We start from the raw sequence: 72,089 nt of genomic DNA, 5'->3' as shown, positions 1-72,089 counted from the left end.
TTTCTGGACTGACAAATGGTATCTAAGCCAGAATTTCATGGCTTCTTTTTTGAGAACTATTCCAAGAGGGGAAATACATAAATCGTGAAAGGGTGGGGAGACAAAGGGACCTGTCATGACCTTGAGCCATAAGGCAATATCCCCAGTAAATCCATAGATATGGACATACACTGGCAAAATTGCTCTTTGTATCTGAGCCTAGCTTGACTACCATTAATCCTATAAGCCTCAACGATGCTATCTACACCCACTGGACACTTTATTAGGTACACCTGTTCAATTGCTTGTTAACACAAATAGCTAATCAGCCAATCACATGGCAGAAACTCGATGCATTTTGGTATGTAGACGTGGTCAAGGCAACTTGCTGAAGTTCAAACTGAGCATCAGAGTGGGAAAGAAAGGGGATTTAAGTGATTTTGAATGTGGCATAGTTGTTGGTGCCAGTGTTACACTATGAGATGTTGCAGGTTTACTTTATTTTATGCAAACCTGTGATGTTCAGATGGCAGGGTCAGACGTTGGCATAAAGCATGGATCCATTCTGCCTTGTATCAAAGGTTCAGGCTGGTGGTGTAATAATGTGGGGGACATTTTCTTGGCACACTTTGGGCCCCTTTGCACCAATTGAGCATTGTTTGAATGCGACCTACCTGAGTATTGTTGCTGACCATGTCCATCCCTTTTTGACCACAGCGTACCCATCTTCTGATAGCTACTTCCAGCAGGCTAATGCACCATGTCACAAAGCTCACATCATCTCATACTGGTTTCTTGAAATTAGTTCACTGTACTCCGATGGCCTCTACAGTCATGAGATCTCAATCCAATAGAGCACCCCTGGGATATGTTAGAAGAGGAGATTTGCATCATGAATGTGCAGCCGACAAATCTGAAACAACTGCGTGATGCCATCATTTCCATATGGACCAAAACCTCTGAGGAATGTTTCTAGCACCTTGTAGAAAGTATGCCACGAAGAATGAAGGCAGTTCTGAAGGCAAAAGGGGGTCCAACCTGGTACTAACGAGGTGTACCTAATAAAGTGGCCAGTGAGTGTATATACCTAAATAGCCCCAAACAATGATCAGACTTCTCCTGATCAACTACACTAGCAAGGATAGCAACACATCGTAACAGTTTTGTGAAGGTACAACATCTTCTGCTTTTCCTCTTTCTTCTTCTCCTCTGATTTTCAAACCCTATCTAATTTAAGCTTCTCCAGAGAAAGGAGGGGAAAAGATATACTACCCCATTCACAATCTTCTATCGAACCTGTGTGGGGACTCAAAACAAAGATACACTTTCCCTATTACAGAATCCAACAGCCATCCTGTCTCTGTCTTGGTCGATATCTGAATCCCTGAGGCAACGGCCACATTGGCTGGCTGCACACTGCTGCCTTCTTCGCCCCGTCACCTGCGGCAGAGAGGGATTAGGCTCCCTAGGAACCCTTGACCCACTCCTCCAATAGCTTTAGGTAGACAAGGCCGTCCCACATGCACTTGATTCCAGGCTGCTGATCCCCCTCACAGGGAAATAGGAGCCCCCTCAGAGGAGAAATCTGGGCACACGCTCCGCGAACCATGTAAACATTTTGGAGGGTCAGGACTCAATCTCATCAGTGGGTTGTATGCCCACACCCGTAGCAACCTGTGCCATCCTGCAGTGACACACCAGGGAGAAACCTCTACCAGTGCATTAACCAACTCCTGGATCGGCTCTCTCAGCCAGACATCACCCAGAGTCCCTGCCCGGGCCTTCAGCTCCTCCATGAAGCTCTCCATAATATGAGTACTTGCTGCTACAATCTCTGTTAAACCAATTTTTTCGGAAAGAAAGGTCGCCAAATCCGGGCCACTAAATAGCCCTCATTTGCTTTACAGGGACCCACCCAAAGTTAACCCTTTACCACTCCAAATTGTTTGGGCCTCGTCATGCTGTCCCTCCTGGTATTTGACCCCTTCCGGGGATCATCTAAAATAATGGGCAAACTATTTGGGCCAAATGGTTCTTGCCTGCCATCAAGTTCTATCTTTATATGCTTTGCACAAAAATTAGGATCCTAGATATTTTACACAAAATAGATGATTGCATATAGCAGAGATTCTTTGCTGTCTATAGACATTTCTTTTCATATGATTTTTGAACAGCAAAGTCTAAAAATCACTAGGCAACTAATGCTAAATGTGACCATATTTACTGACACCATTTCATATTGTTTGTTGATATAAATGCAATTTACATCATGGTCATTCAGCACAAATGATAACCAACAGTAATTACAGTTTTATTAGTATTTCTACAGATTTTCATGTCTGTATTTCATCAAAGTATTTTCATCCTCATTTTCACAGCCAGTATATACTTACAATGAAATATTTGCAAGACAAAACCTGTTATAAAGGCAATGCTCAAAGACAATGCAAGTTATTCACACTTAAAGACGCCAGTAATAGACTGAGGATTAAAACATTTTTATAGCTTTGGGTTACACGAGGCAATAAGGCAATGGTAAAAAAACAACTGATGGCTAATTATTTACATTTCAGAAACTTACTGTAGTGGGTATCCTTTTCCTAATGTTGCTGTCATTTGGCACTGCAACATTTTTCACCAACCTTCTGTGGAATCTCCCATTTGGATTTGGGAGGATTAAGCCAATACTCTGTGCAGATGTCCCTGTACACAATGCCAGCTACTTGGTTGTGCCGTTCAGGGTATCCTGTTCCTGCAAGCATCTTACTTCCCGCCACTATGTGTTGGACTGTCTCAGAACCTGCCCTTGGGTTCTGTCTGGTGTGGTAGATTTCTGCCTCTATGGATCCGGTGCCTAGTGCCTGCTCTTGTGCTGCTATTTTCAGTGTCTCAGTGTTGTCTTTGAGTCCAGCCTTGTCAATCCATTGGTAAGATTTTCCAGTGTCAACCACCTCTGCTATTTGTCCATGGTACATCCCATGCAGGGTCTTGGTTTGCCATAGTACTTCCTCTATCTTCCTTGCATGTCTGTTGCTGGTTCAGACATTCTCTCAGGAGCTTGTCTTTGGGTGCCATCTTACTGATATACTCCCAGAGGCTCTTGGTTTTATCTAGGACAATGGTTTTGACACTTACCAGACCACGTCTACCTTCTTTCCGGCGTGTGTAGAGTCTGTAGGTGTTGGACTTTGGGTGAAAACCACCGTACATTGTAAGTAGTTTCTGGGTCTTCACGTCGGCAGCCTCAGTGTCCTCCATTGACCAGATCACTGTGCCAGCAGGGTATTTGATGACTAGCACGGCGTATGTGTGCTCTTCACGATCTGCCATATCATTTGGATGTTGCTGCCTTTCTTTTCTCCGCATCATGGTTCCCATGTGACTGTTGGATACCAAAGTACTTGTAGCTGGTCTATATGTCTGCTATATTTTCACCTTGTCAGTCTTAAGTACCTTCCCTCTCTTTACTACAATCCGGCCACACTTTTCCAGTCCAAATGACATCCCAATGTCTTCACTGTAAATCTGTGTCAGGTAGATCAGCGAGTCAATACCTCTTTCACTCTTGGCAGACAGCTTGATGCCATCCATGTAGAGGAGGTGACTGATAGTAGTTCCACTCTTGAACTTGGCTGACTGAGGGGTTCAAGCCTATGCAGAACAGCAGCAGAGACAGTGTATCACCTTGGTATATGCTGCACTTGATGGTAGCTGTCTTGAGTTGGCTTCAATGTTGCCTTCCAGACTCCCATCGAGTTTTTCAGGAAATTCCTTAGTGTCCATGTAATACTTGTTAGCCAAGGTGGGAGCCTGTTGCTAGCAAGTGGTTCATTTGTATGGACCATGTCTGGGCCAGGTGCTATCCAACTCTTCATGTTATGTCACTGTTGGATGTCAGTGCTGTGATGGTGACTATTTTTTTATTCCATCAATGTAATAAAGCTTAACGTTAGTCTTATCAGACTGTTTGGAAATACTTGGCTTCCACCTAAAATATTTACACTTTACAGTGTATTGTTTTCCTTAAGAAATCCTTGAAAGGAACAGAAGTAGATAACGGTGATTTTGCTGTAACCATGGCTGTTTTTCCTTTGCTAGTTAATTAAAAAATAATAAATACATTTAGAACAAATGCGGAAATACTAATTCATTGAATTGTTATATAAACTGTTGATGTCTGGCATTGTGTCTAAATTAGGGCGGCCTACAGGTTCCTTGACCAAGAATCTTATTGTAAATGTGCACCAAATGTGACATAACATTAAACTGATTTTCTTTTGCATTAATACAATGAACAAACCAGTACTTTATCAGGAAGTTAATGAGTTTATTATCAGGACACATATTTGTTGGAAATGTGTGTATTTGGGGACGTCAACATTTTTTACAAACTGTTTTGGAATTTCAACTTCTTCTCACAGGCCATAAAATGCAGTGGAGTTTACAAAGCAGTTCTAGCATAACGCATATCTTTTTTAATTCCCTTATGTTGATTTTAAAGTGTGTGAAGAAATGTGTCCTATCATTAACACAGTAACAGGGATATTTGACATTTAGGAAAAGGGATAGATGAAGTGTCCCTACAAGGACATCAGTGTCTCTTGCAAAGATTTTTGAAGGTCCATTTAAATGTGTGTACAGTGTTAAGTAGAAGGTTAAAGCAACAATAATGCTTTTTCTAGGTGTCAGTGTAGCAGAGTTTGCATTAATGACACTTTTGTCTGTGTAAACAAGCAATATTTCACTTAGAAAAGCTGCTTACTGACTTTGCATAGGGCTTCTAGTAGGCAGTACCATTAGATCTACTGCATTTACTCGCTCAACATTGTGTGGACATGCACAGGCACCAGAGGAATCTATTAGCATGCTCCAAATGCATTATCCTCTACAGGGCAGGGCTCAGGAACGAAGGAATTACATTGGCACAGTCCCCAACAATGGCACACTATATATATTTATACACACACAGATATACTGTGTATATATATGTGTGTGTTTGTGTGAGCATGTATGTAAATGCTGTATGTGTGCACACATGTCTAGCTTTCTTGGAGGGTCTTAATCTGGCATTGTTACTCACCACGGGGACTTCACTATAAATGAATAATGAGGGTTTGGCTCAAGTAACATCATATGGGTATACAATTAGAAATTCCATTATGTATTCTTTTAATTAGTATAATTGAAATTGTTAGAAAGATAATATTTTTTCCATTTTGTAAAAATTTTTATATTACGGAATTAGACAATTGTTTTTGTTAATTAGTTTCCGTAGAAACCTTTTATGGGATTCATATTTTCAATTGTTTTTTAAAGAGTCTCACATTAGTGTTTGCTTCTTTTTCCAGAAGGGTGTACATTAATTCACGGAAAGTAGCAGCGTATACAATATTGCATATTTTTAATTTATTTTACAGGGATGATAATGCCATAGACAAGACACATCTTGTTCCTGTAGACATAAAGAATTCTGATTAATCTCTTAACATCCCATTAATTATGGTGCTATCCTGTTATTTGGAATCCTGAAAAATAAACGAAAAGTAAAAACAAAATACTTTATAGGGATAACTAATGCTACTAATGTTACCAATGTTATTATATCACAATCATATAATGGAATAAAGCTTAAAATACTTAAATAAAAACTAATTGTCATTTTGACTTCACCTTAACCCCATAAAAGTAAAACCGTTTTTGAAGAAGTCCTATAGATTTTTTAAATGTTTTTTATGGAAGAAAAAAAGTATTGAATTTGCAAATCAACTGCTTATTAAATATAAGCATAAAAAAGGTCCAGGATGTACAAATTATTGGAGTCTACCTTTTTTGCTTATTGCTGCACTGTTTAGGTTATAATCTTCATTCAATTTATTCCTCATAGATTTTGTGCACTTGATTTCTGATGTAGTCGATTTACAATTTTGATTATCATTAGTTTACATTTGATGAGCAATTGGTATGCAGATCCAGTTTTTATTTCTGTGTATATGTTTGTCTTTGAGAAAAGGCAGTTTTAATGCAAATACTGCACCTATGCATTACACTTTGTGTGTATCTATAGCAAGAAAGTAACCACGTAAAAATTACAAACAGGCACAGACTGGCCATCTGGCACAATGGGAAAATGTGGGCCATTGTTTTTAGTGCCACATATTTAATGATACATGCTCTCCAGTGGCAGATTGGGTCCTGCAGTGTGCAGTTGCATGCTACATGAGTATAAAAATAAAACATGTTGCCACACCTATCTATCCAGTGATAGTACGTTCCTCATTTGGTAAGTGCTGGCCTTAAAGTGCCAGAAACCCCTAGTCATCACCAGTACAGCCCTGGTTATCGATGCAAGTTAACAAAAAATAAACCAGGACATTTATTGAGATTTTTCCAAATTACATATCCAACTCCAGTCTCAAAAAGCCCTAATCTATCAAACATCTTCCCCATCTCTCTACTTCCTCTCACCTCCGAGCTTCCACTGATTCCACTGAGGCCACCCTCACTGCTAAATTCAATGGCCACTGCTCTCTGTATATCCTTCTGGACCTTTCTGACACTATGAACCACTTTTGTCTTCAAATCCTTCATAGTCTTGGCCTCCATGACACTACTCTTTTATGGTTCACATCCCACCTTTCTGATTGCATCGTGCGCCTCTCCCTTTCCAGTAACTCTTCCTCTCCTCTTCCCCTCTCAGTTTACAATGTCTCTCTTGGCAAGTTAGTTTCATCTTTTGGCTTTCACATCTGGAAGTTGACATAAAATACTTTATGAAAGCTCAACCCCAGTGAGCTTATTCTTCAGGAAGAGCTTGGTTGGCTTATTACAATGCATAGATAATTCAGTGAGACTCCACTGATTTTATCATATATTAGACTTGTGCATTCAAATTCATACAAATTGCAAATTTACTTAAATTTGGCAAATTCAATGATTCGTACAAAGCCACCAAAACAAATCCACAAAGCCCACAAAGTGGATCAAAACAAAGCAAAAAGCTCAACATTTGTGGGCCCTTTCACTCACATGTTCTCACATTGTCATTGTTGTTCACTCTCTCTCTCACATTCTCTAAATCTTTAACTACCTTCTTTGCCAACCACTTCTTCTTATTCTCTCTTCTACCTTTTCTCTCTTTCATCTTTTCTGCTTTATCTTTTATTTCCCCTCTTCTATCTTCATCCACACCTCTACGGATATAATCTGGCCCAAACCTCTGCCAAAAGAGCAGCACTTCCAGTGACTTCTTCCCAATCCTCCAATGGGGTAAGAGAATGTCACCAAAAGCAGCACAATTTTTGGTGGATTTTCACCTTAGGGCAAAATGGCAGCACTTCCGTTGATGTCCTCTCACCCAATCCTCCATTGAGAGGACATCAAAACAAGTGTTTTGACTATTATAAAATGATTGATGTGAAATTAATTTAACCAGGCTTAACATAACCTACTAATTTAATATAGTTATATAATTTATGTGTTGAATTAATTAGGATTAATTATGTTATTTATTGAATTGGAATAAATGCCATTATGGATGTGTATAGCTGCTATCCTTTTATACTATGTGTTATTCACTGTTGAATGTTCAGGTAACTAAGGGTTAATCATTCATTCATTAGTATGTCGATAGCACACATGAGAACGAGGTGAATGTTTGCTTACTTCTCAGATGATCTGGCCATTATAAATTAAGGTGTTCTTCTTATTTCGTTTGTCTATGATTAAGCCTTCTAAGGTGAAACGGATGAGATTGAATCCCTCATGCCTTGTTGCTGCACCTAGTAGACATACGCTGTTCCGATAATGGACACTTTGTATCCAGAGATGCTGTGATTCTGCCTGCATATTGTCTCTTCAGAATGGTAAATATATTCAGCCTAAAAACGCACTGTATTGATGAAAATATTTAAAGATAGTAAAAACAACACAGCATGAAACAATGTTTTTCTTCTACAGGTTAAACTGTCAAATTGTCACTTTTCTTAAATATTACCTTTTACATTTGGTACTTCATTACCCTAAATAAGCATATGCAATGACATTTCGCAGATCAATACATACACTTTCTATGCATAACAATCTTAACTGTTTTTTACAGGGTTTTGGTTATCAACCCCATCTCCACATTCCACCTTACTTTCGTTCTGTGGTAGAAACCAATTTCTTCAGAAAACATTTGTAAGGGTTCGGGGAGAAGAGGGTGAGATAACAGGGTGGAGAGTGACTTCTGATACCCAAAGGATGCATAGTATGGACAATGTATAACAGCAGGGTAATTTAGAAGTAGGAGGCAGGTAGTGATATTACCAACATACTTATGGGCAGAACAATGTCCCCATAGGGCTAGTTAGACCAAATCCCACCATAGGGATTGTATTGGGTGCAGATGCTTTTTCTGCCATCTATTTTTACCCAACATCCCTCAGCTCTTCCTCGCCGTCCACACATGCTGCCATTTGGGTCCAATGAACTCATCCGGACCAATGGAAGGGCCGGCCCTACTTCTCATACTGTTCTTTTGTTTTCTCTTTTTACTATTGGACTGCAGTGGTCAGTGTGCAGTGGTTTATTTATGGTAGTCTTTATGGCATTCTGTATGAGTGAAAGGTCTCTTGTCCCAGGTCTGAAACTGCAATTTCAGACATACTGTCATCATTTAAGAAGGACTTCACAAACATTACAATGCAGCAGAAATTATGATGATTAAACAAAATGCTACTGTATGACTAACATAACAGTGCCTAACACCATTAAACAGCTTTTAGATTTATAATTATAATGTTATTAATACCGCATCAATGTATTTCTCAGAATGACAAACATGTTTGCACAGATATTTTGTGTTGTTTTTGGTTTCCTGAACTCAAAAATTATAAAACTGTTGAGACTAGACTTTCCAGTAAAAGTCTCATGAAAGATGGCACATCAAAGCTTTGTATTTTTGGGGGGTTTTCTGTCTGTTTTACTGTATAGCATATTAAAAGCTTTAATTTGAGAGTTTTATATCCTTAGGCATTAATAAATGCCTGCCGAGGAATTCCTTAACAATTAAGAACAATTATTAAGAATGCGCACACAACAGAGTTGAAATAAAAGAAAATATATAGCCACAGAACATACCTTCAATAATATTAGAAAGCTCAGCTGTGCCACGAAGTAAAAAAAAAAAAAAAAAAAATGTTTTGAAGCATTTCAGAAATACAGGAGGAGGTATACTATTTGTTGCAATGGAAATGTATGAGCTAAAATATGTAATGCTTAGTGTTATCGTACAGACCATTAATTGGCTGGTACCCTTAATTGGTTGCAGCCAGGACTGGTCTTAGTGCCATACGAGACAGTTACCTGGGGTACCTGCTGTGCCACTCTCAAAATGCCTGCGTGTAGAAGTTGATCTAAATGTATAAAACATGTGTGAACTTGTGTTGGGCAAGAAAGAGGCTTCTTGCATGGGTTGCTGTTTATAAAAGGACTGGCCTTGGTCTAGATAAGAGATAAAGCAATTATTCTATTTTCTGCCTAAGCCATCCCATACCTTTTACCTGCATGGAATAAATGATATTGGTTTCCTCTCTTGATTTTGGACTACATTTTATTGGTTATATGTATTGGTTAGATAATGCTTTAAATTCTCATATCCCAGCATAAGGCAATTTGTATATGTTTATGTAAGATCTAACATATTGGTGTCTCCCCAGCATGCAATTAACCCTCATTATCAGGTCTGGAGTGGCCATCTGGCACACAACAGAAATGCACAGTGGGCCTCTGCTAACTAGTGCCCAATACTAAACTGCAGCAGCACTCAGCTAGATATGTCCAGCTGCACACTCTATGTGTATAAAAGCTCAATTTAACTCTAGAAAGGCTAAACTCTATAGACTTGTGCATTCTGATTCATACAAGTTTGTTTTTTTAACAAAAAATGTCTGTTTTGTACAAATCTCCAATGGTGCAAAAGTGCCAACATTTTGTCAGAATTCGCCCATTCGTTGCTATGTGTAGCCGCCATTACAAGCTATTTTGGCACAATTATAACAGAAAAAGACTAAAACATCAGGTTTACAGATCTCCAGATGCTTATTGGGATGGGGACTTTAATTACTCACAAATTACCCAATCCCATTTCTAAATATAATCTTACATTTAAAAATCTAATCATACAAAGGCAAGGTACACAAAACAATGTTTTTATCCATATTTTTTTTACTTCAAATGTTTACATAGATTGTTTTCCTGTCACTTAATATTGGATTTAAATGATTATCTATATTGTAATAAAAAAATAAGTACAGGATCCAAATTATTGTCTTTTTCTTACATAAGTAATACAAATAAATTTCAAATCACTGTTTAATAAATGCTATTGTGCTAACTGTTCCAAACATGTTAAAGAGACCCTCTAACCATTATACACACTTTAATACATATCAAAACCCTTTAAATTTTCAAATTTCTCAATATGCATTTGCCTCCTTGCCCACCTCCGTGTTATATTTCTATGCAGCAGATGTGTTCAGCTGACCACATGTACTTGCACATGATATACACCAGATGACCCTATGTGCATGTGTCTAAAGCACTTGCTTTGTTTTAATGACAGTTCTTTCCAGCCAAACACCAAACCACAAATCTGGGCTGTCACAATTTGATCTATTCACTAAAACGTTGAGTAAGTTAGTCATGTAAAGAGTCACTACACTTTTATTACAATTTATTATTTACTGATCATTACAAAGGTAGTTGATAGACATGGTATTTGTTCTTTATTGTTTCAACATTTTTACTGTTTTTCAGGTTTATATGTTGTATAAAGGAGATTGTTGTACAAAGATCAGTGGCATAACTATAGGGGTTGCAGTGGTCACAGCTGTGATGGGACCCATCTCTATACTGTGCACGGACCCCCTTGCAACCACTTGTTCCTGTTTCTCTGCGTACTGCTTCAGAATTGTTCAGAAAGGGCCCTTCCGACCTGTAGTACCATTTTGCGTGACCCCATGGGGAAACTGATGCTGCTCAGACCAAAATCTGCTAGAGAGGTAAGAGGTGTGGGTGGGTGGGATTGGTAAGGGGTATGTATGATTGTATGCATGTGAGCATGCATGTCTTTGTTTAAGTACATATCAACATGCATGTTTATGCATATGTGTATATAACCATAAATGTGTATGTATAAGTTTATGTGAGCATGGATGTCTATGTATAAGTGTATGTGATCATGCATGTCTATGTGTAAGTGTATGTGAGCATGGATGTGTATGTATAAGTGCATGCAATCATTCATAGTATAGTATAGTATAGTAGGTTGAAAAAAGACTTCAGTCCATCAAGTTCAACCTTTCACACATACCTATTTCTAAAGTTGATCCAAAAGAAGGCAAAAAACCCTCCTTGGGACAGTTGTAGCCCTTTATGTTATGCATTCAGACCTTTCATTAAAATATCCACAGAGTTAGATACAACATCCTTAGGCAGAGAGTTCTATATTCTTATTGTTCTTACGGTGAAGAACTCTTTCCTATGCTGATGCTGAAATCTCCTTTCCTCAAGTCTCAACTGATGACCCCATGTCTTTTATAGAGACCTCTTGGTGAATAGATCACTAGACAGCTGTTTATACTGACCTTGTATGTATTTGTGATCAGATCCCCTCTTAGAAAGTTTTTTCTAGTCTTTCTTCATAACTAAAATTCTCCATTCCTCTATTTAACTTTGTAGCCCACATCTGCACTTTCTCCAGCTCTATAGCATCCTTCTTTAAAACCGGTGCCCAAAATTACACTGCATATTCAAGGTGAGGCCTCACCATTGTTTTATAAAGAGGTAAAATTATATTTTCATCTCGTGATTTAATACTCCTCTTTATGCATGCCAATACCTTACTGGCGTTTGCAACCGCTGATTGGCACTGCACTAAGTCTGTGGTCTACAATTATACCTAAGTCCTTCTCATTTTCTGCTTTTCCCAATGCAATGCCCTTAAGAGTGTAAGTTGCATACTTTTCTTGGTGCCATAGTGCATTACCTTACACTTATTTATATTGAATCTCATCTGCCACTTATTTGACCAGTCCTCTAGTTTATCCAAATCATTCTGAAGAGACGTTACATCCTGGTCAGACTTTATAACCTTACCTAATTTTGTGTCATCAGCAAACACAGACAAGTGACTTCCAATATCTATTTCAAGATCATTAATAAATAGGTTAAAGAGAACTGGACCCAAGACAGAACCCTGAGGCACCCCACTTACCACAGTTGTCCAGCTTGCAAATTTAACATTAACAACAACTCTTTGCACCCTGTCACTAAGACAATTTCTAATGCAAACACAGGCATTTTCTCCAAGACCTATTTGTCATAGCTTATACAATAACCGGAACAGTGTCAAATGCTTTTGCAAGATCTACAGCAACAACCATGCTGACTCCTACTGATGATATCATTGTTCACAATATATTCCTGTATGCCTTCTCTTAATAAACTCTCAATTTCCCCGCCACAGATGTTATGCTTACAGGTCTGTAGTTCCCAGGCTCAGATTTGGATTCTTTTTTAAAAATGGGAACCGCATCAGCTTTCCGCCAATCCTTTGGTACCATTCCCGACTGGAAAGAATCTTTGAAAATCAAAAACAGTGGTCTGGCTATTTCTTGACTAACTTCCCGTAGTATCCTCAGGTGTATCGGATCTGGCCCTGGAGCTTTGTCTACTTTAAGTTTACTTAAATGTTTAAAAACGTTATCTTGAGAAAGCCATTCCCACAATTGATTTAAGGTTTCTGTAGTGCTGAAATGTCTATGTCATGTCTATGTATAAGTTTAGGTGACCATGGATTTGGATGTATAAGTGTGTTAGCATGGATGTAGATGTATAAGTGTGTGTGAGCATGGATGCGTATGTGTAATTGTATGTAAGCATGTATGTGTAAGTGGTGTGAGATGGAGTGTGTTTTAGCATGAGAAGTGTAGGAGGAAGGGGTGTGTGTGTTAGAATGAGTGTGTACATGTGTGTTAGTGAGGATGAGTAAGTGTGTGTGTTAGCATGTGACAAGCTGGAGCAAAGATGGCACAGACAGGCTGTTTGGGGGCAAAGGTGGCACTGTGAGACATGCTGTTTGGTAAAGTTATAAAATATGTTATTGCGGAACTCGAAATAGCCACAGCCACAATGGATAACCACATGATATAATTTTTGTAACATATCTCACCAAGCTCCAGCTCAGACAAAAGGAAGGAAGAATAGGCACAAAACCACTCCATGCGGATTTGATTGTACAGATATGAAAGTGAGTGGGGTAAATATTGTCTTTTTAATCATCAGCTCATTACTGATAATGTCATATATAGCAAGAAAATTTAATCTGGCTAAAACCCACATCAGTATATAAATGTATAAGTCTACAATTCCCTTCCTAAAGACAGAGGTATATTGCAGGTAAATGATGCTATGTTTTCAGAGAGTTGCTGTGTGGGTATTACAACTTGCTCTGCCCTGAAACTTTGAACTGTTAAATCTCCTCTGAATGCATTTTCCCAACAGCTCCACCTACACTGTTCAGAATTTCCTAACCCTATGCTCTAATTTTTTAATGTATTGTTATCAATGCTTATATGAGTGCTATAAGCATTATAGCCTTTCTATAGGTTGTCTACAGATCACCTAGCCATGCCTCCCTTGCACTTCAGCTTCAGGGCTTTCTTTCTATACAGCACCTAGGCAAAGTAAGGGAAAAATGCTCACAATTGACTTGAATGAGTAAGCAATATAAAATACACAATCTTTACACTCTACCCCTTCATCTCCCCTACCTCTACATTTCAGTCTCAAACTGGGACACCATTTTTGGGGGCATGGTTGGAAACAGGTGGGGGCTTACGTAAGCATTGTAAGGATACAATGATTAAAGTTGGAAGCATAGAGCTGTCCAAAATGTCTTGGTATGTCTCCTTCAGCATACCAAGACATTTTGGACAATGCTATGCTTCCAACTTTGACAGCCCTTTTCTATTCCAGCATGACTGTGCCCCTGTGCACAAAGAAAGGTCCATAAAGACATGGTTGGATGTGTTTGGTGTGGAAGAACTTGACTGGCCTGCACCTCCACCAGTTCAAACACGATTGGGATGAATTGGAATGGAGATTGTGAGCCAGGCCTTCTCGTCCAATATCAGTGCCTGACTTCACAAATGCTCTACTGGATGAATGGGCAAAAATCCCCACAGAAAGACTTCAACATCTTGTGGAAAGCTTTCCCATAAGAGTGGAGGCTGTTATAGCTACAAAGGGGAACCAACTATCTATTAATGTCAGTTCTGTCTACTTTTTGAGTCAGGGCCCTCAGCTTGTAGGGTCCCAGGGGCACCTTCTACTCATAAATTCTTTCTACCCATGTCAGCTCTGAAGACTCTAAAAACCTTGGAATCCATCCAACTTAGTTTTTGCCTTCATTGTTACACTAAGTGGTAGGTGTTTGTTTATCACATATAACTTCTTTCATTTCATCTTTTGTTTGACCACTTTTGCAACAAAAATAATGTTCTTTATACTGTACATATTTTGGAGCTAAAACTCATACTAATGCTCCATTGACTCAAGGGAAGATATGCTAACTATAAAATATATAACATACAAAAAGACAAATGTAATGCAAGTAAAAGGGATTATTAATAGAAAACACATTTATTTTTTATTCTACTTTATACCTTACTATATCACCAATTAATACAGAAAACCCCTATTCATGTGTTTTCCTCCTTAACTTTTTATCTTTAGTTAGCACATGCAAATGTATTCAGTCACAGAATAGCATGTGCCTCCTAACATCTCCTTATGAGTCAGCAAAATGTGTTGTCTGTTGTCCCCGTTTTTATATACTCTGAATACTGTACTGTTTTTTAAGATTTGTTTATTTGAAATATTGAATACATGGGATTTTTTGTGATTTTTTTTTTTTTTTGAAAGATGCACTCAAAATAAAATGTGCACGGATAGACAAAGATTTTGCAAAGAAAACTAAGTGCCCTCAAAGCAATAAAAAATATACCCTACCCTTGACAAAGGCAGTTTGCTAAAACATTGGGTAAGCTTATCCTGTAATTGTGCAAATCGTTTTTGCTTTGTTTACTTTGGTATATACTTTTTGCATTTTGTTAAACATGTATTTTGATACTTGTTATATATAGAGTACATATAATAGCATTTTCATTTTTTGACTTCCTTTTTTGGTGTGCAACTTTTGACTAAAATACGTACATAGTGTGGATATGCATGGTGACCCAAACACAGAATTATGATGGTTTTTTTTTACCAAGTAAAAGGCAATAGAGGTAATAGAGGCAAGCATAGGTGTTAGGCTCAAGCTCTGTTAAAGCCAATACAGGTTATGCTGTACCACCGCCTATGTTGGCTCACTATCTAATTATAGGAGTCAAGCTGTACCAACATCTGTTTCTTTTTCACTATATAATGATGGAGGTTATGCTGCAACACCATCAGTGTCTTGCTCACTATATAATGACGTTGTGCTGTACATTTTCTCACATACACATACATTTATGATGAAGTGGCCCACTGCAAAAAGCACCCCTGCAAAAGGAGAACAGTGAAAAATAGCAATGACATTAAAATTGAAATTATACTGTCAATAATATTATTATTATAATATGCTTAAACTATGTTATAACACTTACTTAACATGGTACACAAGAAAAATTAAAAGCATTCCCTTTGAAAGGCACATGTTTTACTTACATTACATTGGAACACTAACAGGTTTACACATGAATTAATCAAATAAGCTGAGAATGTATGTTTTTATGTTACATTAAGTGCATTAGCATGTTTCTGAGTTATAGAACAATAGATAACCTAGAGACGCCAAAGATTTACACATTACAAACTTCATTGCTGAAGGGTTTAAAAAACTGCGTCACAAAACTCTGATGTGGATTATGGGCACCCCATTAGCAAAAATTGAATGAAATTAACATATTATAGTACATAAAAGCACGCAAGAAGTTAATTTTACATATTTTCACTGCCAAAACACACTTAAGTGATTTGTTGAAACAAAATCCACATCTTTCAATCAGGTCTCTGCATGTATCTTTTTATGTTTCAGAGGAACTGACATCACTCTTTAATAATTAATGTAGGAAAAAGAACATTACAAAGTGTGGTATGAAGTGGATTTTGATGTTTGTTTTGTGTTTTTTTAATTTTCTTTGAATGAGTATCCTGTAGTCTATAGTTTGGAAGGTAAAACAGCATTTCTATATTTACAGTAGATGAATAGTTTTCTTACAAGTGCGTAACAGATTATATTATTTGTTTAAAGCAGCTGTAATTTTGAAAATAAATTGACCAAAGACTAATACATTGAAAATAAATAAATGGAAATATTTTTTAAAAAAACAAGAATCTTTGTATTATCCAAACCCTTCCTAACTGGGTTAGTGTGAGTGTCAGTTGTGTGTCTGGCTGCATGTTAGTGTCTGGGTGTGTAAGTATCAGTATCTGGATGTGTGTTTGTGTGAGCGGGTGTGTATTAGTATGAATGTCTGTGTGTTAGAGTATGTTTGGGAGTAAGTGTGTGTCTAACTCATCTCTCCTCTTAATTTTATCTATTCTCTCTTTTTTTTCTTATCTTCCCTTCTTTCTTCTTTTTGTCATGGTTGAAGTGTTGGACCAGAGGATGATATCTCTTGCACCACTACTAGGTGGTATGCAGTAGTAGGTAAGCAGGAGCCCCTAGAAGGAGGCGGAATCACGAGGGTACATAGAAGAATGGTTGAGCAAAAGTTGTGGTCAGGAACAGTCCGAATGGTCAAGGCAGGCGGCAAACAATCAAAGGTCTGAAGGGAAGAGAATAACTGTTAGGATCCGGGCAAGCAGGTCGGGTAGGAGCCCAGTTGCAGGGGATACAAGGGGCTCTGTCTGTACCCCTTGATGCATGATGACTGGTAGGTAGGTATACACAGGAACACAACAGACAGAAAAGCAGGACTGGAATCAAACAATAAAGGGGAACTGTAGCGAGGATAGGGGAACTGTAGCGAGGATAGGGGAACTGTAGCGAGGACAGGGGAACTGTAGCGAGGACAGAGGAAATCAGAGTGGCAGGGCACATGGCTGGAAGCCCTCAGGCAGGGCACATGGCTTGGAAGCCCTCAGGCAGGGCCGGACTTGCGTGGGTGGCCCGACAGACCAACACTCAAAACAGCCGCTAAGCGGCTGCGAGCGCTATTGAAAGCGACAGCCGGGCCGCGTTCTTCGGCAGCCGGGGTGCCTAATGAAGTTAGAGGGACTGGCGTGCACGTGCCGCCCAATGGCCGTGTCTCAGCACTTCGTCCCACGTCTTAAAGGGGGAGGGATGAAGAGCTGAGGCACGGCCATTGGGCGGCACCATGCGTGCACGCCAGCCCTTTTCATTTCATGAATGCCAGCAGAGTGCCCCATGGCTTTTAACCCCCTTTGTGCCACTCTGCCTCTAAAAATGCCTTTTAAGCCCCTATATGCCACTCTGCTTCCAGAATGCCTTATGCCCCCCTATATGCCACTCTGTCCCATGATATGCCTTTTAACCCCCTATACGCCAGAGTGGCATATAGGGATATAAGGCATTTCTGGAGGCAGAGTGGCATATAGGGGGTTAAAAGGCATATCATGGGGCAGAGTGGCATATAGGAGGCTATAAGGCATAAGGCTTTTCTGGAGGCATAACTGGGGGGCAGGTTGGGAAATAAAAGGAAATAAAAACAAAAAATTCTCAATCATAGCTTTTATTAAATATGAAAAAAATTGTTTACATGACTTAATAAAGAAATAAAAGTTTCTTACAAAAATATTGTGAAGAATACTGTGATCGCTATTTTGTTCCACTGAATAAAATGGAACTTTTTCATTTAAAAATGTTTGCAGTAGCAAATGTTTTGATTCCATTATGTCTAATATATTTAATGTATTAGGTCCTTTTAACACTTTTGCTTTCTGGCATTTTAACGCAAATAATGTGATAAAAAGAATGTTATTTGTATGGCAAATAGTGTGACTCGGGTGTGTATAAGGGGTGCGTGTGGGTACAAGAGCTCGACCGCAAGATACAATATATGGGGCTGGTCTCCAAATGTTTCCAGGGCTGCTTTTCATTCCCTGTCCGGCCCTGCCCTCAGGCAGGGCACACAGCTTGGAAGCCCTCAAGCAGGGCACACGGCTTGGAAAGGGCTGGACAGGTAGGTAAGTCTGGGACACGCCAGGGTCTGGTACACAAAGCTGGATCGTGAACTTAGCTAAGGTCATACTGGGAAGATCAGAACGAAGTACACGGAGCTGTAGCTGCAAACAGACTAACAGGAACCCAAGCCAAACAATGCAAAGGCCCAGAGTGAAGGGCAGAGCAGATAAAAAAGGGCAGGGCTAAACTCAGGTAACGTGGCTCAGCTGTCCCAAGTACTTAGAAAGGTGTGCTCCTGAGAGGGAAGGGTGACTGCAGGTAGACATGACAATGAATAATTATCGCATAGTCCAGACTGGCAGGGTGGAACCCTTACACTAACAGGGTAAACCAAGAGACAAGCAAGAGGTCAAATAGCTGGCAATCCAAAAAATACACTGTAGCACAGCAAAGAAAAATAGATCTAGAAACTGAAATTCAAGGATACACAGGAACTAGTGCAGCAGGTCACTCCTCTCCTTTGCTAGGCAAGTCCCTCATCAGATGGCAGAGCAGTGTGTATCCCCGTATTCATGCTGTACCGTTTGTGTGTCTGGCTTACTATATAATGAGAGGAGTCATGCTGCGCCACCATCAGTGTCTGGCTCACTATACAATGATAGGAATCCTTTTCCACATACCCTTCTGTCTCTTTGAAGAAAGGGCATTTGTAGCAATGTAATTGTTAGGGCAGACTCTTCTCTTTCTCCACAAGTGCAAATGTAGTCCAAGGCTTCAGGGGATATAAGCCACCACTGTAGACTGCTGAGTTCTTATGCTGCTTGACCAAGGGTAGAAGAGGAGGAGCCCTAGCGTTAGAGGTAAGGGCCAGAGGTACCTGGCACTCTTCTTTTCTCTCTTCTCAACACTCTCCTTTCCCTTTTATTCTTCTCTTCCTTCTTCTCCTTTACTCTCTCCTTTCTTGTCTTTCTTCTGTCTCCTCTCATTATCCCTTTCACTTTTCTCCTTGTTTTCTTTTGTCCCTCTCATCTTCTTTCCCTCTTCTCTTTGTTTATAGCTTTTATTCACTTGTCTCCCTCTGACACTAAACTCATAATTGGAGATGAAGGGTCTTTAGTTAGACTGTATACGCCCAAGGTTGATTAATTAAGCCCCACTGCACACAGAGAGTGATTGTAGCCCCTTGGTTTATTTTGTTCTTATTTATTGAGATATATATATATATTTTTAACTCACACTTGTTTTAAATTAAGTTGTTATTGTGTGTAAATTTTTAAATCACACTTTGCAAGTTTCAGGCATGGAGACTGAGGCCTCGCGGTCCCACCACAATCTTTGCTCCAGCTATGATTTGCTGCCCCCAAACTATCCCCATAGCATGTATCAAAAATGTCTGGCTGTGTTTCAAGATATTCCTGAAAATAAAAAAAAAATTAACTTAAAAAGAATGAGCATTACACATGTAAGCATCCTTGGCATAGTATAGAATGTTTCTAAAGGTGTGCAAGCACTCTTTCATTGTCTTTCCATTGGTACAATTTTCCTAATTCCTTTTTTTAAATATAGACAGATATGTAGAGTCTAGCAATATGAAAATCCCAAAGGAATTTTAAGCCAGGCACCAATTAAACCAGACTGACGCTGCTTAGGGATTTAGATAAGAGTATTAAATGTGTGAACTCACATGCATTCAACACATTAGTGCCAGAGGGGCCAACAGTACATGTTGCGGGACCTTTTAGCAAAGAAAGGTTAATAACTAGGAGCATTTAAATACATAAATTATGACTTATTTCTTTTGTGGCAGTGTCAGAACATGAACACTTTGTTGTTAAATTCAAGAGCACACACATATTTAACTGTTTCAATATGAAGTATGATGCATCCTTGAACAGCTGAGTGTATTCTCATTATTGAAAACTGTAACAGCTGTTGAGTACAAAATAAAAAAAATGCCTTCAATGAAGTACATTAATCAACAAATAGAACTTCTCAGATAATAAAAAATGACAAACCTGCTAAGATTTTTCTTCTTAGCATATTAACCACTTCACATCCCATTGGACATATAGGTACATCCACAGAAAAATGTAGAATGGAGAAATGTAGAAATATGCTCCTAAGTATCTGTACATCCTGACTTTATTGCATCAGCAAGGACATCTCCCTGCCTCTGCACTGGAGATCAGACTGTCTAATGACACCCTGAACTCTACCCTGTTAGCAGAAGCCAGCATCACTGGCTTACTTCTGACAGATCAGGTGTAACGGTGCTTGGCGCTAGCATCAGTACACTGCTACAATAGGAATGCCCAATCACACAGTCAGACATTCCCTTCCGGTAGGTGTCGATACTAACACCCACCGGAGGGTCAATGTAGGAAAGAAAAGACCCAGACCTTGCTGGGATTGCTGATTACTCCCCCTGCTGTCTGATCACACACAGTGCGATCAAGAATGCAAGGCTATGGAGCCTTGCTTGCTGATCACAGTGTGACCAGTGCAGGAGAGAAAAGGTAAAAAGTAAAAAAAGTTACAAAATGGAACATGCATAAAAAAATAATAAATAAACCACATAGAGTGATCAGTCACCATAACATCATTGACATCCATAATACATAAAAGAGGTCCCCAAATGGATATTTATACAAACTGTACTGGGAACAATGCAACATTTGCACTGTCCATTGGCACTAAAGAGGAAAAATCCTTCACTACCCACAAACTCATTAAGCCAGTAATTGTAAAAAAATAAGACACTATTGGGTAATATGTAAGGGATAGATGTGGACCCCTAGTATTATTATTATTATTAATATTATTATCTTTTATTTATATAGCGCCAACAGTTTACGTAATGCTTAATACAATACATATATTCAAGGGGTATAACAAGACAACAATTGACAGACTAAGACAAACTGATACATTAGGTGGAGAGAGCCCTACTCGCAAGCTTACAATCTTGAGGGTACACAAAGAAACTGTATATATTGGGTAGTACTGTAGTCATGGGATGTTGCAGAACATAATTTGAGTCATTAGCAGTGGCACCTACTGTGTAGAAGAAATCCCATTATAGTACAGATTGTGTACATATTGCATATAATGGATTGCATATTACAATACACTAATGTTTATTATGTTTTATGTATTTCTATGATTTTAAATGGTTTATCAGATATGGCTCTTTTTTTTCAAACAGTTTCTCAGCTAGTAGGGTTTTAGCACCAGTATTCCTTTCTGTTATTCAGTAGAGCCATTAGTTGTGTTTGAATCTTGGTTTAACAAACAATAGTAAAAATCACAAAAAACCTCCAGTCGTTAGGACATGAAAATCTACAATTAAATACAGTTGTGGAACAGAAGTAGAATGTCACCTAAATTGTTTATTTCCAAAAGTTGGATAAAGTTTTATAAATTACAGCTAAGTCACAAAAATGAGTGTACACATACTTAACTTGATCATATTGAATGAATATGCCATTCCATAACCAGTATAGTTCTATACTATATGTGAAAGTGTTCCACAAATAGATTTTTTTGGGGAGATTTTTCTGGCTCCTCTGTTTTATTATATGGTGACCCATTTCAAATGTGATGTTCTTGCTTTCTGTGCACTATTTTTAAAATATATTTTTAATTCTTTATTCTCACTTTGTCCACACTGTAGCTGGTCACAGAGTCCCAACTTTGCAAAATTGATTTTATAACCAAGATGATACTAACATATTCTTCTTTGTTGTAAAATCTTCACAAAATACTCACACAATGAGTCTGCATAGATTTTATTTACACACTTTTAGAGAAGGCTTGCTATTTATTTTTTAATATTTTTTATCTAACTGTTTACAGGCTATGCTGCTTGACCAGTTTTTTCATCTGAGTGATGAAGATGATCACTGAATGAGTACAAGCAGTTCTGCCATGGGATTAGAGGAATATTTGGTTTCTTATGGCTGTGCACATGTTATAATCTCACAGAGAAACTACTTGAGCATGGCCCAAAATGAAATGGTTGCACTAAGACTGCTGCAAGACATGGATAAAGTGATTTTAGGAATAAGAAGAAGCACATCTTTTCTGGAATAAAGATTTTCTTTAGTAAGTAAAACATAGTGAAAAATAATAAATAAAATAACACAATATAATCACAATCAAAGTACACCGATTGTGTGCCCAGTGTTGTATTCACCACCAATATTGGGAGGGATGTTTTTTAAAGTTATTTTTAGTTTGAAAATGTGGATTTTGGAAGCATGTGCAGCAGGGTCAATAGATTAAATATGAATTTGTTATTAGATTGAAATTATGCCCTGGAGGGCCACAGACGGTTATGTGACTAGATGACCAACAAACTATGCTATTCCATTATCTTGCTTAAATATCCTCTCTACTTTTATTATGCATGTTTACCAATACAGCTGCCTCCAATATACAGAGGCAACAGTTTCCAAATGTGAACTCCGCATTTGTAATCAACTCCAGATCCTTTAACTGGTTAATTGTTAATGAAATAATGAGGGAAAAGACCATACTTGGCCATGAAACAGCTTCTCAGTCAATTGTCCAATTACTTTTGAGCCCCTGAAAATAGAGGGATTATGTATAAAAATTGCTGTAATTCTTAAACCATTCATCCAAGTTGGATGTAAATACCATCAAATGAAAGCCAAAATTCTGCACTTCAATCACACCATTGAAGACCTGCTTCCTGATCACTATGTGATCAACATAATGGGAGATCAAAGCTAATAAAGAAACAAAGTTTCTTGTTATTGATATCAAAGATTAATACATTGTTCTCCAAGCCCAGGTAACCAGGTAATCTTATAACTCATGCATAACCGTACAGTTAATACTACACGTAAACTTAAGTTCTCTAACTCTATGAAGAACCTTGGTTGTAGTCACATGGTTGGTGGGGACATGGCAAGGGCTTGTTGACAATGGAATTTGATGGCGCTATATAAACCAATAAATAATAATAATAATAATAATAATAATGATATAGGGGCTGATGAGCACAATACAGGCACTGGTGGTGACATGAATGGGGGGGCTGATGAGGACAGATGGTGAAGCTTGATTGATCACTCCAGAGAACACATTTCTGCTGCTCCAGAGTCTAGTGGCAGTGCGCTTTACACCACTCCAGATGAAGCTTGTCATTGCGCATAGTGATCTTCAGCTTGTGTGCAGCTGCTCAGCAATGGAAACCCATTTCATGAAGTTCCTGACACACAGTGCTGGTGCTGATGTTCCAGAGGACAGATCATTTTTACTATATTGCCACTTCACAATAATTGCAGTGGCCCGGGGCAGATCTAGCAGGACACAAAGGTGGCCTCCTATCACACTGCCATATTTAAAGTCACTGAACTCTTCAGTATGGCCCATTCTACTGTCAATTTTTGTCTATGGAGATGGCTCCCTATGTGCTTGACTGTATATATCCAGTAGCTTACCTAAAGGGGGACGGCAGGGCGTTTTGCCATGGGTGCCACTCATCAGGGGAGTGCCGTGACGGCCCCTAACGCGGGCCCACAGCTTCCTGCTGTGGCATCTGCACATTGTGCGAGAAAACTCTTTTCCCATCCAGGTTCCTGCTCCCCTTGGGGGGAAATAGTTTACTCACACAGTGTGCCACAGTGCCCCAGTAATGCTCTGCTGGCCCCTGACCAGTGAAATCTGCAAAAGAAGTAAAGGGGTGCGGGAGAGTGAATGAATGAAGTGAGTGAGTGTTTAGGGGTAGGAATGGGACAGGCAGGCTGTTTAGGGGAGGCAGAGGTGGCACAGACAGGGCGATTAGGAGGGGCAAAGGTGGCATAGGCAAGTTGCTAAAGGGGCAGAGTTGGCACAGGCAGGCTGTTTTAGGGATAGAGGTGGCACAGGCAGGCTGTTTCAGGGGCAGCGGTGGCACAGGCCAGCTGCTTCAGGGGCAGAGGTGGAACAGACCAGCTGCTTCAGGGGCAGAGGTGGAACAGACCAGCTGCTTCAGGGGCAGAGGTGGAACAGGCAGGCTGCTTCAGAGGCAGAGTTGGCACAGGCAGGCTATTTCGGGGCAGAGTTGCCACGGGCAGGATGTTTTGGGACAGAGTTGGCACAGGCAGGCTGTTTCAGGGCAGAGTTGCCAGGGTAAGCTGCTTAGGGGCAGAGTTAGCACAGTCCAGCTGTTTCAGGGGCAGCAGTGGCACATACAGACTGCTCAAGGGTCAGTGGTGGCACAGGCAGGTTGCTTCAGGGGTAAAGGTAGCACAGGCTGACTATCTCAGGGGCAGCAGTAGCACAGGCGCGGGTGGCTGGCAGACCAACACTCAAAACAGCCACTAAGCGGCTGCGAGCGCGATTGAAAGTGGCAGCCGGGCCGCCTTCATCGGCAGTCGGGCCACCTTCTGCGGCCGCCGGCGCCTAATGAAGGGGCTGGCGCCAGCCCCTTTAATTTCATGAATGCCTGCCTCCACCAGACACCAGGGAGTCAGAAGCAGTGGTAAGTCGGGGGGGGCAGTCTTTTCTGGAGGCAGGGTGTCCCATGATATGGCTTTTAACCCCCTTTATGCCACTCTGCCTCTAGAAATGCCTTTTAACCCCCTATATGCCACTCTGCCCCATGATATGCCTTTTAACCCCTGTGACAGAAAGGCCGGTACAGTAGTGGATGGGCGGTATATACGCCCTACTTTGGCTAATTTTGTGTGTCCTTATGTGTAAAATTAAAGCCCCAGGGAAAGAGAAGCACAATAAAAAACTACAATATAGGAAGTGACTTGTAAATTGTGTAATGGGTCCCTGGGGTGGAGTATCCAGAAGAGCAGGGTGGGCTGGTGCTCCAACAGCTTTTAAAATTCAGACCAGGATTTACAGGTGACCAAGTATAGCTCACCTGGTCTAATCAGGAGGGTTTAAAAAGCCCAGCTTGGTTCAATTCACTCTCTTCTTATTGCCAGCCAGGAGAGCTGATGGATTTATTTTGTTTGTTTGGCGTGTTTTGATTTGAAGAAAATAAATATTTAAATTCTATCTGGATCTGGAATTGGCTTTTTACCCTAGAAGACAAGTGACTCTGGAAGATCTCTGACTAACTCCTTGTGTTTCAAAGGACGTTCAGTTACACCCCCTATAGGCCAGAGTGGCATATAGGGGTATAAGGCATTTCTGGAAGCAGAGTGGCATATAGGGGGTATAAGGCATTTCTGGAGGCAGCGTGGCATATAGGGGGTATAAGGCATTTCTGGAGGCAGAGTGGCATATAGGAGTTAAAAGGTATATCATGGGGCAGAGTGGCATGTAGAAGGGTATAAGGCATATCAGGGAGGCAGAGTGGCATATAGTAGGTATAAGGCATTTCTGGGGGCAGAGTGGCAAGCCTGGGGACAGATGTGCATAACTGGGGGGTAGCAGGTTGGGAAATAAAAGGAAATAAAAACAAAAATTTCTCAATAATAGCTTTTATTAAATATGAAAAAATAGTTTACATGTATTAATAAGGAAATAAAAGTTTCCTACAAGAATATCGTGAAGAATAATGTGATCACTGTTCTGTTCCACTGAATAAAATGGAACTTTTTCATCTAAACATTTTTGCAGTAGCAAATGTTTTGATTCCATTATGTCTAATGTATTTAATTTATTAGGACCTTTTAACACTTTTGCTTTCTGGCATTTTAATACAAATAATGTGATAAAAAGAATAGTTATTTGTATGGCAAATAGTGTGACTCGGGTATGTATAAGGGGTGCGTGTGGGTATAAGAGCTCGACCGCGAGATAAACTATATGGGGCTAGTCTCCAAATGTTTCCAGGGTTGCTTTTCATTCCCAGTCCGTCCCTGGCAATAAGTACAAGTAGATTTTTCCAAATCTGGCCATTCTGTCCCCATGTGCTATTTGGGACATCTTTGAAGCAGGCCAATGCAATTTGCCTCATCAAACCATATTTGTTTGAAAACTCCAGACCCCAGGGTATTTCAAAGGCTAGCATTTTAACCCTTTCCATGCATTAATTCTACCACCATTGTATTTCATGTATGAATTTACTGCTTTTGGTACATGTCACTGTCAAACGACCCCTTTATATATGTTCAGTAACATCTCCTGAGTACAGTGATGTTGGGTTATTTGGGGAGGTAAAAGGTCACCTTTGTGAAGTGTGCATTTTTTGGAATTTGGTCATCTGGTCAGTCTGTGCCCATGTCCTAAATCTGGGATGTTTTTGAAGCCAGACAATTTGATTTACCCCATAAGTTAATACATTAGCCCCTAGCCACCCCATGGGCATTTAAAATGCCAATATTTTAACTCTTTCTATGCAATTTTTGTGAAGATATAGTGCTAATTTTAGGACTATATATATATATATATATACCGTATTGGCTCGGATATAGGCCGCACCCGAATATAGGCCGCACCCTAAAAGTTAGGTGCTTTTTTAAAGAAAAAAAATTTCTTAGTAAAAAAAAAAAACACTTAGTGGAACAGATATGCTGCCACTCTGCCCCCGCGAGATATGCTGCCACTCTGCCCTCCACAGATATGCTGCCACTCTGCCCCCCAAGATATGTTGCCACTCTATCCCCCCTGAGATATGCACTCTGCCCCCGAGATGTGCTCCCCCGAGATATGCTGCCACTCTATCCCCCCCTGAGAAATGCTGTCACTCTGCCCCCAAGAGGTCCCCCCTCCCCTAGACTTAGCGGTGCAGACTCCCCGGGGTCTTGCAGGGCCGGCGGGGGACAGCTACGCAGTACGTGTATTCAACTTCCTGTGCTGGCACTTCCGCCGTTGGAAGTGCCGGCAAGGAAGATTGTTAGCGTGCATCATGCAGACGTTCACCGGCTGCGCTATGCAAGCGTTAACTACCTCTCGCTGCTGGCACGTCTGCACGATGTGCTTTCACAATCTCCCTTGCCGGGACTCCCCCCGTGGGAATTGCCAGCAAGGGAGATTGTTAAAGCACATCGTGCAGATGTGCCGGCAGTGGGGCCTGTTTACGCACATCGCCACTGCCGGTGAACGTCTGCGCGATGTGCTTAGACAACCTCCCATGCCGGCACTCCCCCCATTGAAAGTGCTGGCAGGGAAGGCTGTCTCAGCGTATCGGAGAGTAGGATGCAGGTCCCCTGCACCGCTGCGGGGTACCTGTATCCTAACCCTGCTGCCTGCCCGGCGCCCGGAACTGCATGTCCCAGGCGTCGGGCGCTAGACCCCGAATATAGGCCGAATAGTGCGGCCTATATTCGAGCCAATACGGTATATATATTACAATATTATGAAATTAAAAAATTGGTAACATGTAAAAATAATTCCCCAATGATGTCACCAAAAAAGTCCAAATATAAATATATATATATATATATATATATATATATATATATACATATATATATGTGACTTGATGTCACCAAAAAATGTCCAAATATATATATATATATATATATATATATATATGTTTGGACTTTTTTTGGTGACATCATTGAGGAATTTTTTTTACATGTTACCAATTTTTTTTATTTCATTTTCATTTAATTTCAATTTAATTATTTTTTTTAATTTTTTTTATTTTTTTATTTGCCACTCTGCCCCCGCGAGATATGCTGCCACTCTGCCCTCCACAGATATGCTGCCACTCTGCCCCCCAAGATATGTTGCCACTCTATCCCCCCCTGAGATATGCACTCTGCCCCCGAGATGTGCCCCCCCCGAGATATGCTGCCACTCTATCCCCCCCTGAGAAATGCTGTCACTCTGCCCCCAAGAGGTCCCCTCTCCCCTAGACTTACCGGTGCAGACTCCCCGGGGTCTTGCAGGGCCGGCGGGGGACAGCTACGCAGTACGTGTATTCAACTTCCTGTGCTGGCACTTCCGCCGTTGGAAGTGCCGGCAAGGAAGATTGTTAGCGTGCATCACGCAGACGTTCACCGGCTGCGCGATGCAAGCGTTAACTACCTCTCGCTGCTGGCACGTCTGCACGATGTGCTTTCACAATCTCCCTTGCCGGGACTCCCCCTGTGGGAATTGCCGGCAAGGGAGATTGTTAAAGCACATCGTGCAGATGTGCCGGCAGCGGGGCCTGTTTACGCACATCGCCGCTGCCGGTGAACGTCTGTGCGATGTGCTTAGACAACCTCCCATGCCGGCACTCCCCCCATTGAAAGTGCTGGCAGGGAAGGCTGTCTCAGCGTATCGGAGAGTAGGATGCAGGTCCCCTGCACCGCTGCGGGGTACCTGTATCCTAACCCTGCTGCCTGCCCGGCGCCCGGCGCCCGGAACTGCATGTCCCAGGCGTCGGGCGCTAGACCCCGAATATAGGCCGAATAGTGCGGCCTATATTCGAGCCAATACGGTATATATATTACAATATTATGAAATTAAAAAATTGGTAACATGTAAAAATAATTCCCCAATGATGTCACCAAAAAAGTCCAAATATAAATATAAATATATATATATATATATATATATATATATATATATACACATATATATATGTGACTTGATGTCACCAAAAAATGTCCAAATATATATATATATATATATATATATATATATATATGTTTGGACTTTTTTTGGTGACATCATTGGGGATTTTTTTTTACATGTTACCAATTTTTTTTATTTCATTTTCATTTAATTTCAATTTAATTATTTTTTTTTATTTTTTTATTTTACTAATCACATTGTGAGCTGGGCTCCATTGACTTGCATGGTTGAATGCAGTACCTGTATTTAACCTGCAGGGGAAGCGGGTTCTAATATTGTGGAAATTCAGTCCTGTATCAAGTAGATAGATGTTTTTACCATGCTTGTCCTGTACCATCCCTTGCCTTTGCTGCTGCAGCTGGACCTCCTTCTTTACTCTGAGGCACCAGTTCTTTACATTTTTTTAATATTAAGGAAACCCAGTCCTGCACCAAATAGCTGGATGTGTGGAAACGATTTTACGTGCCGTACACAAGTCTAACATACAGTGAGTATGTGTTTGCATATGGTGTTAGAGTGTGCGTGTGTTATCATAAGGTGGTAGCGTGAGTGGTTGTGTGTTAGTGTATGGAAGGCGCCGGCGGTTTTTCGGGTGTTACGGGTGGGAGCGGGTGGTCAGACAATGTACCTATGGGTCCCAGTAATCCCGCGCACTTCCGCAAGGCTGCCTTCGCGTTGCTCGCACTCAGCATCTCTTGTTCTGCCCAGGAACCCAGCAGAGTCACATGAATTTACGTCAATTCACGTGATTCTGCTGGGTTCCTGGGTGGAACAAGAGAAGAGCAACGCAAAGGCAGCCTTGAGGGAGTGCGCAGGAAATCTGCAGTTCAGAAGAGGGGGTGGGCGGAATTGGACACATATGTTGCGGGAGTGAGCAGGATTGGACACATATGTTGTGGGAGCAGGCGGGAGTGGAACACACACCTAACGGGAGCGGGCGGTAATGGTCAGAAATTCAGCGGGAGCAGCATTAAAAAAAAGCAGGGCTCTAGTGTATGGTGTAAGTATATGATGTTAGAGTGAGTTTGTGTGTTAACATATGGCGTTAGAGTGAGTTTCCATGATAATGTGTGTTAGTCTGTGTGTAGGCTCAACCCCTGCTGAAATAACCTAGGTTGTCTGCCTCTTCGAAATAAATTATTTAAAACATATACATTTGTGGGGCAGTTTTAGATTGTGGGCACCTGTTTATATATATTCTGAATTTGGAAAAAAATGACAGCTCTGTACAAATAATAATGCTTAATGTTTGATTTTTTAAGAAGATTTTTGCCCTTCAACTTAGATTTTTATACTAACAGTCTATCTTTATATGGGAATGTTTTCAAAAAGTCCTGAAAAAAAAAACATATACTGTAGTTGGGATAAAAAAGACATAATGAAAATAGTGTAATGTTCTTTGCCCTTAATGAGTTAAATTCATAAATACAAAATGTAAACATATAAACATTTGAATCAAATGTGGAGTGGAAAGTTGCATAGACCGCATTACTAATTTATTGCTATTTCTTTTCAGCCCTGAATATGCATAACAATGTGTATAAGTGATCGGTGGTTCTAAACGCCACCATGTGTCTCAATGCACAGCGCATGTTGCATCAGCTATTCTATTACTAACCGATACATTCAATTGTATCTTCTACTGGTTACACTTTCAGTAAGATTTCAGTTTGAGTCATCTTCATGTAACACTCATACATTTTTTTCAGTGGGCAATCTAGAACTACCAACACACTCTGCATGTGGACCACTCCCTAGGTCCAGGATGATGACTCCTGCCTGTCAAGGCTTGTAGTGGAGGTGGGTCTCTTCTCAGCAGCAGTCACCAGGTCTCCTCCCACCCATTCTTCTTCTTCTTAACCCAGCACTCTTACAACATGTGCAGATCCGTCATCACACACTGTACACACAGCAGGCGTGCTCTCTGATCGCATCTAGCATCAACTTGGACAACACCAGGACTCCCCATCATTATCTGCTGTCCCCAAGGAGGTGAGACTGATTGATCGCATGCTATAATTTTATTGCCATAGAGAACAAAGCTTATCAAACAGCCTCGATACACAAGGTGGGAGGAAGGGATGGAGGGGAATGGTGTGGGTTACATTAGCACAGCAGGCCTTTCTGATGCTGATGGGATTTTATTTCTTACAGGCTATACCTGGGCACGATGTTTATTATGGATGCAGGCTGTGGGCTCATGTAGCATCACATGTCAGTGTGTGGTGAAAGCCATCCTGCTTGGCATGAGTCAGGGGAGGGGGTAGGAGCAATTTACACATCGTGCTTCCTTCATTAATGAGAGAGACATTTTGTGTGATGTGATCTGCTATAAAGCTGAGCCTCGTTATATATATATATATATATATATATATATATAATATTTATATATATTATAGTAAAGATGTGTAAGAAGAGATTGGCATGTTTAATGGCAGAATAAACAGAAAGCACACTTTTGTTGATGTTGAAATAAATATCCATTATGCATGTTATCTATTTAGATTTCAGCATCCCTTTTTCTAGTATGTATCTTGATTTTATATTTTATTTGAGCCCCATGTGAAGGTTGAAATGCAGAAACGTGGTTAAATCTCCACTTCAGTTTTCATTGTGATGGGTGTAAATCTCATTAGGAATGTAGCAGTACCTAATCATATAAGCTGACAGGGCGGGTAAGAGGCTGATGGTTCTGCACCATCTCCTGGCTGCAGTGAGCCCAGGGCTGCTAGGGCTGCATCTGTCACGCACCAACATGGTTTTCCTAAATGAAGTGGGGTGAGGGGATGGGCATGTATTATATTATGGCTATTCATCCTTGTGAACTCTTTTAAATATGGCAGAATTTCTTTGTAACTGTGTCTGGCACCGAGGAGATTAAAGGGTCCCTGCTGATAGACATTGGATTCCTTTTCAAGGGCAGCCTTCCTGGCCCCCCTTCCTTCATGTAAACTACGGTAGAGTAAACCCAGCCAGGCTGCAGATACACAGCGGCCGAGGCGTGTTTGTATTGCATGCATTGCTCACCACAAGAAAAGCCTGCTTTGCCAGCCTTCATAACGGATCTCTCCAATGTGACAGTGACATGCTCTCCGCCAGGGCCCCTGAAATTAATAGTTTCATGTGCAGGTGTAACCAGTGATGTGAAATAAAGTAACAAAGTGTCAAATGCTGTGTGTTCACTAAATCACTATTACACTACCAATAATAATAATTTATTGATTTATATATCAGTTTCTGCATCACTGTACAGTAATGGACACCCAAATATTTTACTGTTTATTGTGCCTTAAATTTTGGAAACCTTTTCCTTGCTTCCACATTGAAGTTATATCCTGGGCTACCTGATAGCTATTGATTCCATTAACCACATCAAAACATGTTTAAAATAATAACTAATATATCCCAAACCCTTGCAGTGTTTCATTGTGTTTCCATGCTGTGGCAGATTGTTATGGCTAATGTGATCCTGAACATTACTGGTGCACCTAGGGTATTTCTAAATCCTTTTGTTATTGTCCTTTGGTTTTAAGTTATACAGTATGTGAAATGTGTTAAAAGAAAACTCACGTAAATCATAACTTTATAACTTTTTATGTTTCATGTGAGTTCTCCTGACCTGAAAGTATCTAGGTGATTGGAACACAGCACCTGATTGTGTTAGATGTGTCGAACCATGTGATGCAACCATGTAAATCCATCCTGACACAAGCCACATATTGTTGCAAGAATTATAATATGTATCGGTATTTGGGGCAATATGCTGATATCATGTATAGTGCTTGTGATCTCAGTTCAGGCTAGTACCAACCCTTAGTGTCCAAAAACTGGCTAGGAAGGGTGAAACTCAACTTTGTGAAACACTGGATGTTCACTTGTAAATCACACTCAGGAACACTTAAGTTATCCTGCTCTTCTGTTTCAAGTAACAGAAACCTACTTAGCACACATTGCTAGGTACTCTACTGACAATATAAAAATGCTACAAAACAAGAGAGTTCCCCTTTAATTGACTAAGTTTATGCGCTGTGGTCATGAACAGAGTTGAAGGGAAGAATTTTATTATGTAGACTGTGAGGTCTGACTTGAGAGCTGAAGAAGGTGCTCACACATGTATAAATCACATATAAAGCCTGATGATATAATAATAATAATAATAATAATAATAATAATAATAATAATAATAATAAGGTGCATTATATTTGAATTGATGCTGAGATTTAATTGGTGTTTCATATACCCTTTAACACTTTTTGAACTACTTTTTTAAATTAACTATATGTGCCATATCTCCCACCATATATTTTGATTGTGACCGTTGGTTTTGGCAATCCTTATTTTGAAATGGGTTCCCTTTCAGGGCATTTAAATAATACAAACAATATTAACATTCAGAAATTAAACACACAAACGCAGTTAGGAGAAACATCTGTATTTTTTTCTTAAGGTCAGTAATATAATCCCTGGTGTTGGTACAGTTGTTGGGTTTCATGTTTTGGTAAAATTTGGAACAGCGTCTAGGAGAAGCTTAACATTTTGTGTTTTAATTGCCGCTTCTAAAAGCTGCCTCACCCAAAGATGGGAGAGGTGGCGTTCTGAGAAAAGCAAAACACTATAAATTAACATTTGCCTTGTAAATACTGGTATTTCTTCAGTGCACCATGATCCTGTGTATCGCTCAATAGTTTAGGCTTTCAGGCAGTCGTTGCTTGATCAGACTTGGATCGTTAAGTCTTTTCTGGTCACGCTGCAAGTAAAACTTTCACCAAAGTACTGATTTTGGAGCACCTTAAATACAGTGAACACCACCTACTTAAGTCACTCTGTTATATACTGACTTCTGATGCTCAGTAGTTACTTTTCTCTGGAACATAATTTTTATTCCAGTGTATAAATCACATACATTTGAACAACAAATTTAACAAAAACAGATCATACTGTTCAAAAATATGTAATTATTTGTTTGACGATATTTAAAAGAAACAATGGCCAAAACTTAAAGGTAGATTGATGCAATTTAATTATGTCTTTAGACAATTTCGTAAATGCTGCAAAACTATGATGATTTGTGCTCTAATCCTTAGTAAAAATTATCTTGTTGGGAGTTAATCTTCGATAATTGCAATGGTATTTTTATATATCCTTATCGGGTTAGGATTCCATGTTATAATCGGAAGTGCCCTATTTAAAAAAAAAGTAGCCACAGTCCACATGGACTAATGAACAATGTATTTAGAAGGGTGATATCAAACCAATTGGAATCTATACGTAAATCATTTTGCAGCCTATTTTGGGGCAAGAGTGGTAAGGAGAACTTTTGGAGTAAGGTTTTACATTTTTTAACTATTTGTTTATAATTGTTTTAATCAACTTGAGAGAGAACAGGCAATAAAGGCTCACTTTTTCTACATTTTCTCATGTCAGTGCAGATAAAATCTGTCTCCACTGGTGTGTCACACCCATTCCACCTACAGATTTGTACATGGCAAATGGAGTCTTTTTTCTGAAGGGGATACCTTTTATTGGGCCAACATAGAAAAAGTAAAGTTGTAAAGATTTTACTTAAGCTTCTGGGAAATCAAAGATCTCTTCTTCAGACTGGATTCCAGGTGGGGTTTAATCACCTTTGTGACTCATCAAACATCCTCACTACTGAGCACAAGAATAAGATACCATATCCAGACATTGCACTCAGAAGAAAGTATGGTGCCAGGAAACACTGTGGAGGCTGGGCCAGTTGTGGAGACTAAAGATCTTCCTTGTAACCAGCTTATTAAGCAGTTGTGCTACTGATCACCAAAAAATTACAAAACTTCTTGAAAAAATCCACCCCAGCTAACTTGCTTGTTATAGATGTCTTAGAACCACCTAGCTGCATCTTTCAAGGAATCTCTATCCATTTTCCTGTTGAACATGTACCAAGCCTCCCAAGCTGTAACATATGTCTTCCACTTGGCATCTACAAGAGACTCCTTAAAAACAGAACTTATCTGTCCCAAATCAAGTCCCAAAGGTAGTCCGGGGAGGGAGTTCCTTCTGTATCCTCTTGAGGGGCAAGGGATTGAAATTCAAACTACAAACAGGAAGGACAATCAGCATATTTTTTCAGCTTTCCTGGTATATGTCTCGCTTCAAGCCATAAGATTAATTCTAAGCATCTTAATACTAAACTCCTTAGCAAGTTTAATACTAATGTGCATTTGGAATGAGCTGAATTTATAACCATCAAAACCAGCAGATCGTCTGTCCTGACCACTAAATGCCTCCCACTCTTTTCTAACAAAAGCTAGGGTGTGCACTTGCGCAGTTCGCACTCTTTAAGCATTTGCATTGGCTCTTGTTATAAGCCCAGCATATGCCTTTGTTCTGTGTGATGCTGAAGTTACCCAGTTTATTCCCATAAAATGCCTTCCATTGTGGCATCAACATACGTATCCATAACCCTACATCTTTCATTCATTCCCCTTATGAACCGCTATCTTCTGATGGAACATTTCTTCATATTGGAACCATTCCATGCCAGTGAAATTTATATTCCAAATTCCCGCCAAAACACTTTTGGCGCGGCACCTATCTCACCCTAGCCAATCACATTAACGCTTACCTGTCACGCGCACCTGCGTCCAGAACTACCTGAACTATTAACTATCCGGCACCAGTAAAACTGGTGTAACTATCTCCCTATAGGTCCAATAGCTATTCATACCAGATACTGGAAAAGGATTCAGTCATTATGGAAAACCTACTTATCTTAGATATCCTAACAATGTGCTGTGTGCGTTTGTGAGGTAAGGTTATTGTGAATTACCTCCCAGCGAGCTTGATGTTTACATTGCTCCAATTCTGCACATAACTGCTTAGAGGTTTAACGTGAACAAGTTAAAGCAAAATACCTTATGCGCTATCAGATTGGTAGGATCATTATTCTATGCAAACTTCTGGTGTTTTACTTGCCTCCAGTTCATTTTGGTTTTATCACTATAGCAACTGATTTAATATTCCAGCTAATTTGAGTATTCCAGTATTACCGGTATGTGCTGACTTGTGGACCTCAGGAATGTGGATTTAAAAAAAAAAAATAGTATCCTAATAGTTGTGACTAATTTACAGGTCATTATATTTTAATTCATTAATATCCATTGCACAGTAAAGAACAAAATGGGTGGAATGTCGTTGTGACAGTACAATCATGTAACATGCAGACATAGAACACAGCTATTCAACTACTAAATGCTGCGCTTTTCAATGTGCATTTAACAGGTCACTTACTCGACAAGGTATTGTACTTACTGAAAGATTAGGCCATTTTCTAGTTCATTCTTCCTTACTCGATTGGTTTTATGTATGACAGAAGTACCTGAGCAATTGTAGTGTATTGTAGACATTAATTCCGATTAGCTTCAAAGTAGCTGCTCTTATCTCAAGAATCTGTCAGTTCTCCCTGAGATCTAGAGATAGGATTAAAAAAACGTGACTCATTCATCTGTTGGAGCATTCATTGCTTAAATGATTGATATTACTGTGTATGATTATATGGTTTTCAGGATGCTTATGCTAGTGTGTGCTTTGTATTTCGACACTCACATGTGTAAATGTGCTCACGCTGTATAGTTAGCAGTAAGCTGGCCCTTCTTTCCATCCCAGGTAAGTCAAGGTACATCTCTGTATTCCATTTTTCGTTTAAGATGTGCATTTTTCACTTTACTGAGAGGATTGTAGATAAATGGAACAGCCTCCCAGTCAGCAAATGTAAACAGGCATGGGATAGACATAAAGAAATCCTGTAGATAAGATCAACGACAGTTTAAGATCTGAGTCTTACATCAGGAAAAATGGCCAGACTACATTGGCTGAATGGTTCTTATCTGCCGTCAACTTCTATGTTTCTGTTTGTGGACTCGCACTTCATAATCTTCATAACAGTCTGGGATGCATTTGTATTCAGCAGGTCAAGACACTCTTTGTTCAGACTAGTGGTGGCTGTGGTTAAAACTGTTCTAGTTGATGGCAGGTCCATGAATCTGTTGTTGGTGTATTTGTAAAATGTATTACGTTTGTTTTTACACATATAAGAATAATCAATTTTATTGTCACAAACACCTGGTCACCAAGCTCTCTGATACACTGAGTCACCAAACTTTAGAGCACAAGCTGTTCTCTTAAAATTCTGCTAATCCTCTAACTCCACATGCATCAAGAGTGGGATCGTTGTGCTGGTTGGACAGAACTATAGTGTACAGTACACTAAAAAAATGTCATCATACATGCGATGCCTGAAGTCACAATTTAGTACTGAGCCTTTTTAATAAGAGATGCAGATTGAAATAGAGAAAATAACACAATACATTTACTTTTCCTCTCACTGATTTCTGGGCCTAGAATGCTTTGTCCTTTGAAGTGACTACAAATTCAGGAGGGCGTTTTATCTCTGGATAAGTAAAATTAAATAGTTCAATTTATTCCTACAGTAAGTAAAGTGCCAGGAAACAGATGACCAAACACACACACCAGGACATGCTCTGCCACACCGACACCCAAACACACACCAGGACAGGTTCTGTCACACCGACACCCAAACAAACACACACCAGGACAAGGCTCTGCCACACCGACACCCAAATGTGGTCACCTTATTGCCTCCACACCCTTGTGTATTGCCCCTAGCCTGACCTACATTGTATATTTATCCCACCACCCAGCCCTCCATTTAGTATTGATTTATGTGATGCCCCAGCCAGAACCCCCTTGTGAATTAATGCCATCACATCCTTGCATATTGCCACACCCTTTAATATCATGTCAGCCCTGGCACCCAGATTGCATTCACAGAACCTGCTTGGCACCCAGATTGGAAGTATAGGACTTGCCATCTTTGCCCCCAAACAGTCTACCTGTGCCATGCTTCCCCCCATTTACACATCAATGCTATCACACACATATTCATTCATTTACTCATTCACAAACATTAGTTTACTCATTCATTCACTCATTCACAGATAGATACTCATTCCCTCAATCACACATACTTGTTAATACACCACCCCCCACCCCTTATCTGAACTGCAGATCTCTCTGTGCCACTCGTAGGCCTCCACAGGGGCTGCTTCCCTCTGTGCAAACAACTTCTCTTTTACCGCCCAGGGGCGACGTAAATTGAAGTGACTCCGCTGGGTTCCTGCTTTCCCTGGGTGGTACAATGCACAGGTAAGCAGCAGGGCCCCTGTGGAAGTGATCGCCAGGTCACCCAGGACCCCGCGAGTGACAGGCCCAGTTGCAGTTGCGAACCCTGCGATCGCGGTTGCTGCAGGATTTTGCCCTACGTTAAAGACAGCCATGCAAAAAATACAGTGAACAAGAATAGATAAGGCTGAGCAGGGAAAGTAAATATGGTCACAGTAAATAAAAAAAAATCCCTAGAATAGTTTTCCCTAGTAACTCCTTTTTATTTGATTTTATGTGTGTGGAAATGTGTTTTCTTCAAGGAATAAGTGTGTTTCCTTTTATAAGACCCATAAAAAAAGTCACAAGCAGCCAAGTAAACCTCAGTTGACATCAGTTTAACTATGAATGATCTACTATTCCTTTATTGCCAATAAGCCCACTGGCAGTTGCCATTTGTAATGCATAATGTATTAAGTGTGCTGAACTTCAAGTTCCCACTTAAACCCAGGTGTCCTGTAAAGCATACATTTATTGGTCATTTTTTCCAGGGCACATATATTGTTCACATATCAGCTGACCAGGAAAGTAAAGTAGATATAAAGTGGAATGTTTAAACTAATGAAAGGTAATCAGTTATTAAAGTGCTACACCTATCACACTGCAGGGCGACTCATTACATGTACATGTGAGCAACATGTGCAATTCATATGTGTCCTAGAAAATATGGTCTATAAGGTCATCCTCATCTCATCAGGTTAGGGTGGGTTGCTCCTGCAAGGGGAGTTTGATTCTCCCCTTTTGATTCTAGATAGATAAAGTTAAGAAATTTCACCTGTTCACTTATGCCACGCACAGGGCCAGCTTGGCCCTTCTCACATTACAAATCCACTGGAGTTCACAAAGTATATTTCTTCTGTATGTATTGCATCTCTGCTCGATATAGTGATGGGGTTTTATCTTGAGTGACTTGCTCATGGTTTAAATAAGCAAACTGTATAATTCCAGCATTTAATTACTTTTATTTTAAATATTTTTTATGCCTAATCAGCATGAATTCTTAATATAAAATAAGCTTATAGTGGAACCCTAGTACACTATCCTTTAATAATCCCAGCCATTTAAATTACTCAATTAGTTTCCATGATTTGAGAGTGTTAAACCATAGAACCTTTTCATAGGCAAATGCCATTGAAGCTGTAACAGTGGTTGCTCTCTATTGCTATGGCTACTGTGCAAGTCATATAAAATAATTAAGACTTTTTCACTTTCCACCGTAATCCTCCATGGATTGTGGTCACATGCTGGAAATGCTTGGGCTTTGTGGCCTTTTGGCAGGCATCTCAGACAATTGCATTGATAGCTTTGAAGTTACTTTTGGGTTTGTCATGTGAATAAGATATTTATGATTATGCTAAATTCTTTGTCTCCCCAAATTACATCTTCTTTTATATCATTTCTGAAGCAGAAGATATGAGATTTGCTTTCCCATCAGTACAAGGATTGCATTAAATGGGCTAATAAAATATTAGCCTGATGCAATTAAAATTTTTAAGCTCCTGAATATGGAAACTTGCTTGGTACGGCCATCTCTGTGTCAAATACTCATAAAGTCTGTAAAAGAAAATGATATAAAAATGTGAATTCCTGTTGTTTGTATGGTGGCATGATGTGTTAATGCGTAATGGGTATGTAAATGAAATGAACAGCATAGGGTACATATAAGGAAGGTCACCACACATTACTACGTTCACATGCTTTTTCTGCCTTTTGACTATGTTCCTGGCATGCACATCACATCACATTCTAAACTTGAAATATCCTGAAACATTTGAAGGAGGCTATATCCATTTAGTCTTAAATCCTGTTGTGTGTAATCTTAAACTGTGTTTGGTGTAATGAATCCTGCTACGTACATTTACTTGCTGGTTTTCATAATAATACAGTGAAACGCATGTAATAAATAAAAATACTTTTAAATTGTAAAACTGTGACCGCAACCCCCATCAAATGAAGTCCACTTCCATAATAATAAAATCTCTGGAAATTTGTAAAACTGAAGTCCTTTAATGTGGCTTTTGCCAATGCGTGTGATCCTGGTATAGTTTATTAGCTGTCCATGTAAAGGTCTTTGATGCATCCGATTACATTGATGTATTGTACAGACTGGCTTGGTTCCTTTAGGGAAACTAACATGAAATGAGTTACCCATGGTTTAATATGAAATGCATTTGTATACTTTTGTAGCATAAATGTCATGTAAGTTCATGGGAATTGTGGCAGTCATTTAGCATCTAAACATTCGTTAAACACTTTGACGATTATACATGGGGAGAATGCGTGACATGTCTATGTGAAATGGCAAAAAAAAGAGAAATATGTTCTTTTTTGGTTAATTCAGCAAGTCATATTTGCTCACAATATTTAACTGGCAAGTGTTAAATCCATATTGTTACAGATGTAGCTAAGTTTTGTAGATAACAAACGGTCCAGGTATTAAATTGCATTTTAGTGCATTTTAGTGTACGGTAGTGTAACTATACCATTTTAAAACAAAAATTTTCTTAATGATATATAAACATATTTTAGAGGTAAACTGTATTAAAAAATAATTCATAATATTGCAATTTAATAATTCTAAAATATATAGTTTTTTTTTTAAAATCATGTTACAACAAATACAACTGGAATATAGAAGGGTTTGATAAACAAAAACTTGAAATATGATTTAATAATAAAATAAATATTTACACAATTCTTCCCATGTTATGAAATTTACATGTATCCAGTTTTCCCAGTTATATTACCTTTTTGTGTTCATGAAAATGGTGAGAATTTACACAGATTTATTAACCAGTGGTTCAATGCCTTTAATTCAATACATTAAAGCAAATGACATATAATGACCTTAGTTCATCATAATGAGTTCCACTATAAAATATGTATTTTCATTTTAAACATTAAAGGAACAGTTTGGATTTGGAGTATGTGAATGCCTATGTGACTTACTGAAGTCAGGAAGATTCAACTAGGAGATCTATCAAAGTGAAATGATTTCTGAAGGGCTGAAGCTTCTTATTTAACATGATAATAATAATAATAATAATAATAATAATTAATGTACAAAAAGTGATTTGCTATAATACTAGAGTTTTGGTTATGTGTTTTTAAGGTGTTAATGCATTTTGTTTTCTTTGCACAGATACACAAGCATCATGGACATTTAACATACAGTCATAAGAGCACTTTCCATCCTGTACCCAAACCTAAAATTTGAAATCATCCTGATCTTAAGTGGAACTTGAAAACTATACACCTAAAAATTTGAACCACTGCTAAAACTTGTGGTTCTTCAGATGCCTAAGAACAGTAAGGGAGTTAAAAGAGAGCTAGATGACGATGTTGTGGAATCAGTTAAGGATCTTCTGTCCAATGAGGATACCAATGATGAAAGCTTTAAAAAGAGTGAGTTGATGGTCCACGATGACTTAGATAAAGACAGAGATATTGAAGAAGGATCCGATATCGAGGATGAAAGACCAGCATGGAGCAGCAAACTACAGTACATACTTGCGCAAGTTGGATTTTCTGTTGGTTTGGGAAATGTCTGGAGATTCCCATACTTGTGTCAGAAAAATGGTGGAGGTAAATAACTTGTGTTTTGAATTAAATTATTATCCCTGAATCAGAATGATGTTAGAAAATATACATGGTAAAATCTTATACAACACAAAATAACATTTGCAAGATATATATAAAGCGTTTATGGCAACTTTGTTTTAACCCTTAAATGGGGCATCCACATGGTTGGCAAACTGGGCTCAGAATGTCACCCTTGTATCTCATACATGGTTGCACTCAAAACTTCCCTCCCTGTGAAGTCAAAACATACACACGCACATACCAAGGGTATGTGATCTAGAGCAACGTAGACTATTGTAGCTTTTTTTGCATGAGTAGCAGGGCGGGCCCAAGACATTGTGCTGCCTGGGGCGAAATGTGAAATGTTGCCCCGCCGCCGGAAAAAAAATGCAGCAAAATGCTTCACATTCATTATGTTATATCATAAAACTTAAAACTAAAATTAAACTGCTGCGGGCTGCGGCATCCAAAACCAGGGGCCCAAGAAATTGCAAGAATTTGCAAGAATATTTATTTCACAAATTGTATGTCAACTGGAAAAAAATAGAAATCTGGAAAAATGAATTATTAATTTAAATAAATAACATTTACTGAACAGATATGGTACAGCCTAATTCCCACCACTATACACTGAGCCAGACGTTGATGGTAATGCAGCATAACCCCTATTACTATATACTATGCCATACATTGACGTGGTAGGTCTCTGCCCCTAAAACAGCCTACCTTTGCCACCACTGCCTCTTTGGCATCCAGGGAGGAGGGAGGAATGATCATTTTTTACTGTACTGTGCCTCACCAGTGAATATCTTTTTTGAGAGGTTTTTTGTCAATCATGCATAATACATCAGTGAGATGACATTCTTCAACTTGTCACAACTTGTCTGCAATTATTTTTGTTGTGAATAAAGCAGATGATGTTTCCTTAAAGAAATTGTTTATGTATTAAATAGTGTAAGCACTTATAAACAGCAATCAATAGGTCACAATGGCACTTAAAAAATCTTGCTAAAACCCCGTCTCTTAGCCACAGCCCTAGAACAAAAGGGTCCCTTCTGACAATCCTTTAGATTGCATTAAAAGGATAGATAATGTAACGGTATGTTCCTTTCCCCTTGTCTGACTGATTCTACCTGCCCTATGTACATAAAAAGTCCTAGCTATGATTTTCTTATTTTCTACCCCCTTGTACTGCCCAACACTGGAAGATTTCTATTCCAACTGAACAGAATCAATTTAGCAATTACATCATACCCTGAAAAATAAATTAAAAAGTGGCCAAGCTGTACCTTTGTACTGTTGAGTTTTCGACAAAACTCAATCCTAAATGGAGCTTTTCAGAAACCTTATGATAGCTCTCTGGGTCTGGCATGGTTCTCCAGGTGATGATCTGCTTCTTTGTGGCAAGAGAGCTACGCTTAGCCACGTCCACTCCCCACTCAGTTTCCCTCCTCTTGCTACTCCCACTTGGCCGGGCCCCACACATCTAACCATGATACTCACAGGGCCAGACCCATTCACATGCATGGCTATTCCTGCCCTCTCGTGAAACATCAGAAGAGGGAGAGCTTATCCTGGTAAGTTACCATGTTTGCTTGTAAATTTATCATTAGCGGCTAAGGTAACATCTACATGGAGTAATAGGAGGAGCATACCTACTAGTATGATATCTATACTTAAATTTCCATGACAAGTCTTAAGGTCAACTCTTTCAGAAAGTTGGCATTTCTATACATTAGATCTCGAGATTCAAGATAAACCTTATTACCTCCAAAATGTGTTGTTGAACTTATCCTAAATCCATTATGCCTATGCTGTATACCACTTGAAATGTTATAGTACTGTGGTGTACCATTACAAGCTTTAAGTACACATAAAAGCTTGATAAGCTTATGCCACAAGTATTGAAGTATTTTATAATACCTTTAATTGATATACTTTTGTATGGGTTTTATTTCTTGTATTTTTAGGTGCCTATTTAGTGCCATATTTAATACTCCTCCTGGTGATTGGAATCCCACTCTTTTTCTTGGAGCTCTCTGTTGGGCAGAGAATACGCAGAGGAAGTATTGGAGTCTGGAATTATATTAGCCCTAAAATGGGAGGAATTGGATTTGCAAGTTGCATTGTAAGTTATTTCATAGTTTTATGAATCTGTTACTCGTTTGTGGGGGTTGTTATAAAAAGCAGAAGGGGTTTTCACTATAATATTATAGCGTTATCACCGTTGCCAGCAATGAAATGTTCTGATTAGACCACTCTTTTGGTTGATGTGTTTACAAGACCACTTTTCAAATTTCGTACCTTAATCATTTTTTTCTGTATACAATATATACTTGGGCAGTAGAATGATGTCCATATCATATGATCATACCTGGGACCGAAACCTAGTTGTGCGGACTGTTCCAGTATATCATATACTATTTGGATGTTACAAAGCAGGTCGTGTAGGATTCTCACCTGAAGCTGTGAACAAGTCTGAGAAATATATTTTCATTCTTTCACAGACTCTTGAATAAGCTTATTCTTATTGTTTCCCCCAGCCACTCCCATATGCCTCATCTCACATGAGGAGCGCAGAGCTTTGTTATGCAGAACTGGTGTTAACAGGCCGCTTCTGAGATTAATTAAGCGTATGTGTTATTCCGAATTTTCAATATTTAAATAAATAGGGAGTAAAAAAATGAAAGTATACATACAGTACATCATGTATAAAGAAGGAAGGAATAGCATATTCTTTCAGAGTGTCACCCCAGAAGATAAAGACTAGGGAATCCAGTTCCCATTGTGGACACCTTGGCACTGTTTTCATCTTCATCATCAAAGTACTGACCTTAGGTTCCTGTACCGTGTCAAGGTACTCAGTAGAAGGCGAGGAATTAAAGACTCATGGGAGCAGTATACATGTGCTTATCATGTGTTTGTGCTTTAAGATCCCAGTTAACAGACTAAGTCTGAATATAGTCATTATTATTAAACAGTTTTTGTGGTTCTATGTAATTGCATGTTTATTATAATATTAAACCTATTGTAATATTTATTAAAATATTAAACATATTATAATATTATTGTAAAATGTGGGATCAAGGCATGCTAATGCAGAAATATTGGTTGTTTTAACTTGCAGCATTATAATAATGTAGCCATGTTTTATTTTATTGCAGGTTTGCTTGTTTGTGTCCCTTTACTACAACGTCATCATTGGATGGAGTTTATTTTATTTCTCTCAGTCATTTCAACATCCACTTCCGTGGGATCAGTGCCCTTTGGTGAAAAATGCTACTAATACTTGTGAGACATAACCATATATTTTTATTCATACATACAGGGCACAAAAAATAATATTTTATTTATTAAAACAGCATTGATGGCTTTTTGTTGCTATTGGTATTTATCTCAATGGCAAAGTGGGCTCATACTTCCAGCTATGTATTTCCTACATAGCGGATGTTACTAAAGTGACAACCACACGCTTATGGTTTATTTCATAATATGAATATTGTATTTCTGTAGTGCTGATATTACTCAATTTAAATGTGCTATCATTCCTTAGTTTCCAAACTAAACTACAAGCTTGAAAAAAATCTAAAATCTCTTAATGGAAATATTTTTTTATTTCAGATGTGGAACCCGAATGTGAGAAGAGTTCAGCAACTACCTATTATTGGTACCGAGAAGCTCTGGATATTTCTGACTCAATCGCAGAAGGTGGAGGACTAAACTGGAGGATGACACTTTGCTTGCTGGCTGCCTGGGTATTAGTCTGTCTGGCTATGATTAGAGGCATTCAGTCTTCAGGAAAGGTGAGTGTTTACTGCATGCTATAGATCAAATACTAAAAGCTAAGTTACAAAGTATTTCTATAAATGTAACCCCTTAAGGACAATGGGCGGTCCCTAAACCCATTGAAATCAATGCATTTTGAGTCTTTGTCATTAAGGGGTTAAACATCCATGCCACAAAAGCAGATTCCTTTGCATTCCTAAAATGACACTGTTAAAATGAGCAACTATGTTGCCTAGCCTTGTAAATTTGTTCAAGACATTTATTATTACCGTATTTGCTCGATTATAAGACAAGGTTTTTTTCAGAGCAAATGCTCTGAAAAATACCCCTCGTCTTATAATCGAGGTCGTCTTCTAATCAGACCTCAAAATGTCCGCTGGGGCCATGCTACTTACCGGGCTTTGGTCACGAGCAGCAGGATAACAGGAAGCTAGAAGAGTGTCACAAAACTCTGCCTCCCCCCTCCTTCCTCTGGGGGTGGGGCCAGAGAAGTTGCACACACAGCCGGGCCCCTGCAGAAGTCTTCGAGTGAGAGATCTGCAGTTCAGGTAAGGGGGTGGGGGATATAAAAGGCATATAGGGGATTAAAAGGCATATCATGGGGCAGAGTGGCATATAGGAGGGTATAAGACATTTCTGGAGGCAGAGTGGCATATAGAGCGTTAAAAGGCAGGTTGGCAAATAAAAGGAAATAAAAAAATATATATTTTTCTCAATCATAGCTTTTATTAAATATGAAAATATTGTTTACATGAATTAATATTTACTAGTAAAACTTTTTTTCCTATAGGGTAGTCTTATATTCAGGCTTTTTGTTTTTTCCTAAATTAATATTTAGATTTTGGGGGGTCGTCTTATAATCAGGGTCGTTTTAAAATCGAGCAAATACGGTATTATTTATTGTTTTATATAATGCCATCAAATTCTGCAGCACTGTACAATGGACAGACAGGATATAACAAGTTGTATATAACATAACAATTGGATTTACAGAAACAACAGGCGAAGAGGGCTCTGCTCAAATGAGCTAACATTTGCAAATGAATTTGCAAATGAAATGCAAATAAACTGTCAAGTCTAATGCAGACAACAATGTTGATGGTGATTGTTGTATTTGGCAGTTCTGTGGCTCCTTCCTCAATATAATGGAAGAAAGCAGCAATCTAATCGATTGAATATATATTTCCTATTGACTAAATGTTGAGATGTTGTCTAGTTCTTTAGACCGGAGTCTCCAGGTGATGATCTGCTTCTTTGTCACAAGAGAGATATGCTTAGCCACGTCCATTCCCCACTTAATTTCCCTCCTCTTGGCATTTCGACTTGGCTTTGTTGCGGTTGGCCAGGCCCCAGACATGTCACCATGCCACTCAAATGGCCAGACCCACCCCATGCATGACTATCCTGCATCCTCGTGAAGTCACTCCCTCAGATTAGGGAGAGCTCAGGGTAGCCTAGACTGGAAGTGGGGACAGATTTGGGAATATTCACTAAGAAGGTGAGTGGTCATTTGAGTTAAAGGATAATTCAACTGACCAGACTCGACTGAGGTTGCATACCTTTGCATGCTAATACTCACAAAACTTTGTAAGTTTGTATATTCGCTAACATACAAAACTTTCAATTTTGCAAGTTTCAGGTGAGCATAAGAGCACAAAACTGTTAACTCAAAGCCCTAGATTAGACAACATCTCAACAGTGTTAGCGTATTAGTGTATTTCTGTGTTAAACCCGCTGCAGAACCTTTTTGCTCAGCAGATTTCCGAATGATGGCATGTAAATATGTTCAATTGCAAACACTGTTTGTAGGGAAGAATGCAGTATTTCTGAGTGAAACACTGCTTGTTCCACTGAAATAATGGCACCTACACGGCAAACTTTTGTGTGTGCGATCCTTCTTATAAGATGATGTTAAAGTGTTATTGCCTCCAATATCCTAATATGCTGGTATATGAAATGCCTCCAACATAATCTGAGGGGCAAACAGAATGGGCATGAGGGCCCCCCCCTTCCTCATGCTCATTGCCTCTACAGGTCTGAAAGAATGGGATATGACACCATGGGGGTCCCAGTCCTGGAACTTTCATACCCTTGCCTATGCAATAAAGATTTACAAACCTTGCAAGTCTGCAATAGTAAATATATGTTATAAATGTCATAAGTTAAATGCATAATATGCACAGTAATTGCAAATATTAACACATATTTTCCATACATTACTATTCTATCACCGTAGGTGATGTACTTCAGTTCTCTCTTCCCATATGTCGTCCTTACATGCTTCCTTGTTCGAGCTTTACTTTTAAATGGATCTATTGATGGCATTCGACACATGTTTACGCCTAAGGTAAATATGTAACTACAACAAAGCAACAAATATAAAGTTTATATATATGTTTAAATATATGTTTTTTATACCTATATACAGCATATAATACCTAAACTTGCTATACCCCAACTACAGCAACTTCTCTTTTACTTAACCATTGTTTGAGTGGGCTTGATGGGAATGTTAATCCACATCAGCAGTCTATGTGCATACCCCACCGCTTAGTAACCTAGCCTTGTCACAGAAGCAGAAAAGCCCAGTCATACTGACAACGCATGATGCTTTTACATGGAAGGGAGTATATAGTTAAATTAAACCTATTTGGAACCTGATGTCTGAATTATGTTTGTACATCTAAGAAAATGCAATTTGATGTGTTAGTAAACACCAGCCTGCTTCCAGCGACCTTCAGCGAAGCATATTGTGTAGTCTGCAAAAAACATCAACAGCCAGTGTTCTGGTTTCACTATATCCAGTAATCTGCATTCACAGCACAGAATGTGCGGTATGTTTGTGTTTGGAATCGTCATATACGCAAGAGTTTCATCAGAGTTTCTTTAGCGATATTGAAATCTTTATCCACAAACAGGCCGAGTCTATCTGCTGATGTGAGAATATACATTCTGTTTTATGCAACAATTAACCCAAATGGCTTTTGTTCTTTAAGAATATATTTATTTTTCCAGTTAAGTGAACGGTTGTGTTTATGTATCTGTGTGGCTATATTTTTCCAAATATTTATTTTGAGTTGTTGAAGTTCGTGATACCTACATGAGATGTTTCTTTTTCTGCTTTAATGGCTAGCAGATCTCTCTCTAAGTGAGAAGCGTAGCCCATATACATGTTGCAGAACAAATAACCCTGGTGCCTAAAGAAAATGAACATTTACTTTGTTTGGACATCATAATCATAATTTAGTATTTAGTAGTTAAATTACATTACTATCTGAATGAAACATGTGTGATTGGTTCTAAGCAAATATGTCTTCTAAATAAATATGTTTTTTTCCAATAACTGTAAATTCAAATTTAGCGTATGCATCTATTTGCATTATTTTGATGACCTTTAATATAGGATCAAATTTAATCCAAATTTAATTGAAAATAAATCATGTCCATTGAGATTTACCAAGATACCCTTAGTTTTACTGACCTAGCAAAAGCATCAGCATAACCTCTGTATTAACAATGTTTAGAACATTTTGTGTACCCTTTCTTCCCAAATGATAATCCAGGTTATGATTCAAAGCCTCCACAATACAATTGGCAACAAAATTCATAGATGCATTCCAGATCTTCAAAGTCATTACTGGGAGAACGTCCATCTTTGCCTGTTCGAATTATCATTAGTAACCTTTTGTTATGTATGTCTGCAACGTGAAGATTTTCTCCGAATGGGCCTCATGCAAACATCAGCTGTCATGACTTCCAGTGGCAGCAAACAAAGACAGAATGCACATTTTTAAATAGTTACGTGTTGTTTGTGGTGCCAGCATTTCTAAATGTTGTGGCTAGCGGCACCTGTGATATAAATGTAAGAAAGAAAATGACATAAGCTTTTAAAACAAATGATATCACTGACATATATTACAGTAAATTGAATTTCTCGTTTCACACAGCTTGAGATTATGTTGGAGCCCAAAGTATGGAGAGAAGCCGCCACACAAGTGTTCTTTGCGTTAGGGCTGGGATTTGGAGGAGTCATTGCTTTTTCAAGCTACAACAAGAGAGACAACAACTGCCATTTTGATGCTGTCCTTGTGTCACTCATCAACTTTTTTACTTCGGTTCTAGCCACTTTGGTGGTGTTTGCAGTATTAGGATTTAAGGCAAATATCATGAATGAGAGCTGCGTCTCTGAGTAAGTTCCATACTACCACTGTTCAAATGCTTAATGCCCCAGTGATTATATGTACGTAATGGTTAGTATTCTCTGTTGCAGAAACACTGGAAGAATAGTCAGACTTCTTGAAATGGGCAATCTTAGTCGAGATATTATTCCCCATCACATCAATTTCTCAAGTGTTACTACAAAGGACTACCAGCAGGTGTATGATATCATTAAGAATGTAAAAGAGGAAGAATTTGGCCAGCTCGGGTTAGCTGCTTGTCAGATTGAAGATGAACTTGATAAAGTAAGCCTTACTGTACTGGTACTATCAAAGATATTTATGATTATTTTTAACTATATAATTTGAATGTGCTTACTAGTATGCTCCTGACCGCCTCTTATTTCATTTATTTGTTTTTTTCCTGGGGGGGGGTCAAACAAGATGTTGAATTTCTTAGGTGTGCTATGCATAACAATAGCACAATTACATTCTTGCCAGTAACCATACATAGACATCTAACCCCTCTCCTTCACAAAAGCGCTACACAAAATTAGAGCTCCAGGTAACCTGCGCTAGGAAATTCCTAGGTATAATAAAAACAACATTCATAAACTAATGTATAAACTATTTTCAACGTGTTTTAAAGGCTCATAACAACTTAACTGGATGCTATATGAATGGCAACTTGTGGCAGTCTGTTAAATCCAACCCACATTATAATAATGTACTGGTAACATAAACTGTTACATATTACTTTTCTTACATACAAGGCTTTTTATTTTTTCAAATGCAGTCAAAGAATCAAAACAAGAGTTTTCAATTATGTCTACACGGCAGACATGTTCGATTAATACGTGCTTAGGGTTATTTGCATTTGGATCAGGCAGTCTTTGTATAAGCATGCATGAAAAACATTTTATGCCCAAACAAAGTTTTAGTGGCTTACATCTGCTAATATCTTACAAAAAGCAATATAGCAGCTGGAATAACCATATGCAGGATTACAGAACATGTATTATTAGAAATACTTATTCAACTCAAATAAACAAAAAGGTGTAACTGTTTTCAGATTGCTGTGGGCTTAGCATTTTATTTTTATCAGAGTGCACATTATTTATCAAGGACACATTTAACTGCAATTTCTACAGGTAGGGAGACCAAGGTTATATGCATTGTGTGGTAGATTTAATATTTTATACTGGTTCATATATATATTTACTTGTTTTGCAGTCTGTGCAGGGAACCGGTCTGGCCTTCATTGCTTTTACTGAAGCTATGACACATTTCCCAGCTTCACCATTCTGGTCAGTGATGTTCTTCCTCATGTTGGTGAACTTGGGCCTTGGTAGTATGTTTGGAACCATTGAGGGAATTACCACACCCATTGTTGATACATTTAAAGTGAGGAAGGAATATCTTACGGGTAAGTAACAGTTTTGTTAAGTTTCGTTAAAGCAGGGTTTTTTTTTCTGATGTACCAAATTAAGTAGGATCCATATATAACATTACTGTTAGTATGGTTTTAGTAGATATCCTTGAAGTAAGTTTGTGAAAGACCCAGCTTTCAGCCTTATTAAATGCATTCATTAAAATTATATGCTCTTATTTGCATAATTGGAAACTGTATACCTCTGGTTACCTCGAGCCCCCCTTGCAGGATGTGGCAGGAAGTCCCCTTGACGTCACAGGAGGTCCTGCTGACATTGGTGGGCGATATTGTAGTAGACACCGCTGTTTAAAGGGGAAAGGGTTGGGGAGTCGGGCGTTTCACAATCCCCCCGAATCCAGGTGTGGCAACCTGGAGAAGCGGTGCTTCTCCTGGAGTCTCCTGGCAAAACCTGGAGCTTTCCCATGTGTGGTTATTTGGTTTTAAAGTTATTGAACGTCAGCAAAACTTTTCCTCCCACTATCCACCAACAAAAAAAATGCTCATGTAACATAACATGATGCTATACAAATGAAATAATAATAATAATGGATGATATAGCATTGTTAACGCTATATAAATAAAAAATAATAATTAAGATTGAGTTGGTTCTCTACTAGCTGTAATAGCACTACATAATCTGTTGGCGCCCCCTGTAAATAAAGTGTATTCTCCCTTTCTTTTCATGTACATTAAGTTGGATGTTGCCTTTTGTCATTCTGCATTGGACTTCTGTTTGTGCAGCGATCAGGAAATTATTTTGTAACTATGTTTGATGATTATTCTGCTACATTGCCTCTGCTCGTCATCGTCATCTTAGAAAATGTTACTATTGCCTGGATATATGGGATAGACAAGTAAGTACTTGTAATAACGTTTTATTAAATGAGCTCAAAACACAGCCTATGGACTGTACAGTGCAAGGGAATGTATACAATTATTTTCATTTGTTAGGCGAGACAGAACCAAGATTTTAGTGAAGTGGTCCGTGATAATAGTTACATTTATGAACTCCCATTACATTAATATACAGGCAATCAAATCTTATTCAAATAATGATATTATTTGGTGCTGGTTTTGAGTTGCCTGTATGCTGTAGACATTTACAACTATGTTATATTTAGAGTTGTTTGGACATGATTGGTTATATTTTAGATGGAAAGTATGATTTTGGTGCTTCCATAATTAACCTGCTTTTGCTATAGCTCAGCTCAATGAAGCAACATCTTACATATTTAGATGCCACTTGGTTGATCCTTTGAGGATGAGTAAGTTACAATTGATACGTTGAGGTTGTGCCAGGTTGTGGTTGGTAGCTATTAGGGGTAAATGCAGTATAATAGAGTTTTACTCTTATTATACTACATTGTTGGCATTGTAATGATTCCTATAGTTATTATATTTTCATATTTTACTATACTTCATTATTGTATATTTCTCTAATTTATCTCTATATATAAATCATTTAATGCATAATTCTCATTTCTCGTTCAGGTTCATGGATGACCTAAAGGATATGCTTGGTTTTACACCTTACAAATACTATTACTATATGTGGAAATATCTTTCCCCTGTTTTGCTAATCATTTTGCTTGTTGCGAGTATAGTTCAAATGGGATTCACCCCACCAGCTTACTATGCATGGATTGCGGAAAAGGTGGGTGTTGTTAAAAATGTTTATTTAATGACTTAAAAACTGAATATTTTACCAGATAGATTACCTATTTCTAGTCAATGGATATAAAGCATTGTTAGGCAAGCAAAAAGAAATAACACAAATTACGACTGTTGAGAAAAGTAAATATTGTGGTCATCAAAACAATGTACCAAATACAGAGCATCCAATTCCTTATATAGGGCAGAATTTTAGATTAACTCTATAACAGTCACTACTTTTTATGGGCTGTGTCATCCAAAAACACATAATCTCTTCTTGCCTCCTAATTAACATCAAAATTATTAGTGATAAGAGAGGCTCACAGGTTATTTTCAGTTACTGTTTTTTTCTGGCTTATTTAAAGGGCCAGTAATATATTAATTGCATCCCTAGCTTTCAGTGAAACAAAACAGCAAATTTCCTTAACCCATCTCATTTACTTTCCAGACCAGATGCCTTTTCATGTTAGTCAGGTGGCACTGCCAGGTATCTGTGCTTGTGTCTAAACGATTGTCCTTCAACAGCATGATAGATTATATCCAACTGTCTGCACTTGTGCTACTGGCACACTGGCATGCTAGACAGTTTAATGTGCCAGTCCATGGAAAAGGTGACAAAACTAAGCATCTACACAGAATGCTTTGCATGAAAACACACTGTAGGGTATTGGCTGAAGGAACTTTGTTATTTGGATGAATTCAAACAATCACACCTGTATTCTTGTTTTATTATGTACGCTATGTCAACATGTGTGTTATTTTATTCTAGGCCGACGAAGAACGTCTCAGCTACCCGACATGGGGGCTTGTGGTTTGTATATCACTCATAGCCTTTGCTTTATTGCCAATACCTCTAGTTTTCATTGTTCGTTTCTTCAACCTCATTGATGACAGCAGTGGCAGCCTGGCATCAGTGTCTTATAAGAGAGGACGCATTATCAAGGAACTGTCCAATCCAGAAGAAGATGATGCTAGTCTAATTCATGAGAAGATTCAAAGTGAAATGCCATCTCCAAACATTGGAAACAGTATTTACAGGAAGCAAAGCGGATCACCAGCTTTCAATCTGGATACAGCTCCCAACGGGCGTTATGGTATTGGGTACTTAATGGCAGATGCGCCAGACATGCCTGAATCTGACTTATAGCTGAATCTACAAGCAAATGACAAAAAGAAACTGATTTTTTTCTTCTACTTGGCACTGCTTATCAGCTCTTCATAAGCAGAGAACGACATTAGTGCTTGTAAAGCGGTAGCAGTTCTGTGTTCTCAGGACTGAGAACACGTTACTTGACAGAGAGGTATTTTGTGGGTTGTAAACAGAATTTTCTGGATATGGCTTTAGCCCCTAGCTCTTTCTAGTATCTTATATACTGTAGGTGTTTTACCTCTCTGTGCCTAAATTTGTCCCAAGATAAAGTGGCAAATGATGACTAACATTTCTCCGTACAAAGATACAATATTTGTTAAAGCAGGATATAGACAAAGAACCAGTCATTAAGGGCAAATACATTATAAATGTATGAGAAACAAAAAAGTATATATTTCATCGCTGACACAGCTTAAAAATCAGTTACATGCTGGGAGTTTCCGAGTAACTTTAAGCCATAGAATTTTTCTTTGTTGTGCATCTGAGCTGCAGGACTAAGTGACTTTATTAGCCTCGTAATATTTTACAGAATACTTTTTTCTCTGTTTGTTGAAACTCAGGACTTTTGTCACGTGATAAAAAATTTCGTTTATGTAGCACTTCCCCTCTTAATGTTTTCATCTCTATATATTGAAGATTTAAACATCAAAATGTAGCAATTTAACATTTCCCTGAGTGTATTTTTCTATAATTTAGTCATCAGACAAGTCAGCAGTTAATTTTCCAAATGTACTGGACCATTCTGACTGCTTATTCTACCTTATTACAGAACTGTGGTCGCAAAATACACATGTATATAAAAACAGAAAAATATTTGTGCAAAAAGTCAGTCCTCGCCAACACATGCAATGTATGGAATTGCTTAGAAATTAAGGAACAGTTCATAGGTTTGTACAATTTCAAATGCATTATAGTAAAACTGATGTCCCATTTACTTAGGTATTTAGTTGGGCCTCCACAGGCTAATGGAGACACTGAGCAGCTGCACCTCTGTATGCACTTCTTCTTATGGTCTAAAGATGCCATTTACTTCAATATCTGCAAGTAACCTGTAGCACCAATTCTTGTTCATTGAATAATATCCCAATAATAAGATTCTGAGGCAATATTGTGTATGATATTACTGCAAAAGTCATTGTATACATGTTTTTATTAATTTACGAAGCAATGCCACCATACATAAGTGCACTTGTTAGTGTTAAATTAAACCACTTGTTAGTACAATGTAAACATTTATACAGAATGTAAAAGCTTTTGGTGGCATTTTCTTCTTCTTTTTTTATTTTATATATATTTCTTTTAATTGGTGAATGTTTAAATTGACAATATGAACCATGCACTTAAGTTTGTAGACAGACATGCACTTCAATTATACTAATTAAGTAATGCCAACTTCTTTTAAAGTAATGTATAAACTTGAATATTATTAATATAACATCCCCGTTTTATATAACACTTCGTAATTAATGTTCTCGCACATTTAAATTGGTTTATTTTTTTTTCTTGTGAGAACAGCACTCAAGCTACCTCAGCTGCAGTCTATTGATAAAGCAAGATGACTCCTCAAAGCAAACTTATTTAATGTATAACATGAATTTGCTGCTCTCTATATCTTAGAGACTGTTGGCTGGAGACAAAGAAGACTTTCTAAAGTAACTATATATATATATATATATATATATATATATATATATATATATATATCCCTTAAATATAATATTCCTATGAGCATTTTAAATGCATGTCGGACACTAATTTGCATGCTAACTTGTCCCCTGACTGCCTATGAGACCAGTGCTCAATAGTGCTCCATTTGAAGTAAATAAAAACTGATTTACTTTTAAAATCAGAGGCAGTAGCAGCAGGCAATCACATGTTTGCTTGTAAAATGCAATTGTTCAGAAATCATGTGTATAAACAACTGCTGCTATTCCCATTGATATTAATGAGAGCTCAAGCCCATTGACTAGAATGTTAGTTTTATCAAGTATGGGGAGGAAGTGTGCTGAGGAATGCTCCCTTCCTTCAGTAGAAGCTGCTGGGGATGTGTTAAAAGAGACAGGCGCCTTAGTTTCTAACTCCAGTAATTAAAGAATGTCTGCACCAATTTGCATGCGGTAAACTGCATCGGAAATCCATGAAAAAGGCAGGCAAATAGGGCTGGAGTGCTCCTTTAGTTTGGAAACCAAACTTGCAGAGTAGATCAGATTTCTTGTTTGGTTGTGTTAAAACCACAAATGACCATTCGCACAATATTGTTCATTTAAGTAACTGGCTTGTTCTGCACATTATATCTCAAATCCCCAAAATGCATGATGTGTGATGTTGGGTCATCAAGGTTATTATTTATCATCATAGAACGAAAGTACAGTATATACTACTGCTACTATCTATCTATCTATCTATCTATCTATCTATCTATCTATCTATCTATCTATCTATCTATCTATCTATCCTGGTTTATACTGCTGCTTCATGATTCAATTTATATTTTCATCTCAAAACACTCCAAAGTATATTACAATAATATAGCTTTTCCCATAGTTAAAACACAACATCCAAAGCATAAGGACAAGGAATGTACAAAGTGTGTGCCATTGTAATGGAATAATGTATAAGAAAACTTTTTACATAAAAGATCACTAAAATATGCCATTCAGGGCCTTTTTAACACAAGAAGAAAGGCACGCTGCTCCATCAGATATCCCTTGGGGCTACCTCAACAGTCTAATTTTTTTAACTTCTTCTCCAGGGAACCAGCAGGTAATATTGTGCTTTATAGCTGTTCTCCTCCCTACTTGATGTTGTGCACATGGGCAACATCAGCTTGCTGCTCTTCCTTCATGGAAGGATCAGTGTGGAGGGATTCATATGTTTATTTATATTCTGGGCTCTATTCCCTAAGAATTCCTACCTTTTATTTATTTTATATATTTTTCATAGTGTGCAGGAGGGAAGTAGCAGATTTGTTTGCTCCCAGGATGTCATCCAGTCTTATAAACATATATCGTAATGTCAAGATTGATAGATGTTAATAAAAAAATAATGCACGGTAAAAAGAGGCAGGTTTTATTATAAAATGTAATACTATATACACCTAATTTTTAAAACCAACACTTCTACACTCACAGCTGATATAAATATAACAGTATACTTATAAGTATTTGTTCTGCATCTGCACATGAACTTATATACATTTTAATAAATGTATGATTCTTGCTCATAAAGTTTATATATATGTGTGGGTCAAATCTATCCTGAATTGTATTACTTTTTACAAATATAATTTTAATAAGTGCACTTGCACTTATTTGTACTGTATAATATGTAATGTTAATAGAGTGCCTATTTTATTAACATTAAGAGGTATTTAGGGTTTTAGCTTATAAAAATAAAACGCGTGCTTAATATTTTCTTATGTATTAGCCATATAGGTAACTAGTTGCTAGGTTAAAAAAACAGCACTTATAGTCTGTGGGGTACAAAATTGATACCCCATTCATTTCGGATGTATGACATAAAACTGTATATTTCAACTCAAGAATGCTCTGTTCTACTGCAAGATTCTCTGATCTACAATCAGGTTGTTGGGAAAAAAAATCTGGTTTTGCAGATTCCACAATGTTGTGTCCCTGGTAAACATCGTTGTTGATATTTATTGTGGTTACATCATGTATAACATATAATATATTTATATGCTCTGCTGGTATTGTAAATATGTATATTACTATCCCCTGCTTCTGAGACTTGATGCTTAGTTATGTTTTTAACTCAATGATTTAATTTCTTCTTTTTCCAAAGAGAACATATTTTTCAGTTATTGTGAAGACTTAAATAGTGTGATAAGACTAAATAAAAAAATGAATACAGTAATGTGTGTGTTCTTTTTTCATTCTCTTTTTATTCTCAAATAAATTACTCTGGTGTTCTTGTTAAAGTCGGCCTATTATTTATTTTATTTACACATAAATATAGTTATAAATATAATTATTTCAAATATATTTTAGAAACCTGCTTTAGATTCCATATAGTCTGCTTAGTGATTATTTGTATGTGTTTTTGCTGCTTTGAAATTTGAAATGTATTAAAAATCACAAATTCCATTGCTGTGTATGAGTTGTAAGCAACTCTTATATAAAATCTTCATAATAATTATTTCAATAATTGCAGTTTTGCCAAAATGATTAGATGTTCCCTCACAGATTTCAATCACTTAACCTGCCTGGGCTTAGGAATTAAAAAGGAATTAAAAAATGAATTTGATGCCATTTGACTTTAAATGCTTCGATCAGGTGCGGCATTTCCTTTGTGGCATTGTAACTAAAATGTAACCAAAAAGTCATGTGACAATCTTTTTAATCATTATCAAATCTTTAACGTAAACAAGCATTAATGTTTTATTATTTATACTGATATTGTTCATTTGCATTTAATATATTATTTTCCACTAGAGGGTGCTAGTGTGTTACTGTTAAAAACGTTTCCTTTGGAAACAGTTAGGAGGGGGCAATCCGTGTAGTTTAAGCACATATTTTTACAGAAACCCAGTATATTTTATAACAATAATAATAAAAAACATTTTCCTTTACCTTTTCACCCAAATTCGTGGATGATTTAGTATGGCCTGAATTTTTATATATAGTTAGATGAAATATTAGATAAAAAAAATGCATTCTGCAAATTGAAAACTGGAATAATTTAAAAAGATATGCGTACTCATCTAAACTAATTATTTCCAGAAACATTTGCTCAGTTAACACAATCAGGAGAGAGGTAATGGGATAAAATCCTTTTAATATATAATGGTCTATAGCACAAGAGATATAGTTCAAGAATAGGAAAATGCTAGGACAAAAGGTCTCGGTGTAAAACTAAGGAGTAGCAGGGTTAGATCTGTAGTAAACCATTTACTGTGACTGAACATGTAATTTAATGACTGGCCTTGTTTGAAAAATGTTGGACAAGAACCTGTCTTCAGCCCTGCTCACGCATGGCGCAAGCTGCCACCCTACGTGTTCATGTTATGTTACACAAGCTCACTGAGCTCCCGCTTCTCACAGTAGGCTTGCCCATTTCAGAACGGCCATGTTTGAAGAATTTGGGCCAGCCTACACATGCTCTTGCATGCATGCCCTCTGCCAATCTATAGGTTTTCATTTTACTTTTCTTAGTGACCTATAAGGGTCAGCTTACACCTTGTCCTCAAAAACTGTTTTTATGTTGCTAAGCAAATAAAGTTAATTAAAGTGTAACTCCTAGAATCACCATATTTTTCTACTGGTTTTGTGCTGCAATGCCACCCTTAAAGACTAACTTAGTATAGTTGCCAAAAAAACTATAGTGAGGATTCTGTATGTTTAATGCCCTATTCTGTATGCGTACCTGTATACAGTGGGGCAAAAACGTATTTAGTCAGCCACCAATTGTGCAAGTTCTCCCACTTACAAAGATGAGAGAGGCCTGTAATTTTCACCATAGGTAAACTTCAGCTATGAGAGACAGAATGAGCCAACATAAATCACATTGTCTGATTTTTACAGAATTTATTTGCAAATTATGTTGGAAAATAAGTATTTGGTCAATAATAAAAGTTCATATCAATACTTTGTTATATACCCTTTGTTGGCAATGACAGAGGTCAAACGTTTTCTGTAAGTCTTTACAAGGTTTTCACACACTGTTGCTGGTATTTTAGACCATTCCTCCATGCAGATCTCCTCTAGAGCAGTGATGTTTTGGGGCTGTCGCTGGGAAACACGGACTTTCAACTCCCTCCAAAGGTTTTCTATGGGGTTGAGATCTGGAGACTGGCTAGGCCACTCCAGGACCTTGAAATGCTTCTTACGAAGCCACTCCTTCGTTGCCCGGGCGGTGTGTTTAGGATCATTGTCATGCTGAAAGACCCAGCCATGTTTCATCTTCAATGCCCTTGCTGATGGAAGGAGGTTTTCACTCAAAATCTCACGATACATGGCCCCATTCATTCTTTCCTTTACACGGATCAGTCGTCCTGGTCCCTTTGCAGAAAAACAGCCCCAAAGCATGATGTTTCCACCCCCATGCTTCACCGTAGGTATGGTGCAACTCAGCATTCTTTCTCCTCCAAACACGACGAGTTTCTACCAAAAAGTTCTACCTTGGTTTCATCTGACCATATGACATTCGCCCAATCCTCTTCTGGATCATCCAAATGCTCTCTAGCAAACTTCAGACGGGCCCGGACATGTACTGGCTTAAGCAGGGGGACACGTCTGGCACTGCATGATTTGAGTCCCTGGCGGCGTAGTGTGTTACTGATGGTAGCCTTTGTTACTTTGGTCCCAGCCCTCTGCAGGTCATTCACTAGGTCCCCCCGTGTGGTTCTGAGATTTTTGCTCACCATTCTTGTGATCATTTTGACACCACGGAGTGAGATCTTGGGGAGATAATCAGTGGTCCTGTATGTCTTCCATTTTCGAATAATTGCTCCCACAGTTGATTTCTTCACACCAAGCTGCTTGCCTATTGCAGATTCAGTCTTCCCAGCGTGGTGCAGGTCTACAATTTTGTTTCTAGTCTGTTTGAGGTTGTGCCTTTTATACTGAAAACAAGTTCAAACAGGTGCCATTAATACAGGTGAGTGGAGGACAGAGGAGACTCTTAAAGAAGATGTTACAGGTCTGTGAGAGCCAGATATCTTGCTTGTTTGTAGGTGACCAAATACTTATTTTACCAAGGAATTTACCAATTAATTCATTACAAATCCTACAATGTGATTTCATGTATTCTTTCCCCTCCATTCTGTCTCTCATAGTTGAAGTGTACCTATGGTGAAAATTACAGGCCTCTCTCATCTTTTTAAGTGGTGGCTGACTAAATACTTTTTTGCCCCACTGTATATGTTAAATTAAAAAATGCTTGTATTTCTTGGAGACTGGGTTGGGAACCACTGATCTATACAACACTGAGAAAACGTCGTAATCACAGAATACTAACAGATTGTGCGGAGCACCTAGAGAAAGCAATTTGTTCATTCTAGAATAGAATCTGCTTCTTTTAAAATTCTGGGGATTTTTCTTTTTTCTCTTAGCCAAGCGTTTATACTTACATCTGTTGCGCTCTCACATTTAAATTGCAACTTCACCCTGAGGTACAGTTTTTGTGATAACAGCATTAAACAAAAAAAAAAAACAGCATATTCTATGTACACAATAAAAGACTCATATCTCAGACATGCTATCTGTGCTGTCTATTAAATGCTGCACACACCTACTGGTTGCTTGTCGCAATTGCAGTTTACTTCCTCACAGGAAGGACATCAGAAGTGTACTGCCTTTGTTTGATATTGTTTGTTTGATATTCTGAACAACAACCTTCTACTTCAGTTACAGAAGCCATTCTAGTGTCAGAAGCAGAGCAGTGAAGCTTTTCAATTTTGTACACTGTACACTTGGATTGCACAGTTAAACATTTCTAAACTCTCTGTACACTCTCTGTATAGAAATGTTTAATATTGTCACATGTAAATGCATATTGCAATCCTTTCTCCCATATACTTTCTATGCATGGCACATGGCTAACCACAGGAAAAGATGGCTACTTGAGATGTTTGTCCAGCTATTATGACAATATTTATAGCTATCTTATATAGTACACTGTGTAAAATACATAATGTGATTACAGGATGAAATACAAAATACCCTCCAGAACTTTCTAATTCTTGGGTAGTTCTGCAAACCCCACCTGCCTTATAAATAAAGTATTTTTCATATCATGGCATCTTATCATGCTAACATGAGACACTGCCTTCCTATCAGGCATCAAACCAGATGTTTCAGGACTTTACTTCAGGGTCAGTCCAACTAAAGGAGTTGCTAAAATTATGTGTGCTATGAGGCTGGCAGACATTGGAAGGATCTTTTTATAGATCCCTACTTTGATCATGGGAAATTTAGTAAAATATAATGTCCTGGTCATTTCTGCTTCTGGTGTCCAGTGGTGTACTTATGGGGGTCGCGGCACAAGGGAAGTCCCTCTTCATGTTTCCAGACCATCCTTGGTGAATTAGCTCCTTTTCCTACAATCTCATATCCCAGTGCTTTCACTTGGTTTACATGGAAAAAATGTTAAGGAGATCTGAACTATGGTGCACTAGGAAGGCCAATAGGTCAATCGGCCCCTAGTAAAGCTGCCTAGAGTTTGCCTCCAAGTTGACATAGTACAGAATTCTCCAGTTGTATCTAAAATGGTAGCACCTTCTGTGTATACACACATTTGTCATACTATGGTGAAATGTATTACATTTATGACATATACATGAATATTAAAATATTTTCAAGATATTTAGATCATTCTTGTCTAATGCTGTCTCATGCTAACAATCTGATTCAGCATAGCTGAACCATAGCTATGAGTCTGTCATGCATTGGTGGTAAGTATGGGATCAACTCACCCTCTTTAACTTCAGTCCAATATATGTTAAAACATTAGAGAGGAGTTAAAACATGATTCATATTTATGAAATTGTGGCATTGCTTGGTTTGGCTCTTACTGGCTTTGTCACTAGTTCTGTTCAACACAAAAAAGTAATAATAAAAATGTCATCCAAAGAGACAATGTTCTTATAAAATAAGACAGACGTGTATTTCACAGATGGAAAATGCATTCTCATTGATTATTCATGCATTATATTCCTTTTTGCATTTCAGGTATATTTTACCACTAGATGGTGACATTGTAAAACGTTTTCCTTAAAAGCTGTACAATGAATGGTAATATGTTTTTATTATTTATTGTCACGATTTGCAAATATGTATCATATGAAAAACTATACTTTATTCCCCCACAGTTTGACTCGGTTAGCTATTAAAGCATGTCAGAATCAGGCCGCAATCTAAATGCCTCAAACACAAGGCCCACTGCAGATCCAGTCTTTGAGAAGTTTATATGAGGTAAAAAAAAATTACATTCGGCAAATAGCTCCACTGAAACAAATTAGCTTGTATGGATGAGTGAACCAAGGACAAAAACATTTATAAAATGGTTTCCAGAAACATTGGCTCAGTTCATCAGGTTAATTAACACAAGTCAATGAAATGCAATGGGAAAATTAAAATGCGTTTCCTTGTACTAGGGTCAATAAGTATACTTATAGTTTACAAATCTGGAAACATTTTCTACATATGATTTTTTTTTTATTTATTTAAGTGTTTTCAAGAGACAATAAAATCATGGGAGTCACAGTGTTCACATGCAGTTGAGGTCAGTATGAGGTTAGTTGATGTCTAAGTGATCTGTGGCTTAGGGTGCACAGAGGTGACCACCAGTATTATATGCTTATTTGCTGCAAATATGTAAAGTCGACTGTATAATCTGTGATCAAAAACATATGACCCAAAAAATTAAACAATGAAAGTCAACAATATAATAATAGTAAAGTTGCAAGCCATTTTCCTGATCCTAGAAAAAATGATCTCAATGATGTCCATGCTTAGCAACAACTTGGTACTTAATATTCTACCGTAGTTTATTCAGAAGAGCTATTTTTGTGTGCTCTGTATGTGTCCCCACTGCCTAGCTATATGTTAAGCAGCTCATTCTGCCCTTTTAGACATTACAATTTTCATCTACCACTAATGCATGGGTTGGTACAAAAGGTTTAAACTGGTCCTAAACTGTATAACATTTCGGGGGGGGGGGCTATATTTAAAATATTTTAACAAGTATCTTACTATTTTTTGTTATATTCCACAAACACAATTGGATTTTGTTCCAGGAGCATGGCTGTTTTTTTCTGCCAATCAGGGATTAAGAATTTCAATGCTTCTATTACAAACTATACCTGACAAATTGAATTTTCTTAAATATCCCATAAATTTAATGCTAGACTGACCAAGTGTGCTGGATCAAAATAACAAAATAAACTAATATCAAATGTCTATTAATAGACGATAGTACAACAACTTAAACAAAGATGTCTGAATAAGCTGGTTTTAAGAATAGTAAAAATAACCCTCTTACCCTGTAATTTTCTACTTATGCGACGGCCTGCCCTGCTGTAATTATATGCTTGTGTACTACTGTAGAGGGTTCCACAGCATTCTGCCATATAAGCAGGACTTGATTTATGTTCTAGGTCCCCCAAGCATGAAGATCACTGGTGATCTCCTTTAATGCTCTAAAAAATAAAACAAAAGGTAGGCAGGGTTTAGGGAGAAAATGGACAAAGCATGGTTTAAGAGCATATCCAGAAATGGTCAGACTCAAAATCTAGTTTACTACCTTTTGCAAATGGCATTTTTTCCGAAGAGGAGATTTTCATAATTATTTAAGGTCCACACAACCACAATACCCACAGATACATACTATTATGCACCCCAATGGCAGGAGTGGCAAACCAAGTATAAATTTACTATGTAAACTGAATCAGCCAATAGCTACTTGATCTACAGCTCCCTAGACTCACCTGCCATTGTACCTGTGCGATATTACCCATTACCCACTAGAGAGCTGCCTAAATAAACCTGCTGCTCCCAACATTTAGCCTGTTTCCTTGTTATCTGTGTTTATTTCTTGTGGATTCCTTGTTGCTGACCTGGCTTGACTCTGACCTTGCCTTTCTGTGGATTCTCTGTTGTGAACCTGGCTTGCCTCTGGCCATGAGTTTCTTGTGGATTCATATTTGCTGGGTTATTTTTTCAGATCCTTCATAATTGACCTTCTTATCTTGGATTTTTCTGTACTGCTGTTTCACCTACCAAGGCCTCTGCATGTGGCCACTCAAAGCTAGAGATTAATTTCAAGGTATGGTGCACAGGTCAGGACAACCAGATTTGTAAGGCAGAATGGTAGTCAGGCAAGCCAAAGGTCAAAAACTAAATATCAGAAATCACACACACAGCAAACACAGTAAAGTAAGACCACACACCTCCAAATTTTTTCATCTGGTTCATGATCTGCCCTGCCCCTTTTTGTGAGGCACAGTCGCGCCCCCCGTTGCGCATCACAGACGCACCCCCAGCAGTATATGCCCAATGGGACCGTGCTTTAGGCTGTCGCCAGCTAAGGACACGCTGCCTGGCGATCCCGATGGTGTGACGCTACCCTCCCTTAAACACCATCTTGTCTGTTGTACATTACATATGAACAGAAAATAATATAAAATGTATTTTGTTGCATTGTTTTTCCTTTATTTAGTTTAACATACATAATTAAATCTTTCTAAAAAAAATAACAATAAAATGCATTTCAGTACCAGTACCCTTGATTAAAGTTATACCATCAATATGTACCTTAACTAAAACTACTGATGCTGAAAGACAATAAGCACTTCACGGCTGAGGTGTACAAATACTTTATTTAAATTAATGTGACTTTGCCTTTGATGTTTTACTTTTCCTTGTTTTCTTGTCTTTGGAGTTATAAAATAATTACATAAAAATGTCTGTGATGTTGACATCAATACATAGCAAAAAAAATTGCATCCTAGTTGAAGTAGATAAAAGGCACCGATAATTATTTTCAATTAAAAAATATAATATTCATTATAAGATAAAAAAAATAAATTCTCTGAAGTTGTATTTTCTCAAGGGTTATTTTGCAGTTTGAAGTTATTTATATTATAATATTAGATGTTGAAACTTACAACTTATTCAGAATTATTCAGTTACATTTGAAATGCAATGTAGCACTTTCCCTAAGACAGGAAATACAATCACATCAACAGAAGTAGAAATGTTGCACATTGTTCACACTGTTTAGGGCACTTAAGGGTATTTTATAAATAAATATGATTTGTATGTAAATGCTTGATAAGTTGCCCTACAGAATGCATAATTAAGTTATTGAAATGTTTTGTCAACTCGCTGATTTAATAATGGAGTTGGCTGTTTTATAATACATGGGGAGGTTTGTGAAATGTTTCATCTCACAAGCTCACATTTTGGCATGTGAGATGAAAATTAAAAGCAGAACAAAAAATGGAAAATTGCCATATAGAAATGCATGTCAGATTTCGCAATAAGATGTTTGTATTTGTGTACAAAAAAAAAGAAACATATTTTCATAGTTAATAATCCTACACAATTCACTTAAATATTTCAGTTTTGTAGTCACATCTTGTGAACATACTTTTGTTCTTTTGAAATAGTGGAAATTGACTGAAAAATCCAATTTCTTTTCCAGGCAGGCTTTTCTGCAATGTATCTTCCATTTTAATGACTACAAAAGCAATACCTATTCCTTTGGTATCTGGAAAAAAACTCTTCTTTGTGATAGTTTGGATTCTAGTTGCAGCTGGATCAGTACATACATGAATATCAATGAGATGTATAAAAGGTTTCCAGCTGCTTTTTTGCGATTGTTAAATAAAATCCCATTAATTTTCTCCGTTTAGTCAATCTTTTTATCCCAGAGGAATTTTGTCTGCAAATCAAATTAAGTGTTTCCAGCGTGTAAAGAAACAAGACAGGGTCAGAATAAGGTAATTCATCTATTTTGTATTTAATATTATTTACATTGTTTTATTTCTATCAGTACTACAGTGACACAAATAGTCAAGTATGTGACTATATGGAGAACTTTATCTCAAGTGGATGTCATTTCTCCTGTTTTGTTGTTATTCCACAGTGCCTTTCTCTCTATGTAAGGTTGTGCTTTTCTTACATTGGTGTATAAGCGTGAGCTGAAAGATAACCAATAGTAAGCAGATCATTCACAGCAGTAAACATAGTTTCTGTGTCCTGCTCCTTGTCTACCATCAGAGGGATCAGATTGTTGTTAAAGATATATCTTAGTTTTAGAGAGATATGCCTAGTAGCTTTTTCAGTGATGCAAAGTTCGATATTCTTATTATGCCTGTTGCGTGTTTTTCTTTTCTTTTTGTTTTTTTTTGAAAAGCAGCTTGCAACTTTTTTGATATTATGATCCCACACTTCCACAGCTCATGGCCCCAAATACTCCCATGTTAGATAAATTCAAAACATGCTGCTCAAGCAAATTGGCAGCATACACATGCAGCAGAAAAAAAATGAAAGAAAACAGATGCAATCTGGATATTAATACTTCAGCAAAAAGAAAACAGAAAATATATGTCACATAGGGGTGAGAATTAGGACTGAGGGTCTATTCTAGAATGTGCAAATTAGTAGAACTATGTAAATCAAAAATTGATGTTGGCTAGAAGAAACAAACGGATTCAACTATATACACAAGCAGCTTGAAAATAGTTAGAAAAGTATTTCTTAACTTGCTATCCAACATATACTAACTCATATGCATCTTTCAAGTATTATCCTTAGCTGACATACTACCTAAACTTTTTGTTTCAATTTGGTCTTCTGATTTGCTTATTGTTCTGCCTAATGTGGAAAGGTTAATACGACTCCAGAGCTTAATGGAGACTGACAATGAATAAAATTAGTGGTTAGTGATTCTGTTGCCAATCAGGGTGAGCAATGTAAAAGGCATGAACATCATCACTTTCTAGCTGCTTGAACATTTAAGGGTGATCCTCAAATGTTAGATACTTAACCCCTCCAATATATATCCAGGAAATACCCAAGGCTGGCTGCATGGAGCGTTCCTTCCCTCATTCTGTATGGCTGGGAAGTGGGTGGAACAGAGTGGGCCAGAGTGGGCAGTACCCCACCCAGAGATTGAAGACACTTGCACAAAGCCCAAGATAAACAGTGTTTCATCTGGAGATCTGGGTGAAACACAGTCCATTGCCAGTCCTGAATATATACATCATGATCCAAAAATGATCCAGCCTTTTATTGTTTTGCAATAACATTTCTGTTAACATTACAAGTAAGTATGGCCCATATGGTGATTGATAACTAGCATTGCTCTACACCTTGATTCCAGTGAATAGACTCCGGTTGTATGAACAAAGATCATGGGCAAAGTGGTCTGCTTGGGCAGGAGTTAACATAATGGCACACTAAGTATGCCATAGAAAGGTAATGCCCACAACTAATAGTAGGTCTGTTAACAATTGTGTGGTACTGTTGAATAGGATGCTGCTTTAGGAATAAAAAATAACAAAACGCTTTTGTGCAATTTGCAGAAGAAAAATATCCTGATCCACATCTAATTCAATATTCTAGACATTTCTCTTCTGAAAAGGGATACAGCAAGTTTATGTCAACCTTATGAGTGATTTTCTTTTGGGAGTGGAAGTCTCTAGGTCCATCCCCTATTATCATAACATGGGTAACCTACACTAAGCACTCTCTGCGTACATTTACTTCTGACAACTGGCAACAACTGCCAGTATAATATATCACATTCCACTGCAGACGATTTCTACAATTGTTGTGCAAAGGCAGGCCATGTTGTAATACTGGTTTTCAATGTCTGAAGATCAGCACACCTGGACAAAGATTAATATGGAAACTTCTCACTTTGAGGCTTCTTAAATGTTTTTACTCTTGTCTATGTCCAGAATACAAGGCAAAGTTCCTTAGCCTCCTTTGGCTTTATCAGTGAAGTGAATTTGATAATTCCCTAAGCACAAAAAGCAAAAAGTACCTTGAACTACCATTTTATAGCGAGCTCACATGTAGGATCACCAAAATGCAAATGTTGTATATATCAAACCAGCTTATCCAATAATTCTTGTGGTATGGTATGTAAGTCCTTGTTAAAGTCCCAAAAATGTTTAAAATATGAGGACATTTTCTTCTGCATGAGGGAACCAACAGGCCTTATCAGTAATGTATATTTGGCATCTCTATAACCACAAGAAAAAAGAGGGTCAATGATCACACACTCACTCCATTTGTGGTGGTGTAAGATGTAATCAAATATTAACCCTTGGGAGGGTATACATTTACCTATATCTCCCTTATATCCATCCTATTAACTGTAAGATGGGGTTAAACAAACCTATTGGAGAGGCTAAAACCTTAAAACTACCCAAAAGGGCTATATAATTTAAGCTTGTTTGAGCAGGGCCCTCCTCACCTGTTGTTTCTGTATGTCATCTTAATATGTTATGTCCTGTCTACCCTTTTTACAGCGCTTCAGAATCTGAGGGCACTATATAAAACAATAAACAATAATAAATATAATCCACCTACACCCCTCCCCATCTCTGTCCATTGGGGTGGAGTAGGTTAAAGTAAATCAGCCATATAGAGAGGTACTTCCTGTGTATCTTCCCTCCCTTCATTCTCACTTCTGTAGGATGAGAGGATTAAGTGAATTTAAAAAATAAAAATAACACATTGGATAATATTTTTTTTTTGCCTACATTTTTTAACCTGTTTTTAAACGTTATTCCCTTTAAATCAAGGTTTATTAGTTCTCACTGAGAGGAGATTTGCCTTTAATCAGAACTGCACTGCTGGGTAACTTATGGAAATGTCTTTCTTGTAAGGCCACAAGTAAGTTATTTCTTGTAAGGCCACAGGACATGCTCTTGAGATTATGACATCATATAGTGCAAATTATAAAGTGTTGTCTGTTAGGAATTTAGTCAGTCGGTCTCTCAGTAATTTGTGTGTGGTACACAAAGGTGCAAACAATTATACAGTGGTATATAAACATAACAAAATATATCCCATGGTAAGATATATGTTAAGAAAAGCAAAATATTTAAGAATAAACAATTTATTAAACACACATACTATTCCAGATTATATGCCAGTGCCATGTTTATCTTTGGCTACTGATCTCTCTTTTAACCTTCACATTAAACAGTGTGCCTGATCACCCAAGAAGTTAATTGGCTTCCTGTTATGGAGGAGAGGGGCTGCTGTTCCCCTTGGACCTGCCACCCTAGACCTAGTCAACCTTGACCAGAATGCATCATTGATGATCATCCTGTGTAGTAATGCAGACGAAAATAAAAAGAATACTTGAGCTACTTCCTCAACAACAAATAAATCCATACCATCAAATTTTTATTCCTGTGAAAAATGAAATACGCATATTAGACTAAGAGGGTTGGTCATTTCAGTTGGACATGGATGATACTTAAAGCCAGATCGAAATTAAAATAATAATAAAAACAATCTGTACAATTTAAAACATGCCTTTTTATAATAAAAGAAACTAATGTTTGTGTTACAACAAAGTACTTCAAGAAATGTTTCCATTCATGATGTTATGGGAATAAAACATTTAAAAGATCCTTTGCATCTGCATGAATTTAATGCAAATTAAGGATTTCCTTAAAGTCAACTGGTTTTGGGTTACATGATACTATAAATTGAATTTTATGGGAAAAACACTATTATCAAGGGGTATGTTGCTGCCTTTTGTTCTCATTTCAGATGTCATGAATTTTATGGTTAATTCATCAACAATAACCGACAGTGCCACCAGCGTGTATCATAGGAACAGAGAAGGGAATATTAAACCTCTTTTACAATGTGTTCTCTTCAAATATAATAATTTTAAATCAAACATTATCCCGAAAGGGAAAACATTTATCACAGATGCCAGGGTGTACATTGGTATTGATTAAACCCCTAGTATTACTCAAAGGTAAATGCAGACCAGGCATATGGAACAATTCATCTTACAGAATTATACGGAATTTCTGTGATGTTTCTTCAGTATAACTTTCACTCCCCCCTGCATGTAGATTTACATTTAAAACAGACAAGCACTTTTTATGTTTATCATGAATATATTGTATGTGTTCACGTCACAGAATCCTGTGTTGTGCGTTGCACGTATCAGCTGCACATGTGCGACCTGTGATGTACACACATGCACAGGTATTGAGAACATGCATTCACACCTGCCATCTTCCTAGAGGCAGAGGTCTGGATTTAACCCATGGTTTGAGATGAAAGGGGCAGGGCAGGGTCTCATGTGCAAAATCTTCTTTACAGAAACAACCTTTTGTACAATGTTATGTTTATACAAATATATTCATATACTAATTTACCCTTAAAAGTCATTTATTAATTTTATTAGTATTTTTTTGCATACCAGTTACACTTGGCAAATCTGTATATTTTGGATACTTTTTACTCTCTATATCTAAAATCTATTGTATGTAAAAACAAAAGAAATGTTTTAAGAGACAGAAACAGAACATTTTGTGCCGTTTCTAGCATATCCTTGGTTACTCATTTTCCATGTACACTTACGAACAATATACAGCCCCCCCCAGGACAGATTCATTAAATGAAAGAAAAAAAAAGGAAAAAAGCTAAATTTATTTCGCAAATTAAGCACTACTGATAAAAAAATCCCCTGGTGTTCAACAACATTGCCTTGAGTGTAATAATACCCAACATAGATAGGTTTTTATATCTTTTAGGGGAGCAAAATGCTCCCTCACAAACTATATTATTTTTGAAACTTTGAATCAGGGGCAAAATATTTTTTTAATGTAAAGTTGTAGTTGGCACTATGTGTTTGGGCACCTATTTCTACTCATTTACAAATGAGTTTACATTTGTTTTCCTTTTTTTATTATCATTGTTATTACTGACCTTTTACACTTTTTTTTTACTGGAGATCCCTTTGAGATATTTAAAGACCAGTGATGTCTCTTGGAACTGGATGTAAAATCACTGGAGTCTATTAATTATTTTTTAATTTTCTTTTTTTTAGATTTTGACGCTATTTTTAAAATCTTTTTATTTCATTATTTTCTTGTTTTTTTTTGAAAAGGGAGATACACTATTTATTCCTCTTTTCAATTTTAGCCCCATTGATGCAGGGCTATATTGCTCATCAGAGGTTTCAGGGGGGTCTGGATAGACCCTATGGGGAACCTTTTTACATTTCATATTGTTTCTAGCGATGTCAGGAACACTATTGTAACCTGCGCTCACAGTCCAGTTAGCAGGAAGCCAGTGACCCCAGGCTATCTCTTCTGGTGCACAGGATGTATTATTACGTCCAGTGTTTTAGACAATGTAATAGTACGTCCTGTGTCATGAAAGGATTAAGTGTTAATTAACAATAAACAACCTTATGTACAATAACCTGATGTGCATAATCTTTACTCTTAGTGTATTATCCATAGTTAATATTATCAGAATGACAATTGGAGTTACTAACAGACAGCCACTTAAGCTTAAAATATAGGGGAAAAAGAGTGATTCTGATTCAAGTATAACTCATATTTATTTTAGGCATAGTACAATAGACAATTCCCATTCCAGGACACCAGTGCACGTGTGTTGTCACAAAATACATGAGCAGCAAGGTCAAACTGGTGAAGAAGAGCAACCCTTGCACTTTAACCTTTACTCTCAAATATAACATAGTTTTTTTTCCTCAGGCATCAGGCATTTTACTTATACACGTATAACCTTAATATTTTCCAGTTGTATATAACACTTTAGTGAAATTAAGAAGAAAAGAAAAATAAACCAACATCTGAATGTTAGTTATAAAAAAAAAAACGTTGTACATAATGTACGTTTCTTAAAAAAATATCAAGAGGAATGATTTTAAATTAAGGTTTTCACTTCAATGAAACATCTCTTCTCAGATTACTTTTTTTATTTACTTTAAGGCATA

General features: G+C 38.0%; 1 protein-coding gene across 1 annotated transcript; it reads left to right on the top strand.

Annotated features, from left to right (window-relative positions):
• Positions 1-30,463: 30,463 nt before the first annotated feature.
• Positions 30,464-53,642, top strand: SLC6A15 (solute carrier family 6 member 15). Its single transcript, XM_053462312.1, has 12 exons — positions 30,464-30,628; positions 40,998-41,440; positions 43,408-43,565; positions 44,602-44,728; positions 45,059-45,240; positions 47,460-47,570; positions 49,171-49,412; positions 49,494-49,686; positions 50,614-50,806; positions 51,507-51,666; positions 52,304-52,466; positions 53,235-53,642. Exons 2-12 carry the CDS (start codon positions 41,152-41,154, stop codon positions 53,610-53,612), a joined length of 2,196 nt encoding a protein of 731 aa, XP_053318287.1. The 5' UTR covers positions 30,464-30,628; positions 40,998-41,151; the 3' UTR covers positions 53,613-53,642.
• The last annotated feature ends 18,447 nt before the right edge of the window (positions 53,643-72,089 follow it).

Source organism: Spea bombifrons, chromosome 4 (assembly GCF_027358695.1).
Source record: "Spea bombifrons isolate aSpeBom1 chromosome 4, aSpeBom1.2.pri, whole genome shotgun sequence".
Classification (NCBI taxonomy): domain Eukaryota; kingdom Metazoa; phylum Chordata; class Amphibia; order Anura; family Pelobatidae; genus Spea; species Spea bombifrons.
The sequence above is the reverse complement of the archived record's forward strand: the minus strand, read 5'-3'. Positions and strand labels throughout refer to the sequence as shown.

Bases quoted from the DNA above. Each gene is read 5' to 3' on its own strand.
- SLC6A15 (XM_053462312.1), top strand. From the start codon at position 41,152: ATGCCTAAGAACAGTAAGGGAGTTAAAAGAGAGCTAGATGACGATGTT. The intron at 45,241-47,459 runs GTGAGTGTTTAC...CTATCACCGTAG, and splicing joins GCATTCAGTCTTCAGGAAAG to GTGATGTACTTCAGTTCTCT. The intron at 50,807-51,506 runs GTAAGTAACAGT...ATGTACATTAAG, and splicing joins GAGGAAGGAATATCTTACGG to TTGGATGTTGCCTTTTGTCA.